This window comes from Pollicipes pollicipes, unplaced genomic scaffold (genome assembly GCF_011947565.3).
Source record: "Pollicipes pollicipes isolate AB1234 unplaced genomic scaffold, Ppol_2.1 Scaffold_4002;HRSCAF=4701_pilon_pilon_pilon, whole genome shotgun sequence".
Classification (NCBI taxonomy): domain Eukaryota; kingdom Metazoa; phylum Arthropoda; class Thecostraca; order Pollicipedomorpha; family Pollicipedidae; genus Pollicipes; species Pollicipes pollicipes.
In genome coordinates this window covers 44,229,340-44,294,158 of record NW_023596420.1, presented here as the reverse complement: position 1 = coordinate 44,294,158, position 64,819 = coordinate 44,229,340, and the positions used below count along the sequence as shown (strand labels likewise).

Sequence of the window (64,819 nt, the reverse complement as noted above, 5' to 3'; positions counted from 1 at the left end):
CAAGCGAATGAAAAACGATGGAGGTGGGGGAGGGGGGGGGGGTCTGCTTGCCCTGCGTTGCGGTTCCCGCGCGAATCCCGGCCCGTCAGTCTTTTGCTGTCGCTGTCTCTGCGGGAACTCTCTCAGCAGGCTTCTTTAAACATTCTGAAAGATTATTTCGCTCGCCTTCTCCATTACCAAACACCACGTCCACAAGTGTGTGTGTGTGTGTGTGTGTGTGTGTGTGTGTGTGTGCGTGTGTGTGTGTGTGTCCCCCTCTCTCTCTCTCTCTCTCTCTCTCTCTCTCTCTCTCTCTCTCTCTCTCTCTCTCTCTCTCTCTCTCTCTCTCTCTCTCTCTCTCTCTCTCTCTCTCTCTCTCTCTCTCTCTCTCTCTCTCTCTCTCTCTCTCTCTCTCTCTCGCTCTCTCTCTCTCTCTTCACGCAGTCCGTCCCGCCGGCGCGTCGGTCCTCGCGCCGGCGGCTCTCCGAGTCTTCTACTTTGTTACCCCCCCTCTCCTGGCCCCCGCGGTCGCCGCACGGGGCGCGCCGGGAAAGGGCACGAGGTCGGCATCGCTGCTCTTGCCGGATTGTCAGGCGGTTCAGCCGCGGCCTGGGCTGGTGTGGGATTCGCAGTTTTGGCCTCTGCCGACTGATTCGCAGCCGCGGCCTTGGGCTGGAGCGAGATTCGCGGCCTCTCAGCCTCCTGGGGTGGACACCCATCCACGTCAGTAGTCCCCTACGTCACTGGCAGACACAAAAATGGTGCTGCTGGTTCAGCCGGTACAGCTGTCTGTTGTCCGTCTGTGGACATCGGTACGGCCGGTCGGGTGCGACTGCTTGAGTCGGCACCTAACACTGTGACTGTGCCGTCTGGCTGTGCGGCTCCGCGGCCGGCGCAGGCGGGTGTGTTGGTGTTGCCGACGGCGGCTGTTGCTCCGCAGCGTTATCGTTACGCGGCTGCAACCGATTGTGATGAACCACCGGTTTCCTGCGCCTGCCGCCGCATAGCTGAATGTGGTTAATTCAGCTCACCTGTTCGTACAAGCACCACCGCCGGTTTCCAGGGCCGAACGAATTTGTGACACTCGTCTTGGGTGGACACCTTCCGGAACAGGTACACCGCATCACCCGCCTGGTAGTGGAACGCGTTTAACTTGCGACCGTGCAGACCTCGGTTTGCGGCGATGACCGCCTCTGTGCGTTACCACGCGAAGTTATACGCTTTCTGCAGTCCCAAGCGGAGGTGATCCACGTAGGCCGAGAGCGTGTCATGTTCTGTGTCAGCGATCGCTGGGGACCCGATGGTCAAACTCGGCCGGCAGTGGCGGGTCTCTCCCCATCATAATATATATATATATATATATATATATATATATATATATATATATATATATATATATATATATATATGTGTGTGTGTGTGTGTGTGTGTGTGTGTGTGTTATACGTGGTTCTCACGCCTTGGAGCTGTTGGAGCTGCGTTTCGTCTGAGTGTCGTCGCTTCTCATGACGTCATAGGCAGCAACCGCAGTGCTTAGTAATTCACCGAGCAAGAGCATAGAGCACGAAATTTGACGCGCGCTACGTGCGATGGCGCCATTGCTGTCCATTTTTGGACGTGAGCGACGTGAGAGTTGCATGGGTCCGGTCTTGCGCGGCCTTGGTACAAGGTGCTATGCAGACATTAGGGCCCATGGATCCCAGATACCAGTTCTGTGCTTGGCTGCCGGCTTTATTCGAATATGAACAGTAAGTCCAACCGGGTGCCTAAGCATTTATACCGATATCGAAGTGCGCACTCGCCCGGTTTTGTTTGTGTTGGCATGATAACAGGTGGATTGCGCAATGCCGCGCAGTGCAGGTGAGTTTACTTTGGTCGGGGGTGTCGGCGCGGACATGCAGCCGGACCTCTTATACGGTGTTGTGTCGGCCGTTGCGCCTTCTGGCTACCTACCCAAGGTCGTTCAGTCCAGGAAATCTGTGTGGGTCGAACATTCCAGTGTGTCCCGTGCACCAACCAGTCTAAACCATGGCGAGCTTGGACAAGATCTTGTTATGTCGGCTCTGTCGGCCCCTCTGTGGGGTGCAATATTGAACCAGGATGGCTGCTGCTGGTCAGGGGCTGGGCCATGTAATATGATTTTTTCATTCCCCATTACTGCTATGTTTTATTTTAAACTGCTCATGGGTCAGGTGGGGAAGCATGGACTTAAGTCAAGCCCGGAGGTGTTTCCTTTTCATTGGGGAGGGTGATGGGGAGGGCTCCAGCTCCCCCAACTTGGGCTCCAGCACTTCCTCTTGAAATAAAAGAATGAGAAATTTGACCAAGTCAGTGAAAAAACCTGTTTGTGAGTGTATCTTGTGTTTTGATTTCATAATTTTCTGTTGTAAGTCCCCAAGCTGCATTCCATTGGCAAGCATGCCAATGAGATGTTTGGAGCAGACAGAATTGGGCCACAAATAGGAAAGCTAACTGCCAGTTTGGGGCTGGTTTTTGTAGCCTTGCCCAAAACATGGGTGTAAAAATACATTGGTACCTAATGTTAGAAAAAAATCATGGTACACCATTTGTCATGTTTAAGGCGGAACATATTGTAAATAATCTTAAAACAGGTAGATTTATGCTCCTACCTTCAAATTTTAATAACTATGATAGCAAGCTCCCAAGGCACCGCACCGTCTTGACTCCCCAACGCTGTTTCTGCGTTGTCATTGTGTAATTACGATACTTCTGCTTATCAAAAGCCATAAAAAATGTACCCCACCGAGGTAACAATAATAATGCCATGAAAAATGTTTCTTGTCGCGTCTAGGCACGTTTATGAAACAGACTGGCCAGAAAAGTCCAGATCTTAGGCTAAACTAGCCTAAGCTAACTGAGCCTGCCCTAACCTATCCTAACCTAGCCTAACCAGCCTAGCCTAGCCTAGCCTAGCCTAGCCTAGCCTAGCCTAGCCTAGCCTAGCCTAACCTAACCTAACCTAACCTAACCTAACCTAACCTAACCTAACCTAACCTAACCTAACCTAACCTAACCTAACCTAACCTAACCTAACCTAATCTGATCTAATCTAACCTAACCTAACCTAACAACCTAACCTAACCTAATCTAACCTAACCCCTACCCTATCCCCTTCAACCCAGCATCCCATTGGCATCCCTGTTCCATGCCATATATATGTACCATATTAAGAAGTTTTGTTTAGTCGCCATATTCTCATTTTGCTTTTCATTCCCACACCAAAAAAATCAAATTTCCCCACCATGTTAACCAATCTTCAAACAATATGGAAGACTGCTTGGATACGCAAGAAACCTTTTTTATTGGATTCTTGTTACCTTGGCCTCGTACATTTTTATGGTTCTTGATGCTCGGTAATGTCGTGATTGGGCAGTAATGTTGTGATCACGCGTTGAAATGGAGCCGGGGTCGTGGTTTTTGCGTGTTTGCGCTCAGATGTTCGCTATCGTAGTTATTTAAGTCCCAAGGTAAGAGTTTAGTTGATCTGTTTTACTACTAATTACAATATGTTCTGTCTTAAAAACGATGATTGATGTACAGTGCTCGTTCTTAGCATGAGGTAGCAATGTATACCCTGACCCTGCCATCAGACTTAGTCGTTCTTGTGATCTTACCAATTGTGTATGCATATATTATGATACCTACCTTCAGTAGTCCAATTCCATGATTTCTGCCCCAATGTTTTATTAACCTGCCCAAAATTGCAAGTTGTGCCCCACCTCTGCCCCATCAAGATATCAGAATATGCCCTGGCTTGCAGACCTGCACAGCTACCCCTCTCCATACCTTATTTTATGAATGTAATTCATGACCATGCCATTTCAGATTGTGATTCATTCTGGCTATTGTGTTCATTTAAGCTCATTTTTTTTCCTCCAGGAAAGTTAGATCCAGGCAACACACCCAGATATGTGTCATAATATTTTTGTTTATCTGACCCTGTCCTTCACACTGGTAAAGTATTGTTTTACCAATAGATGAAAGGTCAGAATGTGGCCAAAGTGGGACCAATGTAACATTGAGTACAGGTTTAGTGCTGGGGTTGAGTATGGAATCTGGGGCATCCAAATTCAAATTGGTTTTGTTTGAAAGCCTCCATGAGGCTGAATCTTTAGTGTAGAGCGCCTGTGATGGCAGTTAAAATTGATGTCAAATTGATGTCAAATTAAGTTTTAAATTAATCATGGATAAGTAGTATTTGCAGGCATAAATGGATCAGTCCTTCTTTCATTACCAAAGCATAAGAGGCAAAAAAATAGAAAGTCATTCTATCTGCCATATGTATAACCAATGGGGATGATAAAGCCAGGTTATGCCTGCTTTTTCAAAGCATTTGTAACTTAATTCACAATGCATTTTTTTCTCACACATGGTAGAAGTCAGCATGCAACACCATACCATTGTATATTGGCTACTTAGCAACATATGTATGTGAGATTTTGAATAACTAACATCATGCTGGTCCACAGGACAGAGAGTAACCACTAACTAATGGCGGTAAGTTTGTGCTTGCTGGCAACTTGTGCAGTTCTGATGCCTTGCACTTTTATTTTCATCCCATTTAGAAGGAGGGTTTTGTCTTTCTGGTCAAAATTCAGCCTTATACTTGAATTACAAGATTGTGTCTATCTGGTTAGGACAAGGACTTAAGATATGATTCTCTCAAACCATTTTTTGACAGCTTATGCATTCCTTTTACAATGACTACTTTCATGGTGCTGCTCCATCAGTCCATTGCAAACTGCTGATGTAGAATTATCAGCAAGATCTTGGAGGCTGCTTTAAGTTGTTTCTGTTTTAAATTTCATGAGAAACTTGTAATGCCCATTTTAAGGAAGAAGGTGGATACTTACTTCCAATGCAACAAGATCAGTTGCAATCTAGGCTCTGGTGCTTTACAAAAGTCCTGACTGAGCAGTGCCAAACCCGTGCCACTGTCAATGGCCACTTAAAGTAAAATGGTGTTATTGACAGCTTCTTTTTGCTTAAACTGTTTTTGAACAGATCCTGTATGGTATGTTGTCAAGTGAAACAGATGCACTCACTCTTTGGTGTTGAGCAAGCAAGAGCTTGTAGTCACATGTGCTCATTCATTCATTTCTTTATTGAGGAATGTTTTGTGATTTCCTCAAAATGTAGTCCCCCCTTTGTTTCAATAGATTGTCCTTTGCCTGAGATTATCCCCAGTGCTGACAAGCCTTCCTGGGTTTTCTACTGTCAACAATTATGGCCTGATAATACAGTGGTAAGCAGGTGAGAGTTACTGATGTGCTGTACAGGTCTGATCTGCTATCCAACAAGCTCTGCGTGTTTTGTCAGACCCCCCCCCCCCCCCCCTGGTGAAACGGCCGCCGACCGGGTGAGTCGCTGACCAGCGCCGGCCGCCGCAGGATGCCGGCCACGACAAGACGCTGAGCAAGCGGCTGTCCTGGCTGCTGCGCCACGGCGCCGAGCGCGAGGGCCTGCGCCTGCTGCCGGGCGGCTTCCTGCCGGTGGCGGCCGTGCTGGCGCGGCCGGCGCTGCGCCGCTACACCGCCGAAGACGTGCGCCGCGTGGTGCGGCTCAGCGACAAGCAGCGTTTCTGCTTGCGGGAGGACGCCGAGCGCGGCTTGCTGATCCGCGCCAACCAGGGCCACTCGCTGCAGGTGAGGGCGCCGCGGGGGCGCCGGCCCGGTCAGGTGGAGATGTACGGGGGAATCTAGGCCGGCAGTCGTGGCGGCGGGGCGCACGGGCGCTTCGATGTGTTCCTTTCCGTGTACCAGCGTGGGACTGCTGTCAAATTTGCCGGGAATTCGTCGGCTGGGCCTCCTCCCCCTCCCCCACAGCACGGCGTTTCCGACACCCGGCCTTCCAGCGGTAGCATGTGCTGTGGATGGGCGTTGTGATTAAAGAAAGGGGGATGGGGTACGGACATTTGGTAGGAGTTGAGAATGAACACGGGAGCATCGCATTTTAGTGTGCGTTCATATCGGTAAGACTTGATACACTTAGCATCGAAGACGCCTGTTTTCATCAGAAGCTGAACATTTTCAGGTCGAGGGGTTAGAGCTGGAGAAAATCGCTTCTGCAGAAGATTTCCCCGTTGTTCTGCACGGAACCTACTACAAGTGTTTGGAGAGCATCAAGCAACAAGGACTTAGGTAAGACAGTGTGTGCCATCCGTCCCATGACCTACGGCACAACCGTCGGAGACATTCTGTTTATGTATGGTGTGCCTGAAATATCCCATGATCATCCTTACATGCAGTTTAGTGGTAAGCGAACGGTTGCCGTCTACTTCACGGCGCAAAGAGCCGGCGCCGTTCACAGCGGTGGAGGCGAACCCAGCATTGTTACATGGATTCATATTAATGATGCAGCACGATTCTCAGTTGGCCTCTCCGAGCTGTTTGACACCCAGATTACCGGGGGAGAGGGCTCGGAACTCATTGCCCGTTGAGATTTTCCACGCACTCAGGCTATAGTAGCACTACTATCTGCGCACACGGGCAATTTGCTGCACCGTTTTCAGGGGACTGATCCTCTGGCTCCTGGAACTTTTGTGGGACATTTTTCAATCGATCGCTTCAACGCACGCTATTCTCTTATATAAGCGCCGTTAGGCGTCGCCCTGCCAGCCTTTGAGGGCGCCCCACGCTGTGACTCACACAGGCCTGGGGGGGGGGGGGGGGGGGGCAGGGGCATGAAGTTAGGTCGGGGGCCGCCACAAAGGTCATACCCGTCGCGTATACAGATTTTACTGCGATGCACACCGCTTGTTTGTCGTGCCCGACAGGAGCGCAGGCAAAACGACGAACACACAGGCGTTCGCTATTGAGTTAGCCATGGAAGTGCTTGTGTAGACGGCCGCCACGTCGAAGACACCGAGATTTCAGGTGCACCATATATGATGACCGCCCATCGCCAACACCGCGCCTCGACTCCTCGTGGACGCTGACAGGGAAACAACGAAACCTCAGAAATGGACAGACTAGACCTAGAACTGAACAGAGCGGAAACAGACAGAACAGAGACTAAAATTAGCAATCCAAAATGAATACCAAAATAGCATGGATTGACTAACACTAAATTAGGCCTCGAGATAATCTCAAACTAAGTGACTCAACAAACGAGAAGCGAGCACTAAATCAAACTAAAAATGCAAACGGTACACCGACTACACTTGCACTACAATCACGACACAAATTCTCGTCTGTTTCCACTCGGGGATGTGCTCACCACGCCAGTCTGCGGACTGCCGTCCGCGTTGTGCGGTTTGTGCGTCCCCCGCCAGCTGACTGATGCGCCTGCCGCGCAGTCGGATGAACCGTCAGCACATCCACCTGGCGCCCGGTCTGCCCGGCCAGAACGGCGTCATCAGCGGCATGAGGACCTCGTGCCAAGTGCACGTGCATGTCGACGTCGATCAGGCGATCGCAGGTATGGGCGTGCGGGGAGCAGGATAGCGCGGGCTCGTGTGGGGAGGGCGTGTTTGCTGTTGCTCTGTGGGATCGGGTATTTGGTTCAGTGCAGTTCAGTTGTTGCAGCTGGAGAGAAAGAAACTCTTCACGCGATCGTTGTTGCGACAGTCACGTGACCACATTGACACAAGTATAGCTACCCGTTATTAAACGCGGGGTGAACATTTATCGTGCTGATAATTACTAGAATGACAAAGTTGGGAAGCCTTTGAGCGCACTTTGTTGTCATGTGGGCGGCTAACCGTAGCGTAACACTTTGTGAAGTGAACCCCGGCACGGTTCGTGTTGGCTGTTGGGCATAATACAATTTTTGAGTGACTATATCTCTATTTTCCAGATGGCATAGAGTTCTTCAAGTCATCAAATGGTGTGATTCTTACAGCTGGAGACCCAGCTGGATTTCTGCGACCAAAATATTTCACCAAGATTGTTGATGCCAGAACAGGTAGCATTTGTCTTGCCAATGTGCTGCTGCCGTGTCTTAGACATTACTTACTGGTCACTTTATTTCTGAGACGTAAATATTGTTCGGTTGTTCAAATCTCACGCACCTAATTGTCCTCCGAAATAAATCAATGATTTTTGGTCGATGTTTGGGCTATCGGCGTTTGCAGATGATTCTAATCATAAAGTAATATGTGTTCACCAGGGAGTCAAGCGCTGGGTTAGAACATGTACCAAATGTGTCGCGCCCCGCATGTCAATTAAACTTAACATTTGGCACATTTCTCTCTTCTGCGTCTCCAGGGCCTTAAAGCATCTTAAAACGTCGAGTAAAGCGCCGCACATTTTGTAAAGGTCTACTTTTTGAACTGGACTGCGGCACAGAGACGAGCGTTAGAACGCTGCTGCCCCGAGCTGCCGCGGGGAGCACCGACGTATACTGCGGGTCACAGTGCGGTCAAGCCTGGTCACCTGTCATGGGAAGCGACATAAGTTCGCCCTCGGGTCACCTGCGTCAGCCAGCGGCCGGCGTGCTTGCCCGCGGCCCGTGAACGGTCGCGTGGCGCGGCGCCGACTCCCCATCGTCACCCCACCCTCCCCTCGCCCCGCCGGCAGGCCGCCATGTCCGCTAGCTGGTGTCGCTTCTGCGACGTAAGGCACACGTCCGACGGCGCGGCGCGGGAGCACCTGCTGGGCAAGAGCCACCAGAGGAAGGTGGCCGAGCTGCCGCCGGCGACCGGCGACGCGGCGCCGCGCTGCGTCGCCCTCAAGGGTACGGTCGCCGGCGGCGCGCGAGCGCCGGCCGCCCCAGTGCTGGGGTGCTGCCGGTCGTCCGTGCGACGCGGCCGGGTTATGGGTTTTGTTTTGCCCACCAGCCGGTGCGGGCGACTTTCGTGATCATCAGCACACATTGAAACATCGAACACTGCCAATGTAACCAATGTTTGCTCTATGACGTCGTTTAACCAGTGCCTTCCGGCATGTTGAAGGTCTTTGTTTTGTACTTGCAGGGTAAATACATTAGCGCTACCGAGTTGCAACCCTTCTTTGAGTTGGTTCATGGTTAGTCGTGCACAATTTCACGTTGAGTCGCAGCTTATAATTACAAGAAAAACAAATGTACAAAAAAATTCACCATATTTCGACTAGCCATCCTTCGTCGAGTGCTTAGTATGTCTACAGTTCTAGAATTCCAGTATAAAGCTAGGACCTAGAAAGTCTAGAATTTGCAAGACATTCAGATGGTGGGCTGCTATCCGACCGTGTAGTGGTATTCCTTTGATAGGTTTTGTTTTTTGTGTTTACATGAGGCGCATGTCAACTCGTTTTGTATTGCATGTGAAGCGATCGATTCAGTGGAAGCAAAGACACTGGTGCCAACGACAGTCTGTGAATCATACTATGCTCGCGGTACTGCGATCACCATCCAAAGATTTGTTGAAGTATCACATCCCCCAACGCAGCGCTCGCTACCTCAGCCTGTGCCTTGTCACGCCGCTTGCTCTTGCCGTTTTCAATAAAGGATGTGACACTCGTCTCTTGACGCTGCGTGTTGGTGAGCGGGATCGGGTGTCCGCTGCGGACGCTTTTCCACGGACAGATGCGTTGTTTACATCCGGGTGAAACGGACCGAGCATAAATGCATCGGAACTGGCAGACTGAAAGTGTTTTCGTTGGCATGGGGGGGGGGGGGGGCACGCATAGACGCGCATCACATATTGCGCGACAGAATCTCCCAAAATGACACAAATAATCACTGCGGTTGGCACGCTCTTAAAACCTAATTGCTACTACTGCCACGATTTCTTAGAATGACTGAACGGAAAAAAAACGATGCGAACGATCGGAAAGTGCAGATAAGCGCCGGCGCATCGGCACAGTTGAGTGATGCGGTACGGCTCAGCGCCAGCTCGCCGCCGCCGCTGCTGGTGTTCTCTGCGCTCTCGTTCAAATCGGCCAGCTGAGGCGGACCGTTTCTGGAGGCCTGGATGACCCGCGACGTACTGTTTCCAGGTCCGTCGTCGTTTTACGGTGCCAATCCATCGCCGATGGAGATCTTCCAGAGGCTGGAGACGTCGGGGAAGATAGTGGATTTTAGGTTCCGGACGCGGCCAGATAAGACGCTGGTTCGCGGCTCAACGATTCACGTCGAGTTTGAAACCACGTAAGACAAATATGCCGGTTGTGCTGCGACGACTGACGCAGACGGTTCTTTCCGCACACCGCGCGCCCCGGTTTTAATACGATGCATTCGTCCCCGGCGTGGCCTTTATTCTTTTTACCGGCCGCACTTTTAACTTCTTTTAGGTAAGTTAGTGATGATTGGGTGACAATTTTCGGCAAACGATGCTCACAACGGAAAGTGTGCACCGTCTGCTCATCCCACCCATGTGAAAGTACATGCTGGCACCCCTTTCCCAGACGCGACGTCGCAAATTGCTCTCAAGCATGTTTGTCATAATATTGTATGCTCCGAAAGCTTATGTCACCTGGTGACAGACGGCACGCTGCGTATAAATTTAGTCGCACGAATTTTGTGCTCGAATGGCGTCAGAGCTCACTGTTATCCGAGGATCCTGTCCCAGTAAGGCTTGGCGCGTGCTCACCGACCCCGCGGCCCAAACGGTCCGTGCTGCGGGTTGGTTTTGCGGCGGTTTGGTGGAGAAATACTACTGTGAACCTAACACGTGTCATGTCATTCGTTGGCGCGTACGCTCGTCTGCAGTCTTCCCTCGTAGACGAAATGGGACGTCTGGGAATCTGAATCAGGCGCTGATGTGCCGGAACCCGGCGGGTCACCCATCGCTGCCAGACGGCACCGGCGCTGCAGCCACCACGCCAGCTTTTTAAAGGGTTTCGTGACGGACGGACATTGTTAAGGATGATAGCCATTCGAAACCGCGGTCACCTGATGAGAGTTCATGGACTGTGACAAGTTTGGAACACATGCATCTTCTCAAGGGATGCGATGAATTCGCATTCTGTATAGTGCTCCCCCACACACGGTCACATGGTTCCCGCCACATGCAAGCCTGGAGGCGCTTGCGATTTCCCCAAAACTGAGATTGCTCCTATCCGTTCTACTCTGGATTCTCAATGCCGGAAAATTCAGGGGTATATGTGAAGATGTCTCAGTGTTATTCTTTGTGTGTGTCCGATGCTCATTTGCTTCTGCCACTGACGCTGCTGTGGTAATCAGCGTCTGTGTGCGGTGTGTGCTCCAGATGTGTGTCCGATACCCATTTGCCTCTGCCACTGACGCTGCTGTGGTGGTCAGCGTCTGTGTGCGGTACGTGTGCCCCAGGTGCGAGGCGGAGACGTTGCTATCCAGCGGGACCCTCATCGCTGGCCACCAGATGGAGCTGTCGCGCCCGCGTGCCAACGGCAGATCCGGACATCATCTGCGCCAGGGTACTTGCCTCTGCCCCTGCCTCTGTACCTTCCATCTTTCCGTTTTCTTCTTGCTTTTCTCATGGGCCGTGTCCACGCGCGTAAGTTGGCGTTTCAAATTAGCGTGCTCTTGACCTTTGCGTTTGTCATGGCTGGTGGCGCTATTTAAGGCAACGTATGGCTGGAGACCTATCCGTTGCACCTACCCTTTTCCCGTGTCAGTATTCGAAGAAATGCAAAATGGGGTATGTATCTGGTGTCTTCTCAAACTCATGCAATGCGACTGTTGCTCCAGACGCTTTGAAAATCACGGATATCTTCAACATCGGTTTTCGGTACCTCAGAAATGCTTGTGCACATGGTTGTCCTTTGGCATCGGCTGGTCCCAAACGAGGAACAAGTAATGACCTCTACCGACGCCTTTGATCATCGTGTCACACGCCCTGTTCCTAGCCCGCCGCCCCTTTTGCGCCAGATGCGTCCGAGGCCGTCCAGCACGAGGCGCTGCTGTCGTGGCTGTGGCGGCAGCGAAGCCGCTGCGCCGACGAGCTGATGGTATGGCTGGCGGGCCAGCTGCTGCTCACGCCGGCGGAGCACGACCAGCGGGTCCGGTTCTGCCTGGAGCTGCAGGTGAGCGGAGCCCAGGCCGCCGGCTCTGGGCGGGCCAGCTGCTGCCTACGTCGGCGGAGCACGACCAGCGGGTCCGGTTCTGCCTGGAGCTGCAGGTGGGCGGAGCCCAGGCCGCCGGTCCTAGGGGAAGCCGGATGGTCTGCTCATGCCCAGCCAGCGGGGATGGAGGGATTTGACGGGTGGCTGGAGTGGATTGATTCAATAACAGGTCGCGTCGTTTGGTGAATAGTCTCTTGTCTGAAGTAATCCCTGAAGCCCACGCAAGTTTTAAGGTAGATGTGATATAATTTGTCTAAGTTATCCACATAAACTTAATTTTGCAACCAGTGATTCACAATTCAAACATGAGTTACTAAATCCTCGTAAATTGAAGACAATGCAAGGGGAGCTGGAGTTTTTTTCATTACAGATGTTTGATAGCCTTCCAGTGGCGTGCGCGGAGTGCCGTCTCTTATGTAGTATTGCGACATTACTCCGGTGTGTTATTTTTGTGGCTGGAACAGAACAGCGAAATTGGACGCCACTTATTTTCTCGTCTTGGAGTTGTTTTGCAGAGTAGTGAGCTTAAACACGAGTGGTGCATGCCGATATAATAGCGTAATCTCCAGGCTTGCGCCAGACTTGCACTGTTTTGCGACCTGGCAAATGGTGTTTAATACTGCCCAGAACTGTTTTAAATATGTCTAGAACTATGTGTTTCGTTTCGTATCCTAGAAGCTTCATTTTTTGTGGGAGCGCTATAGTCCTCGCAAAGAGCTCCCGTCTGCAAACTTCTGCGGAACAGCAGTGCGTTGCATTTGGTCAAACGATTCCCTCGCCGCTCCCTATTACCATCCCATCCCATCCCATCCACGAACGTTGCACGTGACCCGTCCTCCAGCCGCACGCGAGCACCGGTAGCGCCAGCCGCGCTGACCCTTGACCCCGTCCGTCGCGCAGGCGGAGCTGCGCGCGCGCTTCCGCACGTGTCTGGTGCAGGCGTTCGGCTCTTCCGTGAGCGGGCTGGGCTTCCACGGCTGCGACCTGGACTTGTACGCGTACATCGACGCCAACGCGCCGGACGCGGGGCTGCCGACCGACGCCGACGAGGCGGACCGGGCGCGCGCCGTCGCCGCGGTGCTGCAGGGCATGCGCCGGCCCGACCTCTGCAGCCGACTGGTGCGCATTCTGCAGGCGCGCGTGCCCATCATCAAGTTCTGCGCCAGGCGGCTGGGTGGCGTGCGCTGCGACATGAGCTTCAGGAGTCCGATGTCGTGCCAGAACTCGCGCCTCGTCGGCTGGTTCATGAAGGCAGGTGGGTGGAGCTGCGGTAGGCGGGTGCCCACCCGATCGTTAGATGGGGTGTCACACGCTGGTGTGCGGGTGCAGACTCCGTGAGAGCTGTGTGCGCGGTGGGACCTCGTTCCATGTTTGCGATGCTATGTGTTTGTGATAATGAAGTTTTGAAGCATATTTGCACAGTTTATCAGTCTTATTTGTTGTCCACTCGGCAGATGCTTGCGAGGTTCATTCCCGTCATTGGGCCTTCCCGTCTCTGGCCTGGCTAAACCTTCGTTATGTTGACCCGCTGGTTTCCCTGCAGACCAACGGGCTCGCCTGGTGGCCGTGACACTGCGATACTGGGCTAACCGCCACCACGTGGCCGGCGGTGACCACAACCCACGCAAGATGTCCAGCTACTGTCTCACCTTGCTGGTCATCACGTTCCTGCAGCAGCTGGACCCACCTTTGCTGCCATCTGTTGCATGGTACGACACGTAGTCCAAGCAATTGCGGCTTAGCGGCGCAATCAGCCCCCGGGTAAATGAGTTGGTGAATCAGATGAGTGAGCAAACGAGCTTTTGCAAGTGAGTTGATGAACCCGTCTGTCGAGCTTGTGTTGTGGGTCGTGACTCAACAGTGTTGATTACTTATGACATCGTGTAGGACATTTACCGGACGCGGCTCGGCATAGCCCTGCCGTCAAGCATACAAGCGGTGTTAGCTCAATCACATTTCTGTCTTTTTCCTCACGGCGTGTGTCACCGCCTTGCTGTAATCCGCAGGCTACAGGCGCAGGTTCCCGAGGTGCTGATAGGCCCGTGGAACGCCGCCTTCGCCCTGGGCGCCCCCTGGCGGTCGGCCAACCAAAGCACAGCCAGTGGCTTGCTCCGCCACTTCTTCCGTTACGGCGCAGATCTCCAGAGTGAGCGGCTGGCTGTGTGTCCGCTGGTAGGCCGCGCCGTGCCGCGCGAGCAGCTCGCCGACCGCCAGCACTGCTACCTGCCGGAGCTGCGCAGGTACTTTGGCTTGGTGGCGGACCACCAGGTGGCACCGCTGGACGCCGGCACGCCGCTGGTGGTACAGGACCCGTTCGAGCTCGACTTCAACGTGGCGCGCAACTACTCTCAGGAGGGGCTGGACCGATTCCGTGAGTGCTGCGCACGGGCGGTGACCATGCCGTTTCACGAGCTGTTCGAAGAGGAGCCGCTGATGAAGACGCGCGGGAAGAAAGCACCACCGGCGGGTGCGGGGCGGACGGACGGCGGCGCTGAGGCCGTGTCCCGCAAGCGCGAGCGCCTGGTGAGCGGTGACGCGAGCGCCGGGGAGGCCGGCACTAAGGTGCCCCGCTCTGCCGAGTTTCCGGAGACCGCCCGGCGGGGACGGTCGGTGGAGAGCACCGCGGAACGGGGGACGCTCGAGTTGGGCCGCGGTGATGTGGACGCCGCGCACGAGGAGTCTAGCAGCGCTGAGCGTGTCTCGGGGCTCGCCAAAGGTGACGGCGCGCAGCTCTCGCAGAGGGGAGACAGTGACGCGAAAGGTGTGATGTGGAACAGTGTTGGTGACGAGAAATCACCTTCGGGAGTCGATGGCACCCAAGTGGACGAGGCGATGGCGGCGCGTGTAGGAAGGAGCCGGGAGCGTCGCGTTACGAACGGGCGGTAGTGGGCGTGCGGCCGCCTCCACGAGTGACGTTGTTCCTGGGACGCCACCAGGAGGTACTGCGAGAGGGGTGGCGGCGTCAAGGGCACCAGACGGTGTCTCCCGGGACGCCTTCGGACGTTCCTCATGGTGCCGATGTGGCGGCGTCTGCAGCCGTCCCGAACGGCAGCGAGGCTGCCGCCGGTGCGAGAAAGAGGACAACCGGCACGGCACCTCCCGAGGGGGGAAGGGCGTCGGCGGTACCCTCCGTGCCCGCGTCTGGCGCGTGCAGCGGTGGGGCCAACGCTGCGTCTACGGCCGTTGCGACGGGCGTCGAACCGTCATTAACGCCCAATGGTGACACAGCAGCTTCAGGACCGGTGGGAGCCTCCAGCGCCACACCGCCATCTTCGGAGCGCTCCTCTGTATCGGAGGTGGTGCGTCTGCACGCGGACCACACCCTCTTGAAGCGCGTGCTGGCCGACTTCGACGCGCCGCCCAGCCGGGTGGTGTCCGTGCCTCTTACGAGAGGCGGGCGGGCACCGACGGGGCCCGCGGAGGCGCGTCGCTTCGCCGACGCCTTCGCCCGCTTCCTGCACGCCCTGCTACGGCGCGTCATGCTGTTCGACTGCGTGGCCATGTCGTTCGAGGAGCTGGACGTTAGCGCGGACGTAGTGCAGGGCTTCTCCTGCCACGTCCACCTGCCCACGTGGGAGTATCGCAAGAAGGCTGCCGGCCAGCTCGTCGGCCGCGAGAGCGGCATCGAGTTCGAGATTAAAGTCACCCACATGGCGCTGAAGCTGCAGAGCTCGCCGGAGAGGACGCCGCTGGCTGCCTTCACGTGCTATCTCGTGCTGGAGGGGACGACGGCCAACGTGTGCTTCTACCCGGGCGCCACAGTCACTGCCGGCAAGAACTGCCACGCGTTCGTGCCGGCATTTGTCTCGGAGCTGAGTCGCAAAGTAGACTACGCAGTGCTGTTTGGGCCTTGAGGGCTGCCTAGACTTGGTGGAGAGCCGCTGCGTGCCACCGCGTGTCTGTTCAGTGCTGTGATCTGGCGTGAAGAAGAGAGAGAACCAAGACGTATCCCGTGTTGTTGGAGGGCACACTCTTGACACCATTTCGGTTGTCGGTTTGAGGCATGCGCAGGCCGGTGACTGTTGTGTCAAATGGTGGACATTTGTTTTCCTATGTTGGTGTTCACATCACATGCAGCCCTCAACAACGTTCAGGGACCGCACAGAAACACGTTTCAACCAGCAAAATCTACGTAGAAAATTAACATACCTAAAATTGTTTTGCAGTTAGCTACGCTCTTTGATCTAGTGGCCTCTCCATATTTGCACGCGTCTTCTTCCCGTTCTCCAGGCGGGCACGGGCGCGAGGGGTTGGGGGTGAGAGCACTATTCCAGTGACCCCAGCTGAAAAGCTAGCCGTGCAGAATAGCCTTAGCGCGGCTTTAAAAGGAAAAGGGAGCGTTGTCGACCACGGAACGCATTTCGTTGCTTTCTGGGCAGGGTGCGTAAATGCCCCGCGGAAGGGACGCGGCACGGCTAGTCGATGCAGTGCAGAAGCTAGTTTTGACGTCGCAGCTAGTCAGTTTCGAAGAAGACTGGCCAGTCGCCGGCGCGTCATTTCGTCCAGTGTAACAGCCGGTGGTGCGCCGGTCAAAACAGGCCCAAGGTCATAACAGCCCGGCTCGCGGCGCTCTCCCCGACAACTCGCGTAGCCATCGCGGTATGCAACGCCAGCCAGTACAGCTCACGATCAGAACCGCCCGGAGTCCCAGTCATCTGGGACGGACACCACATCCCCGCCGGTCCGCCACATCAGAGTCACGTTGGCCATCCCCAGCCCACACCCCGGTCCCAGCAGACCCGGGCCTGGACCCGGACCAGGCGAGACAGCCGCCGACGCCCTCTCCAGCGCAGGCGGCCAGTCGCTGCGACGTCCAGCGTGGGCTGCCGCCAGGGCCGCCGCCACAGCTTCAGCCCCGCGCGGACGTGAGTGCCGGAGCCGACTCACACGCCTCGCGCCCCGGGCGCCGGCTGGGACGGCCCGCTGGCGTCCGGTATTAGCGAACTTTTGGATCCAGCTCCAGCGGCTCTTGGCTCCGGTGAATCGGTTACATTTGGGTATGCATCGTACTCTGCGCCACATGTCTTACAAGCATCGGACTCAAGAGTAAGGATGCAATTTGGACGTCGATCGTGCCCGAACTCATTTCGTATGTCACCGACTGCGATGCTCGATCAAGCGGTATATCTTATGAAAGAACACGTGAAGAAATAGTATGATGTAGAGCATATGGATGAGTGGGAACCGACTTTGCCTCATCCTCGAGCTGCTCGACTCGGACCCGTGCTTGTCAGGCGCCTGTCACCTCAGCGGATCCTATGTAGTCTGCGACATGCGTCACAGTCCGCAACAGTTATCACAGTATGCGACAGGGGCCACAATATGCGACAGCTATCATAGTCCGGAACAGTCACCGCAGTGTGCGACAGGCGTCACAGTCCGTAGCAGTCATCACGATATGCGACAGGCATCACAGTCCGCAACAGTCATCATAGTCCGCAACAGGCATCACAGTCCGCAACAGTTACCATAGTTCGCAACAGGTATCACAGTATGCGACGGGCATCACGGTCCGCAACAGTCATCTCAGTCCGCGACGGGTGTCGCAGTCTACGATAGTTTTCACAGTCCGCGATGGCCTGAACAGTCTGCGACAGCCATCACAGCACGTGAGGGTCATTGCAGTCTGCGGCAGTCATCACAGGGCGCGATGCCGCCGCCTCTCATGCGCAGCCAATTGCACTGGAGCGTCGACGACGGGATGCGCAGCAGCAGTCGGCCGCAGATGACGTGTGGTTTAGGCCGTTGCCCGGCACGCTGTTGCGGCTGAAGACTGCGCTTGTGGCGACCTGGCTGGTGGAGTCTCTGGAGCAGCACGAGGCGGGTGTAACTGCACAATGGTTCCAAGAAAACCTGTTCTGTGCCGATCCCAATTCTGAATGAGTTTCGGTACTCTAGCGATGAATGGCGTTCGAGCATATGCCTCCGGTGCGCTTGCCTTTCCAATGCCAACCGCTCAGGAATTTCGTGGCTGAGATCCTTTGCTGGTTTCGCCGACAACAACTTCTGTCGTAGCGTCTTTATGAGCACATTGCGACGACTTCGCCGAGTCGCACCTTCCATAAGCCCATAAAGTTTATCCTCGGCGTGGATGTGATGTATTCCCATTTTTACAGAGCATTTCAGGCTCACCTTTACGAACTCGGCGCCCACAAGCAGCTTGTTTCGCGAAATGGAACGTTATAATGATATCAAATTCTTCCTAGCTCGTCATGCCAATCAAAAACCGGTCACCAAATAGTTTACCTTTAACAAAGTACAACGGCAAGCTGCTATATGTGGCTGCAAGGCACACTATGCATATAGGTGAGACAGTATTAATAGCCTTATTCCTCTTACAATATGCAGAATAGAGAGAGATGTGATGCTTCGGCTAAATGCCTTTATCAAAACGCATATCAGTAGTAAATTCAGAATTGCCGATTGGCAGTTGGCAAATTTACACTTACCGCCGATATTTGTTTCCATGTAGGCATGTAGTCGAAATATTACATCTATCTCTCCACTCTCTTGGGTATTCTACGACGAATAAGGCTATGAATACGGTCTCATCGAAATACAGTCGCTCTCCATTTGCAATCTAGTTTCAGTTTCAAATCAATCTTAATCAACGAATCACTTTTTGTGCCACATAATACTAGAATTCAGGCTCAAGTTAGGACGAAAATGCGGCTTCATGTTGAACAACTTAAGAAAAACGCAATACCGAGTAGGTGAATATAAGTATACATGTTAAACTCACGGATAAATAGGCAAGAACGCTACAAGAAAGGGCCAAAACACGAGCACATAATGATATTTGGATCAGCAAACATTTCTAACACCACCACAGCCATCTCTCGGGGCACTGAATGACTACAAGAGAACACTACGGTGGCAATTCCGCACGGCTAGTTTGGCAACACCTCAATGTCATACAAACGTTCCATGACGCAGTCAATGACGTATTGAGGAGCATATCTCCTAAGAAGAGAACTTTTGTGGTCTTGAGCAGTCCTTTGTACTCAAAAGCATGCCAACTGTTATAAGTGAGTTTGTTTCATCATATCTGATGCTGGCTTAAATATCATCAAACGTGAAGCATTCCCTTTCATTCTTATAAAACATCAAATCCGAGCCCGTACATTGTTATTTCGTGCATTTTTGGGAATTGGGCAAAATAGCGATGAACGTCCAGCACCCATTTGCCTGATATGTGAACGAAATCGACTTAAGGCTTTGCTACCAGCTTGTCGAGCGAATGGGTCGACCACCGGTTACTCCACCCGTTGACCTGTATGCTGCCGAGGGCGTCCGCCTGAACCTTGATCGTCGATCATAAGGGAGAAATGGCGATGAACGTCCACCAACCACTCGCCTGCTATGTGAAAAAGCACCCACTCAGCAAGCTCTTCAGTTTACTTTCATTCCGGTCGAGCTTTACTGCCGCACTGTGAACGAGTGGGCCGGCCACAAATCACTCCACCCGTTTTTCCTGTCTGCTGTCGAGGACATTCGCCTGAATCAGGACTGCTCCGTACAGCGGCTTTGTGCTGCGTTACAGCCTAAGCCTCCAGGACTGAGCTCTGAGAGCTAAGGCGTGCTGGGAGTGAAAAGACTTTATTTATGCTGTCATTGTACGTTTGATTACTGTGGTGAGGTGTGAGTGCTGGTGAGGGTTAGCTACTGTTAAATAGAAGCTCTGGATTTGAAATATTTATCTTTGCCTGACTCGCGGCAAGGGCTGGTACAAGTGCGGTCGTCAATAGTAGAACTTTCACGCAAGGACTTAGAAATCTGCTAAACGGGGGTCTCTGGCAATGTTTTAAATCCCACCAGTTTTTGTGAGCTCATAACTTCGTCGACCACATGCACCGAACGGCTGTAGGATTATGGAAAGTTTCATCAGAACTTCAAGGAGCTGCCAACTGCTAACACGGCGTGGTTTAGGGTCCTGGATGTCTGGAGTTCATTTAGCGAGGTTGTGTAACACAAGTTCAGCATTCCAAGATTTGCAATTTGAGTTGCGTTCCCAGTCCTAAAAAGACAAAATGAGCTCGTCCCTAACAGCATGGAGCCGAGGTACAGGCCGCCGATGCTATCAATTTCCTGCCAAGGTAGCCGGTCTGATCTTCATCTCGGTGGTTTTGAACGAATAGTGATGCCCCTTCCAGCCGGTCCAGGATACACCAATCTCCGAGCGGCCGCCGTCATCGCGAACCGTCGGCATTGCTCCGCGCAGGTACAGTGCATTCAAATTTGAGCGATGACACGACCCGTACCACCAACCCCCCTTGAACTTATCGGCACAGTGAGAGTACCAGACATCGTTTTCTCGGTCATGCGTGCTGAACTGCTGGTTTGAGTGGTAGGTCAGGGAGTCACCAGCGTCGCCGGAGTAGGCGGACAGCTGCAGTCGGTACTGGTCCGCCTCGTCGGCGATGCTGAAGGAGCCGTACTGGGCATGGCGCCGCTCGCCCTCGAAGTCCTCCAGGTCAACGCGCATCGCCTGTGGCTCGCGGGCGGTCAGCCGGTGGATCAGCTCGTTGCCGAGCCAGAACTGGCCCGACACGTTCCCGAAGCCATCACGGTAGCTCTGCCAGTCGCGGAAGAAGTCGATCTGCACTGGGTCGTCCTGCCGCCGCTGGAACACGGTCCAACCCCCACCGGCCGTCTCCATGTCGCAGTATACCTGCACCGGCGACTCGTCCGGCGCCAGTCGCATCGGGTACTGCCCGCTGACGCCGATGCCGAGCGACACCAGCTCGCTGCAGTCGCGGATGGCGCAGCCTTCGACGTCTTCCAGCGCCGACGACGAGCAGACGCAGACGCCGGCCTCGCAGGTAGCGCCTGGCTCACCCTGCCAGCACTCGGCGGCGCTCAGGCAACGCTCGCCCAGCGCGGCGCGGCCGTCGCGCACGAAGGCCGCCACCGCCGTGGTGGTGGCGGTGCTGTTGCCGCGCTGGCGGGCCAGCCGGCAGGAGAGCTCGCCGCCGGCCTCGGCCAGCTCGGCGGCAGCGCAGTCGCGGTCGGCCAGACACAGGTGGCGGCAGTGGCAGGCGGAGCTGGCCGGCTGGCTGTCGTACACGGCGTCGGCCGGCGGCGACCAGTCGACATGCGTCGCACGCCAGTACTGCAGCGTGCTCTCCCAGGTCACGTTAGGTGGCGGTGAGGAGGCGGCCGTCACCCGCACCAGCAGCGGCACCAGCAACAGCGTCGACACGCGGGCTCGCACGTCTGAGGAGAGAATCGGACGGCGGGTTATTCCGGCTGCATAAACGTGTGGGTATAGTTTAACAGACCGTCCGTGAAAGAGCATTAGAGAATCTCGCACTATGATCTCTCAATGTGTCAGCGTTCCGAATAAAAACATTGCCTGGTCATCTTTTCTGAGAACGGCACAACCATTTAAAAGAAGCTTGCATTCTCCTGTGTTGCCAAGGTCTTCCGTCATTTCCTACCTCCCCGGGTTCTCACAGCGCTTTTAGTTTTGTAACCGGCAATGCGCATTGAAAGTGGCGTTTACGGCATGAACGGTGCGTCGCAGCGGAAGGCAAACAATAAACATCACACTGTCACAATTTTTTGATGCCACAACTTGATGGTCTTTGTCTAAATGTCGATAGTAAATAACATTTCAAGAACTGTTTGAACCAGTACAGAACGACCTAGTCTTGGTCGCATTGTTGGCCAGGACATCTGTGGGGAGAGTTGTATCCTATGATTTCAGTTTTAGGCGCAAACCAGGTTCACTTGTTTGTTCATCTTGTTCATCACATCAGTATACAAGGTGTGAAATAACTAGACGCTGGCACGGCGCACAGAGACAAAGGAAACAAACGCCTACCTTCAATACAGGAAGACTCTTCCACACGCAGCTCGGGCGAAGCTGGCGCCACCTAGTCGATGGGAGATCCATGCCTGCCGCTTCTTATGCAAAATTTCAGGACAATTAGATATGATACCGGTGTGCTATTAACGTGAAAAAAACAAGACAAAGATTATGCGTATACGAACGGTTTGGTCTTGCCACGTTCTTGTATTTTCCAAAAAGGTGGGAAAAGGGGTCACCCAACGCACAATCATCGCCTGTAACAGTATAGTGCCCCTTCTGAAACCTTTCAGTTTGGCTGACTTGCTTTGAGTCTTGTTCGCATGCTCGGCAACAGACGACTCTGTTTATATGCCACTTGAAAATAAAATGACCACTACCGCTTGATGCGGAAATGATGTAATATTACGTGTTAATCAACCAATGAGAAACGGCCACGACATCGTTCGGGAGCAGTGCCAGAAGATTAAGCCAATCAGAGAAAGCAAGTTTGGAGCTGGTTGGTGAAATGGCTGCATAGTTTGGTGCTGGGAATTACTTTTGCAATGGAAGTATTGGCTTACATTTCTCATATGGTCCCAGGGAGAAACGAAGACGCCATTATTAAAATTTTTGGCAGAATAGATAGCTTGGTTTTATGGCGTGTTTCCAAAGATGGTTCAACATCCCGACGATTTGCTCTAGGTCGCGACTAGCCGCGCCAACTGGCTGCACATAACCTGGTGGGACGCCGATGAGGCGGCAGGAACTGGCGGAACGTCATATGAGGGATTCCGGGCCGTGGGCCAGGCCCACAAAGGTGGGTCAGCTCCGCTCTTGCGCCAACTGGAAGCCCTCTCAGACAATGCCCAGCGCTACGTCGGCCCGAGACCACCAACACCCAGCAGCCTTCTTCGTGTCGGCCTGAGGCCTGGGGACGCTTTCTCCAGGGGGCGCTGTTGTCGTCGCCGTTGTCGATATTCCCTCCTCCCTATCCCCATCGGTCTTTCGCCGACCGGCACAAGTGGGCCGCTAACGGTCGGGCCCGATCTCTCTGTCTGGTGGCATCACGTGGACCTGAGGTTCCACGACATGCAACCAGCGTCCTAGAATTTCCGACTTGGGGTGTAAAGTAACACCATATGAGGAGGAATTTTCACTCCTTTTCTCTATATTTTACGTGAATTTTTCACTACTGCCTGACATTGTCTAATCACACATGCCACACCCCTATTTCCCTTTCTGAGGTTTTCAGATGTCATCCAAAACCGAGCTCACTTGAAACCACCAAGCATAAACGAGGCTCTACAGAACATGGACACCTATGGCTATGTCCTGCTTCACCTACATCTGAACCATGTCTATGTATGCACAGAGCAATGGCGCCAGGTACCTCGAAGCCCATGAACCCCAGTGACTCCAGCCGCTTGCACGCATTAAGTTTGGTTTGTTTACAAAGTGCATCACAATCGGCAGCTGTGTGCCAAAAGCAAGTCTTTCCACGCATCACCGATTTTTTTTTTGTCTCACCACCACACCACGAAAGCAAAGCCTGGTGCAAACACCAGCAAGGCCTGGTAGATAATTTTACTCCACATATTTTTCCCAAAGAAACTTGGCCACTAAATTGTATCACTCCCGAAATGCAGGAGAAAAGCTTCAAAAAATGACTTCTAAATTACATTTACAAGAGGAATTTCACCATTTAAGCAATCATATTAACAGACGTTAAGTCAAATCAGCTGATTACAAAATGTTGCCAAAGGAGTACCAGTCTTAAGCGCGGCATCAACTTATTGGTGTTAATAATTTTGTGTGCCCATTACACTGTCATGGAATTGCTATGCTTTAATGCGTTCCGTTTCAATTTAATGGCCTAAGATGTTAAAAAACAAAACAGTTTTGTCAGGTTTCCGATATTACGTCCATGCCAACTTGAAATAGATGTCTTTGTTTGCTGAAGCATCAGTCACGAGCTCAGAAGTTCCGTCTTCTGTGAATTGATTTTTTCACTCCCGCACGGCCTTTTTGCGATGTAATTTTTCATTCCCACCCTAGTTCAAAAGCGATTCTACCTCCCAGCATGCAACACTGACACGACACCAGGACATTGCCGCCGCGTGCGTCATAGATGGTTGCGTGCAGCAGAGGCGAGGTGCGACCGTCTGCCCTTCCGTGCCTCGCCTGCACCGGCGTTTTCCAGCCCCTTTCCCACAGGAAGCAGTCGTCCCTCGGTGACCGCGTCGACGCAGGCCGGTCACGCCCGTCGTGCGTCTGCTGTGTGAGCCTTTATGACCCTTCGGCCCCGTCGCCCGTCCGGCTAGCGCTGGTAACATGAGTGTAGAAACTTAAAACATTGCTATATTTTGCTCTGGCCATCACAAGAAAGCTAATAATGGATTGCTGAATTCATTAAATGTGTTTATATAGTAATTTTGCCCATTTTATTTTTCCAGTGCAGTACGCCAGTTTCGCTCTTAGGTGTAGGCTGCTGGTCGAGTAGTGCTTAATGCGCCTGCGTCAACCGCTGCGCGGCAGGGAAACTAGAGGCACTAGGTTCGATTCCTCGCGATGCCCGCCATTCCTGCCGGGGTGAGAGGCACGCGACGCCATATAGCCTTAGCAGCTGAGTGTGTCGTAAGGCTTCAATGACAATATGACTCTTTCACTATGTGGCAGACAAATTTTGCTGGATGATTATCGATTTACGGGAGCCAGGAGTATGAAGACTGTGATTCGCGGAAAAAGCTTATTATAGCGTTTACAATGTCCTGTTCGGCACGCAATGGGTGAGCAATGTGGCATGCTTTGCTGTTCATATCATGCAGACGCAAAACCAATGCACTGTTTTGTTTTTTTACCTTTGATTGTCATCAAACGACATCTAATTGGTGCCAATAAAACGCTTATTACCTTCTGTTACGCTATGTTTTTATTAAATTATCTAGGTGAAAAGCTGGAGAGACTCAGCCGAACTGATGCAAAACACAAAACATTTTGGAACATCTGCGTAGGGATTTCCAAAAGAATTATTTTTTGTGTGGCCATTCTGGTAGACCCAAAGTGGTTTGCCGAGTTGGGAGCATTGAATTGTTATTATGTCGATCTTGTTTTGCGAGTGAACCAGGTCAGTGTGGCTCACTGGGTCATACGTTGTGTTGATTTTGTATCATGTAATTTGTTAAGTGCATTTGCGAGGAACATTATTAACATAGATAAGGTAATAGTAATGGCGTTATTCCTCGGAAAAAAGCCAGAGAAAAAATCGATTGAAGGTGGCGCTTGCTTGCGGACACTCCTGAGGACGGGTCTCGAAATAAACTAAAAAATAGTTGTTTTCCGAGTCCCTAAATTATCAGGCCGTGCCTAAAATGTTTGTTCACAGCAGAGCGGACACGTGTGAGTGTCATATATGTAGGGTTGAGACCTATCATTCCCACTTCTTTGACGCCTTTTGAACAGGAAATTACAGACCTTTCCGTAGCAATTAATTTGCAGATTTTGGACCCAACATGGACGGATGTGGGTCATACCACTCCGGTCCTTATTCTTTGCGCATGCTTCATTATTTAGACATGAAAATTCCAGCATTCCTGCTCTATTTCGGGAACCTCTGATGAAGTTTAAAGGAAAACGCGCGTTCATGATAAATTCAGTTCATAAAGCACACGGAATGTTTTAGTGCATATCGGCAAGCAAGACCGGGACCAGGCAAATGGAGGCTTTGCATGCTTGCACACTACAATGCATTCACAGAAGACGGAAAAGGCCACTTGTTTTTCCTGCCAAGCAATATTTTTGCTTTCTGCCCATAAATCGTCCCTGCAATGTCACAGCCATGTTTGACTTTCATATAACCACTGCACAAATGTGTGAAAATTTATGGAGGAAGGTGTTCCATGGGCAGGGTGATCTAGATAAGACAGAAGTGCTAGCCTTATTCCTCGGAAAAACCGGGAGAATAGATATATGAGTTGGTTGATATTTTGGCAACATGCCTTTATCGAAACAAAAGCAGGAGTAAATTTTCACTTTTTCAGTTTTTCACGGAAGTGGAAAATTCACACCTGCTTTTGTTTCGATAGCGGCATGTTGTCGACACGTGAACCAAACTTTGTCTCCATTCTCCTGGTTTTTCCGAGGAATAAGGCTAATACTAGTCTCATCTATGTGAATAATGTTCCTCGCTAATGCAGTGAACAACTTACGGCATGGTGACCTGTCTCAAAACGTCATTAATTCTTCAAACTCTTCTCTATGACCTCTATTTCGACGATGTTTGAAATGCTTGGTGTCGAAAATCGAGGAAGCTGTTTAGAAGATCGAATAACGGTTCTCCCGTCAATATTGATCGAAGGTTCCCGAGATCTCGGGAGAGGGGGATATTCCGCCCTCGCCACAGGTTAACTTAATTGTTACAGCCCGCAGGGAACAGGGTACATCGCACGTTTTTGGCTACGGTTAGCTGTACACCGATACATTTAGAGTTTGCAGGTCGTGCCTCTTTCCACACCTGTTTCTCAAAGTTACCAGCCAGCATTGCGTGTGCACGGCTATGGGTCGTACCATTGGTAGACTCGTCGGAACCCAACGTCAAAGAAAAACCTCAAAGTCTACTGAAGCAGATAAGCTGAGCGACATGTACATGGTACCACTCACCCGTGCGCGGCATGTTGCGTGACCCAGCACACGTCGACGCCGCCAGGCACTGACTGCCGAGCCGGGCCGGTGCACCCCGCTCATTGCAAAGCACCGCACGACGTCCACTCAGCGGCGACATGGCCGCCTCATGTGCGCCACTGTTCCCATGTTGTGTCGCAGCCTTGGATACGTGTCGGTCCCTCTAATAGCGCACTCATTTACAGGCTGGCGGCGGTGGTTGGCGGGTTATCAGGTGATGCTAATCTTAATGGCATTTCGAGCCAAAAGTCGTGAAGTGATTTGTGCTGGTGGTGAAGTCGATTTTGAGCCTGACATTTTCTATGGCTCGGCAAAGTCCCCTCTCTCACGCGGTGCAAACTAAAGACTTGACTTTTCAACATTTGAAGCCGCCAACGTCTGACGTACAGGAGCCGCAGGGCTTTTTGCTGTGCTGTGGGCCAAACTTCGTGGGTTTTGAGGGTGAAAAAAATTAGCAAAGCGAAATAATGCATTTTGCTGCATCTACGCAGCTTCTCAGAGACCTGGAATGCAAATGCTACGACCTTGAATAGAGGGAAAAAATCAGTAAAGCCAGGATTTTCCTGGTTATATAAGGGGCATGCTTCAAGGTCATGGACTTAAAACCTTATCACAGTATGTGGCAAGCATCACATTCCGCAACAGTCATCTCAGTCCACCATTCACCACAGTCCGCGACGAGTGTCGCAGTCTACGATAGTTTTCACAGTCCGCGATGGCCTGAACAGTCTGCGACAGCCATCACAGCACGTGAGGGTCATTGCAGTCTGCGGCAGTCATCACAGGGCGCGATGCCGCCGCCTCTCATGCGCAGCCGATTGCACTGGAGCGTCGACGACGGGATGCGCAGCAGCAGTCGGCCGCAGATGACGTGTGGTTTAGGCCGTTGCCCGGCACGCTGTTGCGGTGGAGGCTGCGCCTGCGGCAATCTGGGTGTAGGAGTCTCGGGGGCAGCACGAGGCGGGTGTAACTGCACAATGGTTCCAAGAAAACCTGTTCTGTGCCGATCCCAATTCTGAATGAGTTTCGGTACTCTAGCGATGAATGGCGTTCGAGCATTCAGAAAAGCTTTCGGCCAATAGTTCGGGCGTTCATGAGAGTGAGTCAAACTGGTTAGGACGGGTTGCCGATCTGAAACAAGGTAGCAGCGGTTGCAAATTCGTCAGAGATGATGCATAGATTGCTTGTACATCTACTCGAAAATTTTTCGATAAAGGTTAGATACAATAGTTGACTTGAGATGAAAGTGTTCAGATATAACACCAAAGCAATATATTGCGAACTGAATGCAATATGCACATAGGGTCAAGCGTGCATGCGTTTTTAAAGTGCTGCATTTTGCATCTGATTGCAGTTTTATGCGATTACGTTATGCAGTTTTAACATCTTACAGCCCTGCCCTGGTTAGGGCTTGGTTAGACGGGGCAAAATCACCCTCCCTCGTTGGTTACGCTGCATTTCGCGCAACGTTACAAAACATACAACTTCCTTATGGCCCCTTATGCTGTCAAGAGGCGTAAAACAAAGACGGGCGGGTCGCTTATCACCACAGGCAGCAACGGTAGTCGGCTTTCAGGCCTTAAGATACAAAAAAGAACAATGGCATGATTTGCAGCCACGCCTGGGCCAACGTCACGCTGTGCAGCCCCTACCCCTTCCCCTTGCTACAACACGTTTACGTTCCAGCAAGCCCATCCCCGCCTCTTTTCATGCACACGCAATATAATGCCTGTATCGACGGGCCATATCAGGTTAAGCGAAACAAAATCAAAAGTGGAAGGTACAGCTACTGAAAAGGAGCCTGATACCTTCAACAAGCGTGTGCAGAATTGAGACGCTTCTGTGAAGCGTAGGCATAGGCACCCCAGCGTTAAATGAAGCGCTGCTTCGTGCGTCAAGCGCTGCAGAGTCCTGCAACGTCAAGTACTGCAGAGTCCTACAACGTCAGGTGCTGCAGGGTCCTATAACGTCAAGTGCTGCAGAGTCTTACAACGTCAAGTGCTGCAGAGTCCTACAACATCAAGTGCTGCAGAGTCCTACAACGTCAAGTGCTGCAGTCTTACAACGTCAAGTGCTGCAGAGTCCTACAACTCAAGTGCTGCAGAGTCCTACAACGTCAAGCCGTTGCGGTCGCTGCTTCACAGCAAGCGAAACACGCCTCGCCAGAAGGGGCGATGGTAACTGTGCTGAGGTCACGGTGGATGCGGGAATTTGTCAAAGGAATTCGAAAACCGAAGTCCTGAAGGATCTGGTCCGTTCAAGAGCTATATTGTGGTCACTGGGCTACACTCTAACCTGATCATGCTTATTTTTAAATCTTCATATTTTGGGCACTAGTATCTGAAGGATCCTCACGTTGAAATTGGTCAAAACTAATGAGGGATATTTTCCCTGCAATAGAGAAGCCATGATCTCACCCCCTCCACCTTCTACAAGGCCCTTTATTGGCTGCCGTGACATAATGAGTACATGCTTGATACCGATGCAATAATAGATGTCCACGCATGACCGAGCGGGTATCTTTGGAAGAATCACACTCTCAGAGTGGCATGCAATATCCCAACATGAGATTGAGTCATGAATGATGCTATATCACCCGAGCTGTCGGACATGTCTGAATATTACCACACTCAAAAGAAATTGCGCTGCTCTCTTACCACCATTCTACCTGTTTACTCCGTGCTGGCTGGCGTTCGACTACCACTGAATGGTCTGATGATGAATGATGAGTAGGAAACACGTGACCAAGTTCATAGTAAGGTTGCATCGGCGGTCATCAGTACCATGCCCAGACGGCTTCGACGATGTATATGCGATGCCCATGTGGGCCTCGTCTGGCGAGATTGCATTATAATGGTGGTCCTGGCTGCGGTCCTGGCTTCCATACCGGTCCATTATCCCTCACAAATCGTGCCCCTGCGAGGCGTTTATTTTCGCCATTCACCTGGCCCATTTGGCCACCATTGCAATGTTCATACAAGGTGAGCGCAAAGGTTCCTTTTGATCCCTGTCACGCCAACAGACCACTATTTACCAATGTTTACAACCTTTGGACCGTTCTGCCATTTGAGCGGTCATGCATCAGACATAAATAGGCTCAATAAATGCTGCAGCTGAACCCACCGTATTTGTTGCGGAACATCACGCGCTCATTATGGTTTGCTGGGCGTCGGGGCGCCATTTGCGGTGTCATTAGACCGTCGGCGGACATAATGTGTCGGTGCGGTCTCTGATATGTTGAGTGCTCTACGTCGTTGGAAAGTTGCAAAATGAATTAGCAGAAAAGCGGTCGGAAGGTGTGGCAAGAGTTACGTCGATACCTCGTTGCGTCACATACTTTCATGTCGTACACTTATCATACGTGAATCATGCCTGGTGGGTTGGGGTGCTACACGTTTGAAAAACTGTTGATAGGCGTATGGCACATCATGCAAAGGGTTTCAAGAGGAACTATCCGCAGAAAAGTCTCGAGGAAGTCTTCAGGGCAACGAGACGGAAAGAGACTACCATATTGGAGCAGGACCATGGTTGCTGGAGGACCTCGACGCCGGGCCTTGCAGTCATCAGTCCGGGCACGACGGCTCGCATCACACACGATGTGAGTCCACAGGCTGTCGTCCCTCGTCCTAACCGGACCATGGACGTTTGTGCGCCCCAAAGCTGGTCCCTTGACCCCTCCCCGCGGATGGACGTGGGCCACAGCGTGCCTCCTTCCCTCCGTGTGGCTGATGATTACGGGGGGAGGTGACATGTTGGACGGATCCCAACGCTTGCGTGTCCCTGTGAACGGACGTCGGGGCGGCAAAAGGTGACTAACCCGGCATTGGCGTGGGTCAAATCTGCCCGCTGTCAAACATTCGCGATTTTTCAACAACACTCTGAGATATCGAACTTTTTAGCAGCTGTCAATCTATGAGTTCTGCGCCTTGTGTCAGCCTAACAATTGTCAGACAGTAGGTCATAGGTCATATAGGTAATATATCAATAGGTCATATAATATAATATATGACCTATTGACCTATATACTGACCTATATGACAATCAATAGGTCATAGGTCAATAACAATAGGTCAAGTGGAAGTGTGTCAGAGAGATGCCATGGTTGCTGATTCTTGACAATAGCGCTTAGCGGTAGGCAAAGTGACACAGAAGCCTAATGAAGGAGCTTGTTTGTTAAAGGCGAACGGGAAAGTGGGCATATAAGTCCATCATTCATATACGTTGTTTCCATTTTGCACGTCGAAATAACCGTATGTCAAATAGCGAGAATATTCATAAAAAGTACATTCAATATTGTTTGGCCTGGGATTGAAAATTATGAAAACATGAGAGAATGTGTCCCAGAATTGACTACGAAGCATGCCTGTACCAAGTTTCAAGCAATTATCCGTAAAAATGACTGAATCATGGCCTGGAAGACATCGCAGCGCTTGTCGCCCGCGCCCAGGGGGACCGGGGCCCGCGGCGGCGGACGGCGGGGCCCGGGTCTGCGCGGCGGCGCCGTGAAGGCCCAGTGGAAGCCGTTTATCCGTTTCACGCGCAAACCGGTGACCACTTGACTGACAGTGGGGTTAAGAGGCATCAGGATGCGCCGTCGGCAGGACTCTGGCGTCAAAGACAATGCGAGGGTCGCTCCCATGCGTAAACGATGCGAGATGAGATGACAAACACCAACCTGCAGTCTTCAACGGGAACTGCCAATGATTTGGGAAACGTGGTCGGACGGCACTCGCGCCTCGGTCATTAAGATGACCGACGCTGACACGTGCAGACGTGATGCCCCGCCTTGTCGTGCCTCTGACGCCGTCACAAGCGGCCGATATGCTCTCCAATTTGTCCGATGAAAGCGAAGACGACCAGACAGGCCACACCTGCAACACGATTTTTCTTTCGCATATTGGAATGAAGCGTGGACACCTTACTGGATAGTCTGGGTTTCCATTACAAATCACGCCACTGAATGTGCATCCAACCGTTCATTCATCATCGAGTTCGTGCACTTGACCCTGACCTTAGACAGCTTATGAAAAGTAACAGCTCTTGCTCACGTGTCTGGTACCGCTAATTGCGGCCAAGCTCTCCCACATCGCGTTTAGCTGGTTCAAATTTGACGGAAGTAAATAGACCCAAATCACCACACAGACTGATGATTCAGCTTTTGATATTTTCACGATACGTGACCTTGGCTCTAGGCAGGGACGGATCCCGGATTTCGTCAAGGGGGAGGTGGGGGGGGGGGGGGGGAGGGGCACACAGCATTGTGCAGCCCCTAGATCCTGGGGCCCCTCCCAAAATTCTTGTATTCCGGTATGACTGAGTACAAAATTGCCTAGCATTCAGTATGCATTAAGAGCGTGATGCACAAGTATAACATGTATTAAAAATTAATTAACCAGCGGAAACTGACGTAGGCTAAGGCTAAGTCGCCAAGGGAGATCGCCTTCCTGTGACCTTGAACTCGTGTGCATGAAGTAATTTAGTCAGGCCCGTACACATGGGCAGGCGAGACTCCTTGGCGCTCGCAAGCACACGTGGGGCTTTCGGCAACAAAAAAGAATCCTTCTAACTTCATCGAAAGAGCCCACGACGAATGTGGAGGGCCCCGAAGCAATCAAGAGTGTCTCGGCCGATTAGGACTTAGGCCCGGTGCGGTGGTGGCATAATGGGTGGCGTGCCCGACCCTGCACATGCCGGTCTGGGGCCCGAGCCCCGGCCACGCGACCACCGCATCCCACGTGATCTTGATTAAGCATTCGTCACGAAATATACCTGCCGGTCTGTGAGATGCAAAGCCCCAAATAGTGTTATGAGCATCTATGCCCCCGTCAGTGGCGTGAGCTCCCCTATAACTTAGGAAAGCTCAAGACCAACGAAGGCGGCACAGTGAAAGCAAGCTTACCCACATGCCCACAAATTAACCCATCGTTGATTAAATGGTGCAGAAAATTGAGTAATGCACCAGCGATGCATTATTTGTTTTTCCGCAAAGGATTTTCATCATGGTTTACTGCCCAGCCACAGTAGTTCAATGATGGTAATGGATACGTGGCCCCATTAGCCCCGATTTTGGTGGCAATGCAGTTAAGTATGCAATGGTATTACATGTAAGCAAGTATTAATGCAGCTAATGCGATGCAGTGCACACAATCTTTTAAAGGGGCTGATTCTACTAAACATTTCGCATTAATTCCACAGGCCCCGTGTTTCCCATGTCCACAGGCGCCGCTTGAATACCTGCGCATTGCCGGTATCGAAACATGTATCTCACAAGGAGCCATAATAGTGTATTTTGGTAGCCGTTCGGCCTACACGAATGTTGCCCTGCGTCCAAATAACTTCCCCATTAACACATTCAACGACGAAAATTCTGCGCGCTCGGCGGCGTCCGACGACAAAGGTCGGCGCAAAACTTATTCTGACTGGTGTGGTGTAGCCGTCAGCTGATATGGGTTATGACGTCACGAGGTTCTACAAAATTTATGCTCCTTGACATGATACATGCAGCCTGGATGTCCAACTGAACCGGCCTAGAGCACATGTAACCCTGAAATGAAATGGAATGCATCGGGCCCGCTATCAATAAGAAGTTTTTGATGTGGGCATGTTCACCTTACTTAGAATGTGAGATGTGTATTAGTTATATATATATATATATATATATATATATATATATATATATGTTCATTCATCTATTTATATGTGTGTGCATAACGTTTTTGCGAAACGTAAAAGTTAAGTGTCGCACATTCATTTGAATGGGAATAGCAATAAAAAATGCAGCCACAGACGGGTATCTCCAAAGAAAATGAACATGCTTACATCTAAATTGAAAAGACTACGGGGAGATCTCAGCGAAATATGAAGGTATGCGTGGTAAACAGCAGGGTTGTCGAAGGGGAACTTTTTGATATAACGAGAGCAACACAATGAAAGAGGACATCAACGCGGGGCTCTGTTAAACCATGGCTAGATTGATGGGTCTTCTTTTTCCGCAAGAGGGTAGAAAGATATTGGAATAAGTCACCTAGTAGAACCTGCACAAAACCATACAGCACCATATCACTGTTTCGCATTCTTGGGTCATCGCATGCTCTCGCGCGCAGACGAGTCCTATTGCCAGGGTGAGGACGGGAAGGTTATTTCATGATACTGCATACCTATATGTGATGCATGCAGCTGCCCAAACGTAGCATCATTTTTCCCCTCGATATGATATACGTAATACCTGTCTAATGTCATGGTATACAACAATATAATGCCCACGTTGTGTTAGGCATCAAAAGAAAAGCAGGAATGCAAGGAGACAGTTCAGTTGACGTCACGTTTTCATTCTTCAGGAGGCAGTGTGACGTCCTGATGACAGCATAGCTCTTCAGCTCCCCACAAACAAAACAAATGGATAGGCTGGGTTATGATGATGGTGAGCACCATTGGTGGTGGGAAGAAAGCCATTGGTCGCACAGCAAGATGGGACTTACTGTAGTTACCCGTGTTCAATGATCTGCAGAGGGATTTGTGATTCCTCTACAATTTGCAATGCATGCTGTTCCAAACTCACTTAAATTTGTTATTTACTAGCAATGGACACGGATCAAAGATGTCATGTTTCGAGGCCACATGTATGACTCCTTGTACAGGATCGGGTGTGCCATGTCTCACGCGCAATCTTAACCGAACTAGACTGCGACCATGCAGCATAAGTGACATACTCAAGAAATTTCAAAAGTTTTAAGCCTTGAATGCATTAACAAACTAGCAGAAACCGAAATTATTTGAAAAAAGCTTTCATATTCTTTAGTGCATTATTATCTTTGGAATGGCAAGCAATGGTAGCAACTGAGAAAAAAACTGAAGGAGAACAGCCGTTTTGTTCTCCAGACAAGTACAGATCGGGCTGTTCGGCAGGTCCCGCAGTCGGCGTTGATGGAGGAATTTATGATTCAGTATCATGTCTATCCCCCAATGGGACAGCATGGAGAAGCACATCTTTCAAGACTTGATAATTTAATTATGAACTGGTATTCCATATACTAACACGCGCTCGGGTGAGAGTCTATTTGACCTCCCCAAAGTTTTTTTCGGAATGACTTCCGGTAGGTGCTGCGTAGCCGCGCCAAACTTTGCATGACTATAGACAACTGAAAAACAGAACTTTTGGTGCAAAAGTTGTATTTTCAATCTCGTTAAGTCACTGATTCATGACAGGTCAAGGCCAGGCCATGGTTTCAGCGAAGGAGATTTCCAGGGAATCGTTCAATCTGATGCAACAACTGAGTGCTAGACGAAGCTGTACGTCTCTGAGATAGTCTCTAAGGCAACAAAGCAAATGGATCAACAAATTCCAGTAACCTAGGGTCATGTATAAAGGTTAAACGAAGGTCAAAAGCAGCCTGTTTTTTCGAAAGCCTGCTATATGGGGCACCTTCCAGGTGCACATTTTGAATAAATCAATGACAGGAACCGCCAAAATGAAAGCAGCCTGGTATGATTCTGGTTATCATGACCCTTTGAAGGCCAGAAAGGTCGCTGTCCTTCAGTGGACACCCGTGACTTTTTGCTTAGGACAGGTCTCTAGATTCACGGTGGATGTATCAGAAGGTCTGGGAGCGCTTTGGACACCGATCCGGAGTTTGTCCTCATTTGGCCTCATTTGACCCGAAGGTCATGATCCAGAAAACTCAAATTTTAGCATTTGTGATTACACGTACAGGATAACACCCCCCTAAATTGGGAGTATCTAGCTCTTTTAGTTTCTGAGATCTCAGGGGTGGGGCAAATTGATCCACCGCACCCGAGCGGAGTGTACTCAACCAGCTAACCGGGCACGTGTCACAGGCAGTGCTTCACATTCATATGGGACTTTGAACTGAAATAGCCATCTCGGAGATGATTTGATGTAATTCACAGCCCTGCCCTTCTTAAGACATGAACCCCTTCAGTCTATGAGCTAAGCTCCCGCAAAGACGTGCGGACTTCTCCAAGGGGACTATTTCAAGGTTACCCAGGCATTTATGGGTAGGATTTCGTGAGCAGAATTGTCATATATAATGGCTGCCAATTTGATTCTCAATCGATGTTGCGCAGTTTGCGACGGCGTAATCAAACAATGACGTATTGAGAAACATATTTATTAAACAGCAAAACAGCGTTGTCTAGAACAGTCTTTTCCACTTGAAATTATATCACAAGTGATAAGTGAGCTTATTTCATCTTATTTGATGCTTGCTTTACTACCTTTGAATGTGCAACACCTCCTTTAAGATGAAATGCCTGCAGCACACAGCGATAAAAGTCTAGAATGCGTGGTTTACCTAACTTGTATGGAAGCAGAAATAAGCACCATGATGGTAATCTAAGTAGGTGCAAGTCGGATAGACACCAGCACTCCTGCTTCCGACCTTAAAGCCCCGACCTCCAGCATTAAAATCATATTGACTTGGGTGCAAACGATCATATGTTACATAGTAGTGCGCACAAAGGTGACAGCCAAAGCGCTGGTATGTCGACATCTGCACCAGCTTCATGGGTCGAAGTTTGCCGAAAATGGTTGTGTTTGACGTTTTCCGTAAAAGAGCCGCAAATAGCTCATTTGGACACCAAACCATTTGAGCTGGAAGCTTTGCAAATGAGGTTGTACCGTCTTACACCATCTAGCTGATGGAATCAGACCAGAACCTTGCAGCAGAACTTTTTACAGCGGAACTTACTGGGATGAGTTTACCTGGATACTGGAAGTAAAACTCACTCCATATCTAGAGGTGAATACGAAAATTTACCCCTACGTAGAGAGTACGTCAAACGGGTAACCCTTCCAGTCATGGTTAATGCCAAGAGCAAATCCCGGTGACAGTGTAAATGGAATGAGTACACCTCCATGACGGGAGTAGCGTAAATGGGTTAACACCTGAAAGGAGGGTACTTGACTCCTGGTCGAGTGGTAACCGCACCCATGGCTTGAGAGTAATAAAACACGCCTGTAGGTTGCTCCTTCCAGAAACTGCAGCTGCCGGGCTTACGTTCCAGCGTGGGATAAATCTGCTTTCAGCGCACCTGAACGATCGAGGGTGCCGAGGGAAGCCAACAAAGAGCCTCTCGTCAGAAGTGTAGGATGCTCAGAGCAAGCGAGAGGAACCTGAGACAAATATGGTGGGGCCTCTGAACGATCGGTAGTACCCCGGCAGGCTGAACGCATAGGGCCCGGCCAGAGCACAGGACCTTCTGAGCAAAGGGGTAGTAGCCCATGACCAGTGTACGTGAATTGATGCCCCTGTACGAATCAAGAGTGTCCAGGCAGGTGAACAGAACGGGCTCTGACAAGAGTTAAGGGTCTTCCGCCAGCGAGCTCAAAGGGAAAGAGCCCTAGCTCAAATGAACAGGGCTCCTGAGCTTTGAATGCATCGGTGCGTTACATTCCATGAGCTTCAGCAACGACACAGAGCCCTCTAAACAAGTGGAAAAATTCGATACCTTTATGTAGGGACCAGTGAACAACCGAGTGCACCCCGGCATATGGGGTCTCGGCAACAGCGTAGGGAGCCTCTCGGGCGAATGTAAAGAATCCGTGGAGCGCCCTGGGTCGATTAAGAATGCCCAGACATGTTAGCAGGTAGAAGAACCCTTTTATGGTAGAACCTTACACTCAAAGAGGAGGTTCCCAAAATCCATTGTACAAGGCTCCCGAACAGTCGGGTGTGCTCGAGCGGGTTAACAGATGGGGTGCCGCCAACAGTGTGCGGCTCCCAAAAGCCGATAGGAAGTACCCAAGGCTGATTGTGATGGGCCCCGGATGATGGAGTGTACCCGAGTAGCTTAACAGATAGGGCCGCGACGAGAGCGCAGGCTGTTAGGAAATAAGAGGTACCCAAAACCCAATATGGAGCGCCCGGGTGATCGAGTGTGCCCGTGGTGAGATCAACAAATGGCAACAGTATCCTGACAACAGTGTAAGGTCCTTCATTGGATTCAGAAATTCCAAAGCCCCAGTGTGGAGCGTCCCCAAACGATCGAGTGTGCCCGAGCAGGTTATCAGATTGGGTCCCCGACAACAACGTAGAGCCCTCCGAAAGTGACAGGGAATTGGGTGGACTCTAGACCAATCTAGAGGGTCCACGAGCATAGCACGAGTATGTCGGTAGATTAACAGGAACCAACGTGAAGAACTCTTGGGCAGCCTAGAATACCCCGGCAGTTTAACATATGGAGTCCCGGTTACAGTGAATGTAGTCTTTCGGCTGAATGTAAAGAATCCGTGGAAGGCCCCTAATCGACAAGATTGTCCCGCCATGCCAGCAGAAATGGCTCCGGCAGAAGTGCGGGTCCTCCGGGCAAATGGAAAGAAATAAAGGACAACGTAGAAGGCTCCTTTGCGTTAAGTGGACATACAGAGCCTCCAGGAGCAACAGCGTAGGGCCTCCGGACGGTGTTCTGAGCCTTAAAATCCATCAGTCACTATCCTCTCCATCAGTGAAAAACTATTCTCTTATTTTTTTTTAGTTCGGCCATGCCTATCATGACATGAGCTGGGGGTCAAATCTGCCCTCCCCCCGCCTCCGGTAAATGGTGTGCCGCTGAGGAGCCCGGTCAATGCCCGTTAAGTTAAGTTAAGTAACCGTGCAATGTGTGAATGACCGTGTAAGTACGGAAAGTGGGTTGCAAAAGCCAAGGGCGGCTGATGTAGTTTCTAGATTGAGCGTGTTTGCGTTGAATGTGACCTTATGAATAAAGAGCGTGGGTTGCGATTTAATTGTTCGGCACTGAAGCGATTATACGGTCACCAAACACACCGAACAAAGCGAAGTGTTTTGCGTTGGAGTGACTAATGATCGTGGGCAACACATGGGCCGAGCACTTTCCAAGCGTGTGGTGCCACAGGTGCGGCCTAGATGTCATCGGCACGGGTGAGGCGTCACCAGCGCGACTGAGGCATCAACGGCGCGGCTGGGACGTCACTGACGCGGCCTCCTACGTAGCACCGGCGCGGACAGGCTACACTGCTGCGCTAGCGTTCTGTTCACTTGTGATAATACGGACAGCAGTGCCCTGCCTGCCGCTCGTGCTCACGCAGCAGTGCTCTACCTGTCGATCATGATCCCGCGAGTGCTTTGGCGGCTGTTCATGTTAAAACAAAGCTGCCAACTTCCCGCCGCTGGTAATTACCGAAACTACACTGTTTTGTCTACTGGCATGATTTCACAGCTGTTTCCTCCTCCCCCCCCCCCCCCCCCTACACCGCTGCACTCCATTTCCCAGTTAGCACCCCAGTTTGAACCTTGATTTATACTCTCTGTACCTACCTCAGGGGCACCAGGTACCAGGGTCAACGCTCGTGCGTATATTCAGATCGCCACACTGTGTCGCATGGAGTAGCCTAGTGCCGCATTGTGTTATTTCGGAATGTTCCTGCTGAGGTCAACGTCGCCCTGATTTCAAAGAGGACGTTGCCGTTTTCGCAGGCCACGACAGTGCGACAGTGATTATGAATACTTTAGAGCCCGCAGTAGTGCCTTGTCCCCCTGGATTGATAGTATGAAAAGTAGTCCTTTGTGTTCTTGTAATTACAAAATGAGAGAAGGAATGTATATTGCCGAAAAGACACTCGTTCTCATCCGTATTTCAATTAATTTTCTGCAGTCCTGCGAATGTCGCGATCGCCTAGACCTCACACCACACGATTGCATAGCGATCTTTTACGTGCATATGGATCTCGTAAAGCTCTGCAGAGGCACTGAAGATGGTGCGAGCTCTTCGGATGAGAACTCTCGATGACACATGAAGCCAAAAGGGGGTCCGAGAGAGGCATATGCTCTAGAGAGGTATATGCGAGAGGCATAAGTATGAGAGAGGTATATGCGGGGTATATAAATTGAGATGTATCCTATAGATAAGCGTATGCGAAGTTCCCAGGGATCTAGGATGGGTTCCCAAGCATTCCTCAGAGGGGTTTCCTCGAGGTTCTCAAGGATGGTGAGGGTCCTTCACGTGAGGGTTCTCTGAGACCGTTCTGAAGTTCTCCGAGACCATTCTGAAACGTGATGCTTCCTGGGAATGTACGCCCTTCTTTGAATCCAGGCATAGCTATCATTATCACTCAGTGCACACTGCTGGAAAACCATCCCCGCTGTGAACACCAAGCACGGCATAGCCATGCTCCAACGCACCAGCAAAACAAGTTGCACTACCGATATTCCGGTCAATGTACGCTTTCGGTAACTTCCGGTGAACAGAAAACTTTGCGGCGGTAGATTAACGTGCCACAACGCTTGGCACCGTTCTTTCTACCCTGAGGTTAGCGACCCTCTGACGTCACTTGAATTTTAACGCACCCATTGCTTCCGGCCGCAGTTCCTGGCGGTCAGGGACCAAAAACGAACGCATAAAGCGGCCCGAACCCTCCCTGCCACTAGTGGGCGAATTGCAATCAAGATGCTCTAACCAGCTGAGGTATGAGGACCAACTGCGGAAAGCAACTAATGGCAATAAAGGGTTAGTTCTGCGGTCATGTTTCAGCATTTGGAAAACGCATTGGCACCAAGACCGACATATTTTGAGGGAAGCTTATGAAAGCACAACAAATTCAGAAACCCATTTTATATTCAGAATTAGGCTTGACTTCAGACCAACAACTCCACAGTTCAGAGGTAGGGCGAGGTTGAGATAGGGACGTAATGTCATTTGGAGGAGTTGTAAGGCGGAGGGGGTTTCTCTGTGTTTGAACCGTCTGACATCAGTCGGGTCATGTCACGTCCGGCAGAGCATCTCGCCTATCCCTCCCGCCACTATGGCTTAGTCTTGAAGTATCAGCTTACTAAAGTTTTCTTTTTGATTCGTCCAACCGTCTCCTATACTGAAATGCTGTTGCTGCCATCGGGCCTTATAACCCACCGACTTTCACGCTGGTCCACGCAGTGGCCTTTCTTTCTCAAAAGACGTTGCATTCATTCTTCATATCCCTTAGGAGCTTAGGCTCACGATATCACCATCTACTCCCCTCCACAGGGAACGGGATGGAGTAATGTTCTCTAACATTCTGGCAAGTAGGGACATTTAAGAACGATAGCCATGGGCCCCTCCTTCTTTTTTGAAACGTCAGGCTATTTCACACGATGGGTCCGTAGTCGTTCGGGAGAAGAGGCAATAGAGTATATTTAAGGCGCCACCGTTCTATAATCCAGATAGGCTCTCCATCCTCAGTGTCGCCGAGGTAGTGTCCCTGCCCTTGTCCTTGCCCTTGCCTACGGAGGGCCTGCCTTTCCCATGCCAACCGCTCAGGAATTTCGTGGCCGAGATCCTTGGCTGGTTTCGTCGACGACATCTGTCGTAGCGTCTTTATGAGCACATTGTGATGACTTCGCCGAGTCGCACCTTCCATAAAGCCATAAAGTTTATCCTCGGCTTGTATGTGATGAATTCACATTTTTACAGAGCATTTAGACTCACTTTTACGAACTCGGCACCCGCAAGCAGCTTGATTCGCGAAATAGAACGTTGTAATGACATCAAATTCTTCCTAGCTCGTCCTGCCAATCAAAAATTGGTAACGAAATCGCTTTCCTTTAACAAAGTACAACGGCAAGCTGCTATACGTGGTTGTAAGGCATACTATGCATGTAGGTGAGACAGTATTAAGAGCCTCATTCCTCTAACAATATGTAGAATAGAGGAGATGTGATACTTCGGCTAAATGCCTTTATCAAAACGCAGTAGTAAATTCAAAATTGCCGATTGGCAATTGGCAATTTTACACTTACCGCCGATAGTTGTTTCGATATAGGCATGTAGTCGAAATATTGCATCTATCTCTCCACTCTCTTGCGTATTCTACGACGAATGAGGCTGTTAATACGGTCTCATCGAAACACGGTCGCTCTCCATTTGCAATCTAGTTTCAGTTTCAAATCAATCTTAATCAACAAATCACTTTTTGTGCCACATAATACTAGAATTCGGGCTTGGTTACAAGTTAGGACGAAAATGCGGCTTCATGCTGAACAACTTAAGAAAAAGGCAATACTGAGTACGTGAATATAAGTAAAGACGTTAAACTCACGGATAAATAGGCAAGAACGCTACAAGAAAGGGCCAAAACACGAGCACATAATGGTATTTGGATCAGCAAACATTTCTAACACCGCCACAGCCATCTCTCGGGGCACTGAATTACTACAAGAGAACACTACGGTGGCAATTCCGCACGGCTAGTTTGGCAACACCTCAATGTCATACAAACGTTCCATGACGCAGTCAATGACGTATTGAGGAGCATATCTCCTAAGAAGAGAACTTTTGTGGTCTTGAGCAGTCTTGTACTCAAAAGCATGCCAATGGTTTTAAGTGAGTTTGTTTCATCATATCTGATGCTGGCTTAAATATCATCAAACGTGAAGCATTCCCTTTCATTCTTATAAAACATCAAATCCGAGCCCGTACATTGTTATTTCGTGCATTTTTGGGAATTGGGCAAAATAGCGATGAACGTCCAGCACCCATTTGCCTGATATGTGCACGAAATCGACTTAAGGCTTTGCTACCAGCTTGTCGAGCGAATGGGTCGACCACCGGTTACTCCACCCGTTGACCTGTATGCTGCCGGGGGCGTCCGCCTGAACCTTGATCGTCGATCATAAGGGAGAAATGGCGATGAACGTCCACCAACCACTCGCCTGCTATGTGAAAAAGCACCCACTCAGCAAGCTCTTCAGTTTACTTTCATTCCGGTCGAGCTTTACTGCCGCACTGTGAACGAGTGGGCCGGCCACAAATCACTCCACCCGTTTTTCCTGTCTGCTGTCGAGGACATTCGCCTGAATCAGGACTGCTCCGTACAGCGGCTTTGTGCTGCGTTACAGCCTAAGCCTCCAGGACTGAGCTCTGAGAGCTAAGGCGTGCTGGGAGTGAAAAGACTTTATTTATGCTGTCATTGTACGTTTGATTACTGTGGTGAGGTGTGAGTGCTGGTGAGGGTTAGCTACTGTTGAATAGAAGCTTTAGATTTGAAATATTTATATTTGCCTGACTCGCGGCAAGGGCTGGTACAAGTGCGGTCGTCAATAGTAGAACTTACACGCGAGGACTTAGAAATCTGCTAAACGGGGTCTCTGGCAATGTTTTAAATTCCACCAGTTTTTGTGAGCTCATAACTTAGGTGACCACATGCACCGAACGGCTGTAGGGTTATGGAAAGTTTCATCAGAACTTCAAGGAGCTGCCAACTGCTAACACGGCGTGGTTTAGGGTTCTGGATGTTTGGTGTTCATTTAGCGAAGTTGTGTGACAAAAGGTCAAGACTCCAAGATTTGCAATTTGAGTTGCGTTCCTAGTCCTAAAAAGACGAAATGAGCTCGTCCCTAACAGCATGGAGCCGAGGTACAGGCCGCCGATGCTATCAATTTCCTGCCAAGGTAGCCGGTCTGATCTTCATCTCGGTGGTTTTGAACGAATAGTGATGCCCCTTCCAGCCGGTCCAGGACACTCCAATCTCCGAGCGGTTGCCATCATCGCGAACCGCCGGCATTGCTCCGCGCAGGTACAGTGCATTCAAATTTGAGCCATGACACGACGTGTACCACCAGGCCCCCTTGAACGTATCGGCACAGTGTGAGTACCAGACATCGTTATCTCGGTCGCGCGTGCTGAACTTGTGGTTTGAGTGGTAGGTCAGGGAGTCACCAGCGTCGCCGGAGTAGGCGGACAGCTGCAGTCGGTACTGGTCCGCCTCGTCGGCGATGATGAAGGAGCCGTACTGGGCATGGCGCCGCTCGCCCTCAAAGTCCTCCAGGTCAACGCGCATCGCCTGTGGCTCGCGGGCGGTCAGCCGGTGGATCAGCTCGTTGCCGAGCCAGAACTGGCCCGACACGTTCCCGAAGCCGTCACGGTAGCTCTGCCAGTCGCGGAAGAAGTCGACCTGCACTGGGTCGTCCTGCCGGCGCTGGAACACGGTCCAGCCCCCACCGGCCGTCTCCATGTCGCAGTATACCTGCACCGGCGACTCGTCCGGCGCCAGTCGCATCGGGTACTGCCCGCTGACGCCGATGCCGAGAGACACCAGCTCGCTGCAGTCGCGGATGGCGCAGCGGCCGACGTCTTCCAGCGCCGACGACGAGCAGACGCAGACGCCGGCCTCGCAGGTAGCGCCTGGCTCACCCTGCCAGCACTCGGCGGCGGTCAGACAACGTTCGCCCAGCGCGGCGCGGCCGTCGCGCACGAAGGCCGCTGCCGCCGTGGTGGTGGCGGTGCTGTTGCCGCGCCGGCGGGCCAGCCGGCAGGCGAGCTCGCCGCCGGCCTCGGCCAGCTCGGCGGCAGCGCAGTCGCGGTCGGCCAGACACAGGTGGCGGCAGTGGCAGGCGGAGCTGGCCGGCTGGCTGTCGTACACGGCGTCGGCCGGCGGCGACCAGTCGACCTGCGTCGCATGCCAGTACTGCAGCGTGCTCTCCCAGGCGACGTTAGGTGCCGGTGAGGAGGCGGCCGTCACCCGCACCAGCAGCGGCACCAGCAACAGCGTCGATACGCGGGCTCGCACGTCTGAGGAGAGAATCGGACGGCGGGTTATCCCGGCCGCATAACACGCGTGAGTATAGTTTAACAGACTGTCCGTGGAAGAGTATTAGAGAAGCTCACACTATGGGCCCTCTCAATGTGTCAGCGTTCCGAATAAAAACATTGCCTGGTCATCTTTTCTGGGAACGGTGCAATTATTTGAACGAAGTTTGCATTCTCCTGTGTTGCCAAGGTCTTCCATCACTTCCGACCTCTCCCAGGTTCTCACAGCCCTTTTAGTTTTGTAACTGGCAATGCGCATTGAAGGTGGCGTTTTCGGCATGAATGATTCATCGCAGCGGAAGGCAAACAATGAACATCACACTGTCACAAATTTTTGACGCCGCAACTTGATGGTCTTTGTTTAAATGTCGATAGCAAAACAGCACTTCAAAAACTGTTTGTATCAGTGTATTGAAGTGTGTTGGACTAGACCACATCCTTACACATTGCTGGAAGAAGCTGATCGCATATAGACCGACCTAGTCTTGGTCGCATTGTTGGCCAGTACAGCTGTGGGGAGAGTTGTATCCTATTATTTCAATTGAGGCGTAAACCAGGTCCATTTGTTTGTTCATCTATCAGTATACAAGGTGTGAAATAACTAGACGTTGGCACAGCGCGCAGAGGCAAAGGAAACAATCGCCTGCCGTCAATACAGGAAGACTCTTCCGCACTCAGCCCGGGCGAAGCTGGTGCCACCTAGTCGATGGGAGATCCGTGCCTGCCGCTTCTTATGCAAAATTTCCGGGTTATTAGATATGATACCGGTGTGCTATTTACGTGAAAAAGAAGGCAAAGAGCTGATTTTGAATCTGTTAGACCGTTTCTTTCCCTCTCAAACACGACTGGATCCGAAACACGGAACTTCACAGTGCGCCAAGAGTGGCAAAGTGGCAAGTGGAGGCAGTGGCGGAAGTGGCAAAGTTCCGTTCTCGGGAGTTAAGGTTTCAATGCAATAGTTGGATTAGGTGAATGCGAATGCTTCGGTCTTGCCACGCCCTTGCATTTTCCGAAAAAAAAGTGGGAAAAGGGGTCACCCAACGCACAATCATCGCCAATAACAGTATTGTGCTTCTTCTGAAAGCTTTGAGTATGGTTGACTTGCTTTGAGTCTTGTAAGTATACTTGGCAACAGACGTTTGTCTTTATATAACACTTGAAAATAAAATGACCACTACCGCTTGATGCAGAAATTATGTAATATTACGAGATAATTAACCAATGAGAAACGGCCTCGACATTGTTCGGGAGCAGTACCAGGAGATTAAGCCAATCAGAGAAAGCGAGAACGTAGCTGGTTGGTGCAATGGCTGCATAGTTTGGTGCTGAGAATTACTTTTGCAATGGAAGTGTTGGCCTACATTACTGATATGGGCCGAGAGAGAAACGAAAATGCCAATATTGAAGTTTTTAGCAGACTAGATGGCTTGGTTTTCATGGCGTGTTTCCAAAGATGGTTCAACATTCGGACGATTTGCTCTAGGTCGCGACTAGCCGCGCCAACTGGCTGCACATAACCTGGTGGGACGCCGATGAGGCGGCAGGAACTGGCGGAACGTCATATGAGGGATTCCGGGCCGTGGGCCAGGCCCACAAAGGTGGGTCAGCTCCGCTCTTGCGCCAACTGGGAGCCCTCTCAGACAATGCCCAGCGCTACGTCGGCCCGAGACCACCAACACCCAACAGCCTTCTCCGTGTCGGCTTGAGGCCAGGGGACGCTTTCTCCAGGGGGCGCTGTTGTCGTCGCCGTTGTCGATATTTCCCCCTCCCTATCCCCACCGGTCTTTCGTCGACCGGCACAAGTGATTCCCTAATGGTCGGGCCCGATCTCTCTGTCTGGTGTCATCACGTGGACCTGAGATTCCACGACATGCAACCAGTGTCCTAGAATTTCCGACTTGGGGTGTAAAGTAACACCCTATTAGGAGGAATTTTCACTCCTTTTCCCCATATTTTATGTGAATTTTTCACTCCTGCCTGACATTGTCTAATCACACATGCCACACCCCTATTTCCCTTTCTGAGGTTTTCAGATGTCATCCAAAACCGAGCTCACTTGAAACTACCAAGCATAAACTAGGCTCTACAGAACCTGGACACCTATGGCCATGTCTTGCTTTGTCATCTGAATCGTGTCTATGTATGCACAGAGCAAGGGCGCCAGGTACCTCCAAGCCCAAGAGCCCCAGCGACTCCAGCCGCTTGCACGCATTATGTTTGGTTTGTTTACAAAATGCATCACAATCGGCAGCTGTGTGCCATATGCAAGGCTTTCCACGCATCATCGATTTTTTTTGTCTCACCACCACACCACGAAAGCAAAGCCTGGTGCAAACACCAGCTAGGCCTGGCAGAAAATTTTACTCCACATATTTTTCCCAAAGAAACTGGGCTACTTAATTGTATCACTCCCGAAATGCAGGAGAAAAATTCGAAAAGTGACTTCTAAATTACATTTACAAGATGAATTTCACCAGTTCTGTTCCACTTAAATGGCCTAAGATGTTAAAAAACAAAACAGTTTTGTCAGGTTTCTGATATTACGTCCATGCCAACTTGAAATAGATGTCTTTGTTTGCTGAAGCATCAGTCACGAGCTCAGAAGTTCCGTCTTTTGTGAATTGATTTTTTCACTCCCGCACGGCCTTTTTGCGATGTAATTTTTCACTCCCACCCTAGTTCAAAAGCGATTCTTGCTCCCTGCATGCAACACTGACACGACACCAGGACATTGCCGCCGCGAGCTTCATAGTTGCCTGCGGCAGAGGCGAGGTGCGACCGTCTCGCCCTTCCGTGCCTCGCCTGCACCGGCGTTTTCCAGCCCCTTTCCCACAGGAAGCAGTCGTCCCTCGGTGACCGCGTGGACGCAGGTCGGTCACCCCCTTCGTGCGTCTGCTGTGTGAGCCTTTATGACCCTTCGCCCCCGTCGCCCGTCCGGCTAGCACTGGTAACATGAGTGTAGAAACTTAAAACATTGCTATGTTTTGCTCTGGCCATCACAGGAAAGCTAATAATGGTTTGCTGGATTCATTAAATGTGTTTATATAGTTATTTTGTCCATTTTATTTTTCCAGTGCAGTTCGCCAGTTTCGCTCTTAGGTGTAGGCTGCTGGTCGAGTAGTGCTTAATGCGCCTGCGTCAACCACTGCGCGGCAGGGAACTAAAGGTACTACGTTCGATTCCTCGCGATGCCCGCCACTCCTACCAGGGTGAGAGGTACGCGACGCATATAGCCTTAGCAGCTGAGTGTGTCGTAATGCCCCAATGACAACATGACTCTTTCACTATGTGGCTGACAAATTTTGTTGGATGATTATCGATTTACGGGAGCCAAGAGTATGAAGACTGGGATTCGCGAAAAAAGTTTAGTATGGTATTTACAATGTCCTGTTCGGCACGCAATGGGTGAACAATGTGGCATGCTTTGCTGTTCATATCATGCAAACGGATAACCAATGCACTGTTTTGTTTTTTACCTTTGATTGTCATCAAATGACATCTAGTTGGTGCCAATAAAGCGCTTATCACATTCTGTTACGCTATGTTTTTATTAAATTCTCTAAGTGAAAAGCTGGAGAGACTCAGCCGAACTGATGCAAAACACCAAACATTTTGGAACATCTGTGTAGGAATTTCCAAAAGAATTATTTTTGTATAGGCATTCTGGTAGACCCGAAGTGGCTTGCAGAGTTGAGAGCATTGAATTGTTATTATGTCGATCTTGTTTTGCGAGTGCAGCAGGTCAGTGTGGCTCACTGGGTCATACGTTGTGTTGATTTTGTATCATGTAAGTTGTTAAGTGCATTTGCGAGGAACATTATTCACATAGATGAGGCAATAGTAATGACGTTATTCGTCGGAGGAAAGCCAGAGAAAAAATCGATTGAAGGTGGCGCTTGCTTGCGGACATTCCTGAGGACGGGTCTCGAAATCAACTCGAAAATAGTTGTATTCTGAGTCCCCCAATTATGAGGCCGTCCCTAAAATATTTGTTCACAGCAGAGCGGACGCGTGTGAGTGCCATACATGTAGCGTTGAGACCTATCATCCCCACTTCTTTGACGCCTTTTGGACAGGAAGTTACAGACCTTTTCGTAGCAATTAATTTGCAGATTTTGGACCCAACGTGGACGGATGTGGGTCATACCACTCCAGTCATTATTCTTTGCGCATGCTTCATTATTTAGACATGAAAATTCCAGCATTCCTGCTCTATTTCGGGAACCTCTGATGAAGTTTAAAGAAAAACGCGTTCATGATAAATTCAGGTCATAAAGCACACGGAATGTTTCAGTGCATATCGGCAAGCAAGATCGGGACCAGGTAAACGGAGGTTTTGCATGCTTGCACACTACAATGCATTTACAGACGACGGAAAAGGCCACTTGTTTTTCCTGCCGAGCAATATTTTTGTTTTCTGCTCATAAATCGTCCTCGGAATGTCACAGCCATGTTTGACTGTCATATAACCACTACACAAATGTGTCAAAATTTATGGAGGAAGGTGTTCCATGGGCAGCGTGATCTAGGTAAGACAGAAGTACTAGCCTTATTCCTCGGAAAAAGCAGGAGAATGGATATATGAGTTGATTGATATTTCGACAACATGCCTTTATCGAAACAAAAGCAGCGGCAAATTTTCACTTTTTCAGTTTTTCACAGAAGTGGAAAATTCACTTCTGCTTTTGTTTCGATAGCGGCATGTTGTCGACACATGAACCAAACTTTATCTCTATTCTCCCGTTTTTTTCCGAGGAATAAGACTAATACTAGTCTTATCTATGTGAATAATGTTCCTCGCTAATGCACTGAACAACTTACGGCATGGTGACCTGTCTCGGAAGGTCATTAATTCTGCAAGCTCTTCCCCATGACCTCTATTTCGACGATGTTTGAAATGCTTGGTGTCGAAAATCGAGGAAGCTGTTTAGAAGATCGAATAACGGTTTTCCCATCAACATTGAACGAAGGTTCCCGATATCTCGGAGAGAGGGATATTCTGCCCTCGCCACAGTTTAACTTAATTGTTGCAGCCCGCAGGAACAGGGTACACCGTACGCTTATGGTTGCGGTTAGCTGTACACCGATACATTTAGAGTTTGCAGGCCGTGCCTCTTTCCACACCTGTTTCTCAAAGTTACCAGCCAGCATTGCGTGTGCACGGCTATGGGTCGTACCATTGGTAGACTCGTCGGAACTCAACGTCAAAGAAAAACCTCAAAGTCTACTGAAGCAGATAAGCTGAGCGACATGTACATGGTACCACTCACCCGTGCGCGGCATGTTGCGTGACCCAGCACACGCCGACGCCGCCAGGCACTGACTGCCGAGCCGGGCCGGTACACACCGCTCATTGCAAAGCACCGCACGACGTCCACTCAGCGGCGACATGGCCGCCTCATGTGCGCCACTGTTCCCATGTTGTGTCGCAGCCTTGGATACGTGTCGGTCCCTCTAATAGCGCACTCATTTACAGGCTGGCGGCGGTGGTTGGCGGGTTATCAGGTGATGCTAATCTTAACGGCATTTCGCGCCAAAAGTCGTGAAGTGATTTGTGCTAATGGTGAAGTCTATTTCGAGCCTGACATTTTCTATGGCTCGGCGAAGTCCCCTCGCTCACGCGGTGCAAACTAAAGTCATGACTTTTCAACTTTCAAGCCGCCAACGTCTGACGTACAGGAGCCCCAGGGCCTTTTGCCGGGCTTTGGGCCAAACTTCTTGGGTGTTGCGGGTGAAAAAAAATTAGCAAAGCAAAATAATGCATTTTGTTGCGTCTACGCAGCTTCTCAGGGACCTGGAATACAAATGCTACGACTTTGAATAGAAGGAAAAAATCAGTAAAGCCAGGATTCTTCTGGTTATATAGGGGGCATGTTTCAACGTCATGGACTTAAAACCAAGAACCGTTTTAGGTTGAATGTTGTCATGTGCAGTGCAGGCTGAAAATCGTTACCCGAACGTTAGTGGTTATTTGTGACCCTTTGAAGATATTCCAGCACACCATAAAAAATTTCGCGACGCAATGTCCGCAACATCTTCAAAACCGTTCCCTCAGGCACTTAGCCAAAACCTTGGTCACGGAGGTCAGACGCTCTATGTTTTCCAGAAACTTGCGTACTAGGACCTAATTCCTGCGAAACCTCTTAGCACCGGTGGTAAAATTCCTGACTTAGTGGGTTATATTCCTTTTTGCCTCATCCTTGGCTACGTCGCAACATTTCTTTGGATATTTGTTAATATTGCTTGGGATTTTCAACGGTACTGTAGGTCAGGTCATTGCCGCAGGCCAGACTGAAATTGGTATGTCATGTATATATATATATATATATATATATATATATATATATATATATATATATATATATATACTATTATGCTCGCCGCCTTTGAGCAATGGACTAATAACTCAAATTTCATTTGAATGAATTTAAATGAATTTTATTTAACCAATGAAAGGGGTTTCGGGCATCGTAAGACATAAAGCGTTTGTAAGCGAAAAGCGTTTCCAAGCGACCATGGAATGCTTAAAGATTAAACAAACTCAGTAAATGCACACGTAGCACATAGCGGGACACATCTCTGAAATATTCACCAAATCTGTTCATACCTAACTAAGGCATGAGGGTTCTAATTTTTTGACTGAAAACGCAGACCAATCTCGGCTAACACAATGACTTGTTTTAAAGTTCATAATTTTCCCCCGTTGAAAACAGATAGCAATACAACAGGTAATCACGATTTCTCGTCGCTCCGCTTAACCATTTTTTGTTTTGTTTGTTTCTGAGGCTCCGGAAACTTTAAGAAGAAATATTTCCCACACTCCCGACCATCGTCGTCGTCATTGGCCTTTGCGACGCACTCAGCTGCTGAGGCTACATGGCGTCGTCTGCCACTCATCCTGGCAAGAAGGGCGGACACCGCGGGGACGCCTCCTCGGCTGAGACCCTGTCTTCATTTCAAATCGAAGCGTTATCACACGAACGCAATACATCAAACCAATTGTTTTAAGATGTATTGACACTGGACTGATCTCTTCTTTAAAAAGCCTAATTGGCAAAATTGTCGCACAAATTGTAAGCTGTCAAACATGGTAATGGATAGAGAAAATCTTGTGTTGGGCATGTCAATATGTAGAGCGTTGACCGAACTTTTCCAAGACTTGTTTATTAACCGAAAAATGCTGACTGACTCACTGCTAGGTTCTACTCCGTGACGTTCTGCATTGTAGTTTCTGCATAAATCTGCGCACACATGTATGAGCAATTTCCAATGTTTTGCATTGATCTTGCGTATAGCTCGGGTCGACCAGGCGCACGCACCACAGTGGGTCTTCTCTCAAAACCGACCAAAAATTTGTAAATAAACTAAGCCTTGCGGCAAATAATTTCTCGACCACCTTCGCGCATCGCGCAATGACTACCTTCAGACGATACTGAAGTTCATAAAAATCTGTCGATGGCGTGACGGTTCCTAACGTTTGAAGTTTGAAGAACCTAACTGTTCACCATGTGTGGCGTGTGGTATGAGCAAACGTGCTGCATCGATTTCACATGGGAGACGCAAAATTCACAGCTTGCCAAAAACTGTCAGATGGCAGGGGAGAACCATGCTTCTGTGTTGACAACTGGGGTCACGGAGAAATAAAGTCAGCCTATTCAGGCTGGGTAAAGAACGGGCAGTCGCACTGACAACAGCGTGGTTTGATACGCATGGTGGCACGCGCTCCATCGTGAAAACCACGGATCCGGCGGTTCGTGGACGTTTTTTCAGGATTCCCTCGGATCTTGCCAGTCCGGGCAGAGACCGCGCCTTATGAAACCAACTGCACGACATAATCGCGTGCACCGTCCACATATCGACCATGCAGACCAGTACTGTCCGGCACATAACGTGGCCAGCAACCGATCGGCAAGCCACCAACGTCACGTTTACAACGTCACATCATGTCACGTCATAGATATAGCACGCTGGCACCTGAACAGAGTGAGATGGAGGCGTACAAATGACACAGGAGCAAAGTTGCGTTCATGGTGGCCATGAAAACCCATACCCAATGCCCAATGATACCCATCCAAAATATTGTTGTGTTGCGAAAAACTGGTCACCATAGCCTGAGAGCGGTGGGAGTGTAGCAGTTTGGGTGCTCGCGTGTAGACGTTCTATCTGGGTTCGGGTCCCGGCCAGACCGCTAGCGCATCCCACATGGTAAGTGATAAAAATACATCCGTCTCGAAATGACCTTGTTGTCGGCGAAGCTTAAAGCCCCAACTATTTTATATCATCAGTAGCAGCATTAGCATCAGCAGCAGCATGATCATGATCATGATCATCGTTATCATCATCATCATCATCGTCGCCGTCGTCGTCGTCGTCGTCGTCGTCGTCGTCGTCGTCGTCATCGTCATTGTCACTGTCATTGTCATTGTCATTGTCATTGTCATTGTCATCGCCATCGTCATCGTCATCGTCTTTGTCATCGTCAACATCACCATTGCCATAGTCATCGTCATCGTCATCGTCTTTGTCATCGTTGTGTTCATTAGTCATGGTAGTTGACCGTCAACGTCATCGTCATCTCTATCGTCATCGTCATCGTCATCTTCATGGTCAACGTCAACGTCATCGTCATCATCAATGTCATCATCATCATTTTATGCATTTTTATAGACTTAGTTGTATCATGTTCATGATTATCACTGGTCATCAAAACGTTGAAAATTTCTAAGCTGCCTATTGGTTGTCTAAAACGCGACCCACTGCAAAGTCGCGGATGACGTCAGTGGAAACAGCCGACCCGTTCGCTGGCTTGTCGCCGGAAAACCAAGTGACCCAGTTGCCGACTAGGAATAGCTACTGTACTGCGCAGTCGCGTACTTCTGCCGAATGTTCCCCGCGCGGCGGCTATCATTATACAGGCGTGTAACGGAGCATTCGGCAACCGGACGTCACGGCAGCACGCGACCGAAATAAGTCGGCCGAAACATCGGCGTGCAATCATACTGGTACAGCTCCACATTACGGTAGGCAAGTGGCCATATCAGTCGTATGACGTAATGACTGAGCCGTAAAGTTCAGTCATTTCACTCGCCGAACGTTTTGCAAAGCGTGTGATATGTCCGAATTAGCTCGAGCCGAGACCGCCAGCTTGCTGCGCTGCATGTATTTACGTCTTTCGAGGTTCCCGGGGAAATGCTGCCATGACAGATTTTTAGTCGCGATATGCCTAGACATCTTTTGTTCGCATCTGAGTGTGCGGCGCGTGACTCCAGTAAGTCAGCAGCACCTGTCGTCTTCCTGCCACACGCCGCGACCGACTGGGGTGTCAAAAGTGTTCCCCTCAGGAAATCCGCTGTGCCATGAATGACCGTGGCGATTTTCAGTAAGGATGAAGGAACGTCATAATTATTCTTCAGACGGCATTCCTACGATCAGATGTGCTCGAGACGCATACCAGGTTCCGTTATTTTGGACACTGATCCCAGAAATTAATTCATGGAAAATGGTCTGGACAAAGTTATAGAACGTCATCGTTTGGCGGCTTGGTGTAGCTAAGTGGTAAAAGTTTTTTCTGTAATATGGTGCCTATGCTTGTAGTTACTTTGTTTTTTGTCAGAATTCTTCTTTTCTGGGAAACATGTTGTCAGCAACAAAAGTTCATAAAGATGGATGCCAGTGTGAATTAGTTATGACTCATTTTTGTTACATGGTTCCAGAACGTCTCGCGTCTGCAGCCGTTTCTCCGACCAGCTCATCCTGTGGCCGGTGAAGGTGTCGAGTACCTTTCCGCACGCACGCCCGCTCCTGGAGGCCATCGTGGACAAGCGCATGCAGGTCACCATCACTGGTCCGCCGGAGCACTGCGGTGCAGCATACCCAAATGTGCACCGCGGACATTGGCCGGACGAGAGTCGAGAGAGCCTGGCGGACAGCCACACCCGGCTCGCCGATTCCAGTAGCTTACATTTGTCATGACTATCTAGCCCCGCTTTGCTCGCCCTGGCCGGCGTTAGGCATTGCCCATTGAGGATAGATGCTCCAGGTGGAATGTCATGTGATATTCGTTGGGGAGTGCTACGCTAGTTTTCATTATCGTTGAATGTAGAATGTGCCTTGCCAAAGATGTGTTTGCATGTGTTACCCATGTTTTGGGGATTCCAAAACAGGTCGAACAAGTGAACACACTTATTGGATGCGTGCTTTGCTGAAAGTGACTGGTATATTGTATACTGTGTTTCTGGCCAGTCGTATGTCAGATGAAGAGTTAATACAAGAATGCACACTTAACCCGTCTTCTCATGATGGAATTTATTATGAAAGCAGCGGGGGATTACAGTACAAAAACCATATCATTGTTTGTTATGCCAAGCCACAGTACAGCACTGGAGTAGGCCGCAATGACACTCTTGACCAGTGCCATTTCACAATGTACCACATTGGTTGACTGCTCTATGTCAAGCCTGTGAGAAAACAGTTTATAATTTATGAATGACTTAACAGCTGATTTAACGTTGCCAAAGGACTATTGCGAGCCGGAATGCCATAGCACCACAACGATTGTATCAGGGCTAACTAGTGACTGCATAATCCTGTGCAAGAAAAGCATTCTCGGTGGCTCAACCTTCCTATCTATACCATAGCAATAACAAAGAGTTGGTGATCAATTCATAGCAATGTTACAGATTCACTATTAGTTTTGGCATGCGACTGCACTTCCAGTTACAAAAAAAACAAAGGAAACAAATACTGCGTACATCACAAGATATCAATGTCACGACTAGAGCACTGCAGGCAAGGACAGGTCGACAGTTCAGTATTGACATCTTCAACAGTCCTCGGCAGGTTTCTGTTAAAGATGCACGACACTACGTGACAGTTTTCACAACATATCGTGCTTTTTATGGTGCTGATTCTTAATAATCTACCATAAGAGCCGGCGATCACTACATTGCGTATATCAAACCGTCCACCAAAGCTTGTCCTGCGACCAGTGCCAAGACAAAAATTAACAATCAAGCCATTCACTGGCCGGCCACCCCACACAACACTCGCCACCAGAATGGCCGGCGAGCGTCAGCGTTAGCGCGTTTCGAGGTATTCTTTAGGTCTGGCTGCCAGATGCTGCCAGCTATTGCTGTCGTCACAAAACCATTCCATGACGCCACCAAATGATGACGTAATGGGGTGCATTTTTACAAACTTCAAAATTGGCTATTTAGAGTGGTTTTTGAGCATTGAAAGCCCACCAACAGTTACAAGGAAGCTTTCCCCATCATATCTGGTGCTTATCTCAATATCTTCAAATATGGAACATTCCCTTTAACTTGACATCCGTCGAGAAATATTCACATGCACAGCTGCACACATGAGAACTTTCGGTGACGCTCTGTGTATAGATTGGCTTTTACAGGTACTTATACACCGTATCTGCGCATTATCAGCACAACAAATCAGGTACCGAAAATAACTTGGCCTGAATGACTATTTTTCGGGCCACTGCGCAGCACGCAAACTTCTGCTATATTGTTCTATATGTGTTCTGTTCTATATGTTCTATATGTGATATGTTCTATACGGAAATCCTTCTTACTGTGCGCAGCCCTGTAAAGCTAGGCGTGTAGCGTTTGCAAATGCACGGAGCTTGTTCATTTTCTCCAGATCATGGTGCGTACTGTAATCTTAATGCCACGCATTTCGGGGAAAACATGGCAGAAAGCAGCAAAGCTGGCTGTTAAATGCTATCAAAATCAAGCACAAGTTTGATTCCTAGCTCATACACGGCTAGCCGGCCAGTCGATGTGATTAGCTGATGGCCTATTCGGGCCGTGCGATTCGGGTCGGTCGGTGCCGCCCTGCTCGTGCTGCTGATGTAGCACACCGGCCCTGGACGCCAGTGCACCCAGCCCGGCGAACCGTGCCGCAGACTCACCGGGGATGAGGCTTGTGGCGGGCGCGGCTGAGCCCACGAATCAACACCACTACAATACTGGTCACAGCAATGCCCGGTCGCTAACACGCCGACTGGACGAAGTCAACCAGCTCCCGCAGAAACACTCGTGGACGTCATGTGTGTGTCTGGGGCATGGCTCAAGCCTGATGTACTCGAAAGGTGCTGATGTTCCCGGGTTACAGCATACTGCGGCATGACAGCAGCTTTGATCACTGCTGCACCTTGTTCAGGGCGGCTTGCAGCCATGGCAGCGATTGGTCCTAATCGACATCCGAGCACCGGATGACACCTTTGTTCACAAAAAGTGAAGAAGAAATACCCAATGTTAGTGAGTCAAATAAACCGTTCATTACGAAATTGAACGGAATCGGTGAGATGCAGCTCCCCCGTGGGACGCCATTCTCCAGATGATGAATATCAGAAACGGCGGAGCTGCATCTCACACGAAATGGTGTGATACCAGAAAGATATATGATGAGGTTATGTGCTAAATGACCTTTAAACTCTAACTGATGAATCTTGAAAATATGTGCAGGCTTATAGACCATGTGGTAGGCTCGGCTAATGTCAAGGAAGACAGCATTCGTGTGCTGTCGATTTTTTTAGGAACGTCTCATGTCAGTTTCAAGTCGAATGATGTGATCCATTATGCTGCGATTTTGTCGAAAACCACCTTGAAATTTTGAAAGCAGGCGGTCTGGTTTTACGATCCAGGAGGTCCGTCTCACCGCCATCAGCTCAAAAAGCTTGTCAAGACAGCTAGTGAGTGCACTGTCCCTTAATGCCTCAAGAAAGGCGGGTGATGACCACGAATCATTAAAACCGCCAAAATGAAACAAAACGTATTTTCAGAAATATTGCGGAAAAATAAAAGTGCAATTGATCATTACCTACCGTGGTGTTTCTGGCGGATTTCACAGCATTTTGAAGTCGTAGGAACAAAAATGGTGCATTATAGTCTTCTGTATTATCGAAAGCAAAACCACTAGCATGTAAACGAAAACGGACTTGTGCAAGATCTACCAAGGCTGGCTGGCAATTTTCAGAAGAGATACACTAAGTGAGGCCTTCAGCACAAGCACTGGTGATAAGAGGTGTTGCCGAAATGAGTTGGTTATTAATGCATGAAGTGGGCAATGAAAAAGATATGCGTTTTCCGGAAAGTGCTCGAACCAATCCCTATAGCTGGCATAGGGGAGTAGCAGCAGTGAGCTGCTGAACGTAGGTTTCCCAAGGATGACGTTTGACACGTCTTATAATTCGTCTGGTTCGAGCACGCTCGTAATTTCGGGCAAGAAGGTGAGGTGCATCATAACGATGACGAAAGGCGCAGAAGGTACGTTTCCAATGTGCAATAACATTTCTAACTTTGGTCGTCCACCATGGTACTGGAATGTGGCGTGACACGGGTTTAGTTAGTGGCATTGTCGCGGTCGCTGCAGCATGAATGGTGTGTGTAATAAGGTTGATACCCTGCTCCGGTAATTCGTAACGATCTTAGTTGACATAACAATGCTCCTGAAACTTGCCTCAGTCTGCTTTTCGTAAATTCCAGCGGGGTGTGAATTGCAAAACTGCGTCAGCGGCTGAATGAAAAGTGGTGCAAAGTTTAATTGGAAAATGTTTGCTGTCGTATATATCTCCCCGAACATTCTAACCAAGGAAAGTTCCGATCTTCCGGCGATCTTCGCTCATGCTTGTAACAGGTGTTGTGGAGGGGGAAGAGAGGGGCCGTGTGGCGGCCGGAGGGACCAGGCTGCCGATCGTTCGTAGCCGGAGGGCTGGGAGCCGGGCGGCCTGACTGGGAATGACTGGGACTTGGCTGAGACTGACTGGGACTGACTGGGACTGACTGGGACTTGGCTGGGACTGACTGGGACTGACTGGGACTTGACTGGGACTGGTGTGTACGAGCGCCTGGGCGTCCGAACGCCCAGCCAGGGGCGACTAGACAGTATTATTCGTCTGGGTCTGTGTGGTCGACTCAGTTGAGACAGAGGTGCGGGGGTGAGAGTCTTAAGCGGAAGCAGTTGGAGAATGGAGTCAGACTGCGTTCCGCGTGTGGCCATCGTGACTTTTGCTGCCTATGCATATGTTTTGTTTGGCTGCGTGGACATCTTTGAGTCCACGGTGCGCCGTGCCTGTGGATATGACACACCTGTCGTTCCCTTGATTGCAAAGATCTCTTTCTCTTGCTTTCATACAGAACATTGCGATGCATTGGGCCGTCCCGGTGGCTCAGTTGGTTGGAGCACCTGCATTCCGATCTATCCACCCATGGCAGGGTGGGTTCGAGCCGCTTTAGGGCGCTCGCTATTTGCGCTTGGCAGGTATGGTCTGTGGCCGGTGGCAGCGATCGCGCCAAAGGCCCTCGTCCCCATTGTCAGCTGCGCGATCATCCACTTTCAGTAAAGCATCTCATTTTTCAGCGCACCAAATATCAGCAAGAGCGTAATAATATGACGGCCTGCTGCCGTCGGCACAATGTTCATTTGAAAAAGTTCTTGTCGATGACCATCCTCATTTGCTTGACTTGGTTTTCAATTTCCTCAGAACTATCGGCCTGGCTAACGCATTGTTAAAGTCAATAACGAACGTGTCACCTTTTTTCTCCACTCACGTAATGACTCTGGCTATTCGAAATCATACCTTTCAAGCGTGAAATGGCACGAACGGGCCGAAAAACCTGAAACGAATAAAATCAAGATTAAAATCAAAATCAAAGTCATCATCCGACCCTCTTATCCTTTATCTTCCTTTATTCTGCATCCTCGCGACTCTCCGCTTTTCTGGGACAGGCTGCATGCGTCAGCCACGGGTGGGCGGAGGGACCCTCTGGGAGGGGGGACCCCGACAGAGTACCCAGCGCACATGGACAGGTTAAAGCTCGGCGCTTGGCCCCCAGGCGCGTGCAAACCTGCCCCACCGTTAACCATTCTCCTTCATCCCATAGCCCTGAAGTGATCATTTCTGCCCGAAAGGGCTCTAATCCAAACAACCGATCTAAATACCCAATCGTGTTAAAAGCGCTTAGCTTGCACAACATTGATTGGCAGCCGATTGGCGGCCGGTTTACCTAGAAATCGCGCTCGCAAGCGCCAGATATGGACGACATGACACTTGTATTTGTCTTGACATTAAACACTGTATTGCTGCAATGCAATGACAGGGTTTGAATGACGTTGTTATGTGGTAAATTTTGTGGTATGTGGCATGTCTTCAAATGTGGAACATTCCTTCTAATCATTCAACTTGTCAAAGGTTTGTTGGCACAACACGTGGCAGCAATTAATCTATCACTCAGCAATGATAACCGCATGCCAGTATAATTTATCGGAAATGCTCTGAAACCTCCATACGTGAGTTAATTTAGAGCAAGGAAGCATACAAAAGTGATCATTTTGGCCGTTCATATGGCTAATATGCATCTTTTCTCTCCAAAACGTCTTCAAAACCAAAGCTAAGAAAACAAGCCAGGGCTCTAACTTGGTGACAGTTGCTATGAAGTTGCACGGAAGGCAGTTGTCCACAAGTAAGCAAAGCATCAAAGTGGTATGACGCTCCTCCCCCTCCCCCATTCCATTGCTGCACTGCTGACTTGTGACTAGGAGCAATGTAGCGCAATCATAAAGTACAAAATCACTGTCATGGCTCACTTGAAGTGGAAAGTTAATGAACCAACGCGAATTTGTCTGCCTTTACGCCGTCACAAAACTGGCAGCACATTTCAACAGGGTCACGCGCTCTGTTGAGCGTAATTCAATCTCGGCTAGCAGCTTGGCTGGTTGGGGTCAGAGCCTGGGCTGGAGGACGTTCCAGGTTGGGCTACGTCCCATAATTATACGAGACGTAGGACAGTGGCATTGTTGCTTTATCGCATGAAAAATACATAACACGCACAGCTGGGGAAAATCAACTCCTTGCGCAAAGTAGTGTGACATAAAACAACCTTTCATACAACATGACTCACCTAAGCAGAGCATGCCCCATACTGGATTAAAATTGAAAATACAAACCACCTTAGGTAATGAAAGTTATTCCATGAGTGCGTAGGGCGGGGGCATCTTTGATTCTTTAGCCATGCCATGGCGTAGCCATGTTTGATTCTTTTTCCAACACCCATAAATCAAATGCTTCTGCTGTATGCAAGGTTCTGTAAGTAGGTGCCTAAGCACATCCCGGTCCCCTCCTGCCCTCGCCCCTGCCAACTGCTGCATAGTTGTTTAATGGGGTGCATGTGAACCACACATTACTATATCTTCCTTCCATTAAAGCGATCTGGCCTTCTCGCGCACAAAAGCTTCACAACACAACTTTCTTAAACATGCTTTAACATATTTGTTTAGTCTTTTCGCCTTTAATTCATTCAATTTAGCACGTGACACGCGAAAGCCCCCTGATATAAAAACCTTAGCACCGGCAGATGTCACGCAACGCTAAGGACGCCACTTGCGCGACGGACGGTGCAAGCGTCTGTCATGCGAAATGTCATCGCTCTGCATTCTGTCTAATAACGCGCTCCACGTCATCTGATAACGCGCTTCACCTCATCTGATTACGCGTTTCACCTCATCCGATAATGCGCTCCGTCTCGTCTGAGGACGTGTTATGCATCATCTGATACCACCGCCACCAGCGCTCCGCAAATGAACCTGCTGTTTGCAGCGCCGACACGTTTTGATAGCGGTGACGCAACACATTGACGGCGACCTGCACCATGCAGAGGCAGCCTGACAGTGTCGGGGACGAGAAGGGCGTGCGCTAGGTAACGCGCCATGCCGCGTACAGCTTAGTGGTGGTATATACGCATAGTGTTGCAATGGGGTGCGCTCTGTGCAATGTGCAACATTTTTGAGACCTTTAAGATTCTCAGAACTTTGCTAAGGGAGCTCTTGCGTCTTGTGAGAGCAGTGAAAATATTTTTAGCCTGCTACCTTGCTTTGTTTAGCGGTAAACTGCTTTTGCGACATTCTGCATCCCTTTCCAATGTTTCCGAAATCCTCTTTCAGAAAGTTCTTGTGGCTCGCGAGAACAATGCAAGTAGCTATAAAATGTTACCGAGCTTCTTAAGCTGTAAAATAATGTGACATCCTGCGATGTTTGCAGCAGTTTTAAAATTGGAGCATTGAAGGATCTCAATATTTTTGAAACCGTTGGTGACAATAACAGGTCATTTGATGGTCATTTCTGCGTTATTGATGATGTGTCATCCTAGCTGCTGCAGAAATTTGCCATACAACATTTAGTCGTTGTGGGGAACCATCATATGTTGGGTTTAAGTCCACGTGGAATAATTCCGGTTTGTTGCTTCTGACGCCACAGACAACACAAACAAATGTGACATATGATCGATTCTAATCGCTACCTTCTAAGAAGTTTCACTTCAGCGCGTTTGCTGGGGACAAATGCCAGCTGTCCCTCCTTATTACTCTGGCTTGGATGAAAGTACACGTTGACCTTTGCGTCATTTGCACTGAATTTAGCACTGTGAGTGGAATATGCCACCTTCCAGATCTGAATCTCATTTCGAGGTTTTCACGGCGCCAGACCCGCTTGCACAGGAGACATGGACACTGCTTGTCCGGTATCCGGAGCGTAATGACCGAGTGGTTAGCGTGTTAGACCCCTACCCGCGGGCGCGGGTTCGAGCACCGGCTGCGCGATGATCCCTGAGAACTGACGTGGCCAGTGAGTCGCTTGAGCTTGAGCTTCCCCTCCAGATGCAGCCTGCCACGCTTGTCCGCTATGGATCGACCGTTGCGATGGGAAATAGCGCGACACTGGCTGTTCAACGTTTTCAGCTAGGGTGTACTTAAAAATACTCTGGAGGATTCACTGGGTTTTCGTAGGGAAGCGGCAGAAGTAAAGGAAGGGTGCTGGAGGTAGCAGAATACTGAAACTTCTTTCAGTGGAAATTGAAAGGAATCAAGGACATAAGCTTAAGCTTGTGGCATTCCTGAATCGGGCCGTCTGTCTCCCACGATCGTCCACCGCCTGCCGCCTCGTCGCGTTCCACGTCCAGCTTCGCGCGTGAGACGAAGCGAACGGAAAAGGGCGGACAGGTTTTGAGCCGCGGTACCATGGCAAGGGGAAATATTTGGGAGCTGAGTTTCGACTTGCAACGATGGTACATTTGGAAACACTTTTAGGGCCTCGAATGAAGTCTGTGAGTTTTGTTAACCGTTTCATAGCTGGCAGGCTTCCAAGTTTCTGTTAAGTGCGTTGTGTGGCGGGAATGACCCACGAGCCCGTTCCCTCCTCAGACGTGCGAGCCCGCGTGTCGACGCTGTTGCTGGTGCCGCTGCTGGTGCGGGCGACGGCCGCCTCCTCATCGCCATCCAACGTCGCCTGGGAGAGCACGCTGCAGTACTGGCGTGCGACGCAGGTCGACTGGTCGCCGCCGGCCGACGCCGTGTACGACAGCCAGCCGGCCAGCTCGGCCTGCCACTGCCGCCACCTGTGTCTGGCCGACCGCGACTGCGCTGCCGCCGAGCTGGCCGAGGCCGGCGGCGAGCTCTCCTGCCGGCTGGCCCGCCGGCGCGGCAACAGCACCGCCACCACCACGGCGGCGGCGGCCTTCGTGCGCGACGGCCGCGCCGCACTGGGCGAGCGTTGTCTGTCCGCCGCCGAGTGCTGGCAGGGTGAGCCAGGCGCTACCTGCGAGGCCGGCGTCTGCGTCTGCTCGTCGTCGGCGCTGGAAGACGTCGGCCGCTGCGCCATCCGCGACTGCAGCGAGCTGGTGTCGCTCGGTGTCAGCGTCAGCGGGCAGTACCCGATGCGACTGGCGCCGGACGAGTCGCCGGTGCAGGTGTACTGTGACATGGAGACGGCCGGTGGGGGCTGGACCGTGTTCCAGCGGCGGCAGGACGACCCAGTGCAGATCGACTTCTTCCGCGACTGGCAGAGCTACCGTGACGGCTTCGGGAACGTGTCGGGCCAGTTCTGGCTCGGCAACGAGCTGATCCACCGGCTGACCACCCGCGAGCCACAGGCGATGCGCGTTGACCTGGAGGACTTCGAGGGCGAGCGGCGCCATGCCCAGTACGGCTCCTTCAGCATCGCCGATGAGGCGGACCAGTACCGACTGCAGCTGTCCGCCTACTCCGGCGACGCTGGTGACTCCCTGACCTACCACTCAAACCAGCAGTTCAGCACGCGCGACCGAGATAACGATGATGGCGCGGGCCACCACTGTGCCGCTCTCTACACGGGTGCATGGTGGTACCGAGCTTGTCATCGTTCCAATCTCAACGGGCTGTACCTGCGCGGGATAATTCCGCCAGTCCGTGATGACGGCAAGCGTTCACAGCTCGCTGTGTCCTGGTTGGCCTGGAAAGGGCATTGGTACTCGTTGAAAGCCTCCGAGATGAAAATCAGACCGGCCAACTTCAGAGGTCCTTAAAGGAAGTGTTCCACATTTGAAGGTACTAAGGCAAGCATCACATGTCTTAAAAGAAGCTCACGAGTAATAATCGGCATACTTTTAAGTGGAAAAGACTCCTGTAGACAATACAACTTCACTGATTAGTACGCATGCTCCTCAATACGTCATTGCTTGGATTACGTTAACGTACCTTGTACACCACTGGTTGGGAGGCACTTGACGGCCGTTGTATCTGGAAATCGTGCTTATGAACATCAGATGTGAACGAGTCGCCAATTATATTTTATCAGCCTTGTCCGCTGTATGGCAAATTGAATGACACAATTTGAATGATGCTGTTATGGCGTAGGGACCCTCTGACCCTCAAATAGTCCCCCTGAGATAGTCTGCACATCTTTGCGGGCGTGTAACTCAGATACGGAATGGGCTTGGCTTAAGAAGGGCAGGGCTGTGAACTACACCGAATGATCTTCAAGATCGTTATTTCATTTCAATCCCCCATGTAAAGATGAAACACTCCCTTTAAGATCGCTGAGCTGAAGATCGCGCTAGCTGGCATAGTGCAGCGTGAGACCGCTGAAAGGGAAGTCATGACTGGATTTGCTGCAGCCAAGCTTATTTCATTCACAAACCAGCAGACTGAGGCTGCTTTGCAGTCCGGTGTCAAACGGAGTTAACACAAAACCGCGATTCACATCAAGAATCAAGAATGTCGTGTGAAACAGAAGAGAAAGAAAGAGAGAGAGAGAGAGAGAGAGAGAGAGAGAGAGAGAGAGAGAGAGAGAGAGAGAGAGAGAGAGAGAGAGAGAGAGAGAGAGAGAGAGAGAGAGAGAGAGAGAGAGAGGAGAGAGAGAGAGAGAGAGGGAGGAGAGAGAGAGAGAGAGAGAGAGAGAGAGAGAGAGGAGAGAGAGAGAGAGAGAGAGAGAGAAAAATCCCTTTACGTGAACATTACAAGGTATAAAACGAATCGACGCAGAGCCGACACAGTTTGCACCGCTAGCTTCATGATGCTTGTTATTAAGCGCGTAGAGAAGGACCTGTGTGTGGTAATTTGGCATAGAGACCTTGTTATGAGCTTGGCACGACGGCACTTGCGCTGGACGCGGCGAGTAACCGCGCTTCATTTTCGCATAAACGTGCTCATAACGATACTAATATGGGGTGCATTAACATGCCAAATTTCTTATCACGCAATAATGTGTTCCCAATTCGAAGCTGGTAAAACAGTCAGCACAAATGTTCGGGCAGAAATATTGTGGAAGGAAGCATTCTGCGTTTATATGAGGTTTTGACATGAAAAGGACATTTTGAAGACATTTCGGTGCTGTTCCCAATCCGTGTTCCCAATGTGGAGGCCGTTCCGGCGACCACTCGGTACAGTTCGCAGCCCTGCCCTTCTTAAGACCTGAACCCTCCCAGTTTCTGAGCCACGCGTACGCGAAAATGGGGAAAGGTATATCGAGGAGAGCATTTCAAAGTCATCTTGGCATTTATGACATAATGACAATGCCACCCAAATC

At 50.4% G+C, this 64,819-nt stretch overlaps 4 protein-coding genes across 4 annotated transcripts; 2 read left to right on the top strand and 2 right to left on the bottom strand.

The window, feature by feature from the left end:
- The first annotated feature begins 7,300 nt into the window (after positions 1–7,300).
- Positions 7,301–14,875, top strand: LOC119093137 (speckle targeted PIP5K1A-regulated poly(A) polymerase). Its single transcript, XM_037216040.1, has 9 exons — positions 7,301–7,419; positions 7,798–7,905; positions 8,520–8,676; positions 9,918–10,068; positions 11,209–11,315; positions 11,770–11,924; positions 12,864–13,218; positions 13,507–13,672; positions 13,970–14,875. Exons 2-9 carry the CDS (start codon positions 7,894–7,896, stop codon positions 14,847–14,849), a joined length of 1,983 nt encoding a protein of 660 aa, XP_037071935.1. The 5' UTR covers positions 7,301–7,419; positions 7,798–7,893; the 3' UTR covers positions 14,850–14,875.
- Positions 14,876–19,382: 4,507 nt separating this feature from the next.
- LOC119094550 (ficolin-1) lies at positions 19,383–20,667 on the bottom strand. The gene is made up of 2 exons (XM_037217610.1): positions 20,328–20,667; positions 19,383–19,393 (listed from the first exon to the last, which is right to left on the bottom strand). The coding sequence occupies exons 1-2, from the start codon at positions 20,665–20,667 to the stop codon at positions 19,383–19,385; spliced, it is 351 nt and encodes a 116-aa protein (XP_037073505.1).
- Positions 20,668–42,814: 22,147 nt separating this feature from the next.
- Positions 42,815–49,251, bottom strand: LOC119094549 (ficolin-1). Its single transcript, XM_037217609.1, has 3 exons — positions 49,239–49,251; positions 43,829–43,950; positions 42,815–43,573 (listed from the first exon to the last, which is right to left on the bottom strand). The coding sequence occupies exons 1-3, from the start codon at positions 49,249–49,251 to the stop codon at positions 42,815–42,817; spliced, it is 894 nt and encodes a 297-aa protein (XP_037073504.1).
- Positions 49,252–62,150: 12,899 nt separating this feature from the next.
- Positions 62,151–63,317, top strand: LOC119094548 (ficolin-2-like). Its single transcript, XM_037217608.1, has 2 exons — positions 62,151–62,300; positions 62,556–63,317. The coding sequence occupies exons 1-2, from the start codon at positions 62,151–62,153 to the stop codon at positions 63,315–63,317; spliced, it is 912 nt and encodes a 303-aa protein (XP_037073503.1).
- Positions 63,318–64,819: the final 1,502 nt, after the last annotated feature.

Excerpts from the sequence above, each read along its gene's own strand:
- LOC119094550 (XM_037217610.1), bottom strand. The coding sequence starts at position 20,667 with ATGCGACTGGCGCCGGACGAGTCGCCGGTGCAGGTATACTGCGACATG.
- LOC119094548 (XM_037217608.1), top strand. The coding sequence starts at position 62,151 with ATGACCCACGAGCCCGTTCCCTCCTCAGACGTGCGAGCCCGCGTGTCG. Across the intron at positions 62,301-62,555 it reads AGTACTGGCGTGCGACGCAG|GGTGAGCCAGGCGCTACCTG; the intron begins GTCGACTGGTCG and ends GAGTGCTGGCAG.
- LOC119093137 (XM_037216040.1), top strand. Across the intron at positions 8,677-9,917 it reads GCGCTGCGTCGCCCTCAAGG|GTCCGTCGTCGTTTTACGGT; the intron begins GTACGGTCGCCG and ends TACTGTTTCCAG. Across the intron at positions 13,219-13,506 it reads CGGCTGGTTCATGAAGGCAG|ACCAACGGGCTCGCCTGGTG; the intron begins GTGGGTGGAGCT and ends GTTTCCCTGCAG.
- LOC119094549 (XM_037217609.1), bottom strand. Across the intron at positions 43,574-43,828 it reads AGTACTGGCATGCGACGCAG|GGTGAGCCAGGCGCTACCTG; the intron begins GTCGACTGGTCG and ends GAGTGCTGGCAG.